The 71,664-nt window shown below is 50.9% G+C and overlaps 2 protein-coding genes across 2 annotated transcripts; both read left to right on the top strand.

Annotated features, from left to right (window-relative positions):
* The first annotated feature begins 1,550 nt into the window (after window positions 1–1,550).
* LOC144949090 (E3 ubiquitin-protein ligase TRIM9-like) lies at window positions 1,551–42,575 on the top strand. The gene is made up of 12 exons (XM_078878925.1): window positions 1,551–2,986; window positions 7,329–7,727; window positions 19,709–19,804; window positions 28,348–28,470; window positions 29,561–29,671; window positions 30,432–30,585; window positions 31,355–31,503; window positions 32,135–32,273; window positions 33,381–33,523; window positions 34,545–34,705; window positions 35,560–35,722; window positions 36,334–42,575. Exons 1-12 carry the CDS (start codon window positions 2,027–2,029, stop codon window positions 36,397–36,399), a joined length of 2,664 nt encoding a protein of 887 aa, XP_078735051.1. The 5' UTR covers window positions 1,551–2,026; the 3' UTR covers window positions 36,400–42,575.
* A 7,473-nt stretch (window positions 42,576–50,048) lies between these two features.
* Window positions 50,049–54,006, top strand: LOC144949093 (gremlin-1-like). The gene is made up of 2 exons (XM_078878933.1): window positions 50,049–50,337; window positions 53,368–54,006. The coding sequence occupies exon 2, from the start codon at window positions 53,392–53,394 to the stop codon at window positions 54,004–54,006; it is 615 nt and encodes a 204-aa protein (XP_078735059.1). The 5' UTR covers window positions 50,049–50,337; window positions 53,368–53,391.
* The last annotated feature ends 17,658 nt before the right edge of the window (window positions 54,007–71,664 follow it).

Here is a 71,664-nt window from a genome sequence, read left to right on the forward strand (position 1 = left end):
TGTAAGTCGATTTGCGTGTGTGCGTTGATCTGTGTGGGTGTTAGTCCATATATGTGCGTGTGTAAGTCCATATGCTTGTGTGTAGTTCCATGTGTGTGCGTTGATATGTGAGTGTGTAAGTCAATGTGTGTATGTGAGTCGATAAGTCAATGTGTCTGTGTACGTCTGTGTGTGCGTAAGTCCATCTGTGTGCGTCTATATGTGTGTGTGTGAGTCGATATGTGTGTGTGTTAGTCGATATGTCTGTGTGTGTAAGTCCATGTATGTGTGTAAGTCGATGTGTGTGCGTAAGGTGATGTGTGTAAGTCCGTGTGTGTGTCAGTCTACGTGTGTGTGTCAGTATATGTGTGTGAGTCGCTGTGTGTGTACGTCGATATGTCTGCATGTAAGTGGGTGTGTGTGTGGCTCTATATGCGTGTGTGAGTCGATGTGTGTGTGTAAATTGATGTGTGTATGTTCGTCGATGTGTGTGTATGTAGGTCGATGTGTGTGTGGGTCAATGTGTGTGCGTGTAAGTCGATATGTGTGTGTGTGTGTTTTTTTACGCCCGGGCAACGCCGGGTACTTCCCGCTAGTATGCTATCTAAGTCTATATAAATGTATTAAACGCTTGCCAACGTGGAACTTCCGCGGATTTCTTTTTGTTCGTCATTGGTGATAAAGTCGGGGGCTGAGTGAGTGGGAGGGAGATAGAAGATGGCTTAGATGAGGAGTCGGAAACCTGCAGTTCCAAAACCGCATGAGGCTCTTTAAGGATTGCTTCGTGACCATAATTCACACGCATTGCGGCTCTTGAAACATCGATTATTATTATTTTGTTTACAGAATTCGATTAAAAAAAATGTCTCTTTTTTATTTTGGTTGCCGATCCCTGGCCAACGCGGAACTTCCGCGGATGTTTAAGAGCTGCCGTGGATTTCTTTTTGTTCGTCATGGTGATAAAGTGGGAGGTTGCTGAGTGGGAGGGAGAGGAGTATATAAATATATAACGCCGTGTGCTGGTGAGGAGAGAGAGAGAGAGCGCGAGGGAGCCGAGGAGAAGGGAGAGAGATCGGATCGCTGTTCACTCCGCCGTGGTGCTGATCAGCTCGGCTTCATATAAATCACGCGCGCGCACACACAGACAGACCCGCGTTATTGTGTAAACGTTCGTTCGCTTTCCTCACTCGAGCCGCTGTGGTCTTGCGTCAGAGGTAAGGAGGGGTTAGCCGTAAGAAGACTCGGCAAGAGTGGGATTAGGGAAGATCACGGACGGAAGGTATTCTGAAGGAACACAACGGAAACGGATACATATGAAGGGCAGGCGAGCGGTGATGATTAATAATAATAATCCTCATAATAAAACCTTTATAGTCTAGAATAACATGCAGCTGTCTTGCAGGCGAGAGCTGGGATTATAAGGGAAATCCACGACAGATATAGCATGCAGATTAAGAATACGTTTGCGACGGTACAGTACTTGTGAATACATTACGAATCGTCAGCGCATTGGACGTACGAATGAATAAACGGTAGAGAAAGATTTTATGGGAATTAATTATATATTTTATTTTAATAATACATAATTTAAAAAAAAACGTCGTACTGTTTAGAGCACAATGAAGTTTATAAGCGGAGGCGATAGCCGGGATTATAGCTGAACGAGAGAGGCAGTAAGCACGCAGATTTACAACGCGTCCGTGTAGCCTACGACGCAGCAGCAAACTCGTCTCGCTGTGCGCATATTGGCAATCATCGAACGAGCGAAATGAATGAATGAATGAGCGCGAGAGGAACGACACGGGTGACGAGACGAGAAGACGTTGCGGCAACCGAAGCAGGAAGAATAATAATAATAATATCTCGTGTGAAGAGCGTACCGGATTGCGACTGTCACCAGCATTGAATGGACGTGCGCGTGAATGATTGAGTTGAATGAGCGCCTAGAGGAACGAACGGGGCAAGACGAGACATCGGCAACCCGGGACTGGGAGAATATTTCAAAGCGTCCTTCGACGACGAAGAGTGTGAGCGAGAGAGGAGAGGCATGGAGGAAGAACTCAAGTGTCCCGTGTGCCAGGCGCTGTTCCGCGACCCGGTGATCCTTCCCTGCTCGCACAGCCTGTGCCAAGACTGCGCTTCCACGTGCGCTGCCACGCCGAGCCCAGACTGCGAGACACCTCCTCCTCTACTACCGCCACAGCATAATCCTCCTCCTCCTCAACATCATCAACAGCAGCAGCAGCATCACCAGCAGCAGCTGCAACATCAGCATCAGCAGCAGCTGCAACAACAACAGCTGCAACAACAACAACAACAGCAGCAGCAGCAGCAGCGAAGGGCGTCTTGCCCCGACTACGAGGCAGCTGGTCTCGACGCGGATCAGCTGAGCCTCTACAGCGAAGCGGACAGCGGCTACTACGGCTCCTTCCTCGGCAACCCGACTGGAGGCTCCCCGGGTCCCCTGCGGTCCACCCCTCTGAGCCGCCGCCACACGCTCCTGTTGCTGCCCGCGCTCGCGTGCCCGCGCTGCAGCAGGGTCGCGCATCTGGACGAGAGAGGAGTGCAGGGATTGCCCCGCAACAGGGTGCTAGCGGCGGTCGTGCGCAGATTCCGATTGCGGGAGCGGCAAGAGAAGGAGGAGAATGGTGAGGATGATGATGATGATGTTGTTGTTGAGGATGTCGACGAGGAAGTGGCCAACGTAATCGCTGGTGGTGCTGCTGCTGCTGGCGGGGATGTTTCTCCTGTAGTCTGCGAGCTTTGCGATGGCGATAGCCCCCAGGCTGCGAGCGTGCTCTGTGAACAGTGCCAGGTGGCGTACTGCGACGCCTGCCGCAAGAGATGTCACCCGGCACGCGGGCCCCTCGCTCGCCATCGACTGCTACCCGCCGAGGGCAGAAGTCGGGACGCGGCTGCCGAAAAGTCGGCGGCGTGGAAGCAGAGGGCCCACGATGGTGGCGGCGATGAGACGCAGGAGGAGGAGGAGGAGGGAGCAGCCGCTCAGGTGATTATCACTGGGAAATTTTTATTTTGTGTTTTTATTACTGGCGGAATTTGTTGATGTTTATATTATTGCTGGCATGTTTTCGTTATTGCTGGCAGGTGATTATCACTGGCGTGTTTTATTTTGTTTGTATTACTGGCCGGATTTTTTAAGTTATTGCTGGCAGGTTTTGATTATCACCGGCAGCAGTCGTTGTTGCGGTAGAAGTCGATGTAGTCGCAGTCGGGAGTGACACTTGCTTGGTATGGTCAAGTCAATTGTTTTTCTTTACGTACTTTGAGTCGCCTTTTTTGGCACGAATCTGCCCACTCAAAGTGCCGTCACGTTAAAACTCAAGATACCATTCTAAACGATGATGGAAAATAAAATACCTTCACAAACTACCTACAGTTGTTTAACTTGCGGGTCATTTTTCTAATTTGGGTTACCCTGCCGGCGCGCAACGGTGATGAGATGTTAACTACCTCGCCTGGTGCGCAGGAGGTCGTGGGTTCAATCCCGACCCTGACGCCTGCTGCTGTATATTTGGAGTTTCCGTGTCTCTCTTTCTCATCATCATCACGGTGGCTAAGAGATGCTAACTACCTCGTCTGGTATACAAGAGGTCGAGGGTTCGATCCCGACCCTGACGCCTGCTGCTGTATATTTGGAGTTTGCATGGTCACTCTCCTCGTGGTCGCGTGGATTTTTTCTCCGGGTCCTCCGGTTTTCCCCTCCACATTTAGAATCAACGTGAATTGAGATGATTTAGATGATTTCGGTGCTATACATGTCCAAATGATGGGCCACTTTTTTGAGCTATCATTTGTGGCCAGGTCGCTTCTGCAAAATAAGTTAATGCCTCAGTGGGCTTTGCCTGGTAGGATGGAGATGGTTTAGTTTATTTTGTACGAGTTTGATTTTTTTACCTTTCTTGTACTTTGCACTCCTATCGTGTTTTTGTATTGTGTGTTGTTGCAACGTTCTTACCCAACACTACTGGACATCTGTGAAAGGGAGCTTTATAGATCATCGGATTCCTCCAGGATAAATACAGATTCTGATTCTCTTGCGAATGACAACATCACGGGATCTTTGACGCCAGCTGTGAAGCGGAGGGCCCATATCCTACGTTACGGTTAATGCACTCCGCGGCGTTAACCGGGGCGGCCCTGCCGGATTCGCACAGTGAACGTCTTAAAACAAACGGCGAACACGCTACCATTGTCAGCAACAGCAGCAGCAGCAGCGTCATAATCACAGGACCTCCCTTGTCAGTATCAAAATATAAGAATAGGTTTGACTCTTTCTGGCAATAAAACAGGCAGTGTTAAGATGTTAAAACACCAAACTAAAACCTTTTGCAAGGAATCATGTCTGCATTAATCACGTAAACCTGTGGTGAACAAAGGGTAAACGCTAATCTTATATTTTGATACTGGTACGTGATGTATGTAGCTGCTCATCCCCAGCTCTCAATGTCCTCATGGTGGCATTGTCTTAGTGCTGTTCGCCTTTTGGCGTCCTCTGGTCCAACACTGTTTGAGACTCGGCTCTAAAGAAAGCTGTCTCTGGTGTGGACCAATCAGTTTCAAAGACGATGCATATACTACCAGAGCATTTATTTAGTTTGCATGTTCATCACAAGTATATGTGCTTAATGCAGACATGATTCCTTGCAAAAGGTTTCAGTTTAGTGTTTTAACATCTGAACACAACTGTTTTATTGCCAGAAAGGATTAAACCTATTCTTATAGTGCCATAATCGTTAATAATCAGCCCGCAGCGGCATTGTCATCGTTGGTAACATCAGCAGGAGTATCAGTGGAATCATCATTATTGAACATCCTTATCAGGATGTTCAATAAGCAGCAGTAGCAGCGTCTTAATCATCATCAGCAGCAACTGCATCAGAGTAATCAAAATCATAATGATTAGCAGCATCATTATACTAAGCAGCATCATCATTAATATAATCACCTGATTTAGATGTTGCAGTGCTTTCCAAAATAAATAGTATATGCTAAACATTACAATTCACGATATCTGTTCTAATATCCACCATTGATATATTACGTGTGTGCAATTATAAGGCCCAACATTGTTAACGCCATAGATTCATGAATGCTTAACCTCATGGCAGTACCCCGGGGTTCCATAGTAACCTGGCTCTCGCATCATGTGCGTGATGCAGTCACTTTTAGTCTGTTGATGGTCGGCGATGGGGCAATCGACTCGTCTCGACGAGCTGTGCACGATGCACTATTCAAAGTTTAATTGTTCGACAAAGGATTTTTTATGCGAATGTTTGGCGTTTTCACATCGCGGAGTGGCACCACCGATGTCGGATTGATTGGTACCCCAGTCGCGGAGTGAAGTACCACCCCTGAACAAGAAAATAGTGTCCCAGAAAATAAAATATTCAATTGCCTCGGCCACTTTGTATTATTTGGTACCCCGGGGTACCGCCATAAGGATCATCATGTACTCTAAACAGTCCTTGCATAAGTATTTGTGAAACAGCACAGTAATCACACATGCTATACAAAACAAGCGACTATACATCGCGTTTTAATGCCATATATTGAGGCTTTCCCCAACCAATAATATGTACGCACAATTAGTGACTTTTGTGCTCGTTCGTCAAAATTCAATCGCTAGATTGTTCACATTTCCCTTGCTATTCAATACACCGGCTTACTGAGCAACCAAATCAATTGGTATAATTTTCGCACGTGACAACTTGGTTTGAATGTCTCTGTCGGGTGATGGAGGGTATAGCTGGAAATTGGCGTTATACCCTACGGGGTTTCGCCCAAAATAAAGCCGAACTATGAATCAGATTGAATTTTAGCTGAACGAACCAACCACTGTTTATATATTCATAATAAACGTTTTTTGGTTAGATCGCGTTATTTATAAATGTGTGGTAACCCTCCACCACCCGACACGGCCAATCAGTAAAAAAGTGTCACGTTGACAAAAGACAAATAGTTCACTACTTTAGCCCACCGGTGTGTTGAAGAGTGAATCTACAACATTTACAATTGTTGAGTACGACGTTTCGCTGGTAATTACATCCAGCATCATCGGGCAATTTGCCGGAACGGTGAAGCCCTCACTTGCTCCCGGTCTTAAATAGAGCAGCAGCAGGGTGACGTCATCATTGAACTCATTCATATATGTTGAACTTCTTTCGCACCGTACGTGCTAATCGGAGTTATGAGTGATGAGGTGGGTGACAACAAATACAAGATCCCCCGCATTGCCTGTTGGGGGAAATTCTAGATTTGAAGCTTTCGTGACTGCAAGGATTCATACTCTTAGGTTTTTCGGTAAAGTCACGTAGGTAAAAAATTTAATTAAAATTCATAAAAGAAATAATAGAAATAAAATAAAAAATCACGTTTCGGAGGCAACACAAGTCTCCGTCATCAGGTGGGACCGTCACAGCTAGATTTGCTGTATCAAGTGAATCTAGCTGTGACGGTCCCACCTGATGACGGAGACTTGTGTTGCCTCCGAAACCTCGTGATTTATTATTTTATTTATATTATTACTTTTATTAATTTAAATGTTCTTTTTTACCTATGTTGGGGGAAAGTGCTGATAAACAAGGGCCCATTAGGCTGGCATGGCACACGAGTGTGTGGACAGGTGATTAGCCCCACGCCCGGCCGCCTTTGTCTCTCTCTAGAGTGGTGGTATTTCCACACCGCGCCAGGCTACTCATTTGAGGCCAAGTTGACCTAGAGGAGGCCCAGGACCCGTTCAGATAATCGGCACCGGTGTTGGTGACCGTGAGCGGGAATCGAACCTGGGGGTCGCCGGGGGCCGGGGGGTGGGAGGAGGATTTGTAGCGCACCGCTCCCATGTCTCTATCTGTCTCGCTCCAGCAGCTGTGCGTGGCCAGAGTCGAAGTCGTTGCGCAACCTGTGAGCTGTCACTCTGTGGTTCTTTCGGTAAAGTCACGTGTAAAGATAAAATAATAAATTGAATAATAGCATACGACGTTTCGATTGCAACACAAGCAATCGTCACCAGGTATGAATGAAATAGAAACACAAATCTAGTATACTTTGAAATGTAATGTAATACAACAGAGAGTCGGATAACATAACAGTCAACACCCTACCTGGTTGATTACGTTCTTCCTGAGAATGCTAAATTTGAGAGAGAGATCGAACCGTCGTATGCCATTATTTAATTTATAATTTTATCTTTATACGTGACTTTACCGAAAGAACCAAAGAGTCATTCCTGCAGTCACGAAAGCTCCAAATTAACTGTGAGCTGTCATTAACGATCCGCCCCCCCACCCCATCCGACTCCGCGGGTCCCCGCGTGCTTTTTTTGTGCCCAGGAGGTTCCGCCGTGCTCCGGCCTGGTGGCGTCGCGTCGCGAGTCGCTCGCCGGCCGCCTCTCGCCGGCCGTCTGGCAGCAGCAGCAGCAGCAGTGGCAGCGGCGGCAGCGGCGGCGGCGGCTTCACGAGGGGCTGCCGGATCGGCCGCAGTCCGTCGACCTGGCGGCACTGCGCTCTGGCAGCCCCGGCGGCGGTGGTGGCAGCGGCACCGTTGGAAGAGGAGGAAGAGGAGGAGGCATCGTGAGCGCGACCGTGAGCGCGTGCGACGAACACGAGCTGGAGCACCACAGCATGTTCTGCGTGACGTGCGCCCGCCCCGTGTGCTACCAGTGCCTGGAGGAGGGCAGCCATTCGCGACACACCGTGCGGGCTCTCGGGGCCATGTGGCTTCAGCACAAGGTGAGGGAGCGTCGCGCGGTGGGACTGGGGGGGGGGGGGCTGGCGGGGGGGGGGGGGTAACGCGCCGTGCCCCCTGCCGGGACGTCGGTCGTCAAGACGCGGCTTTCCCGCACGACGTTCGGCACGATGTCCGACGTTTCGGGTGCACGTGCCGGGGGAGATTCTTCAGAAAAGGTCGTCGTTTGCGCCGGTGCCGGAACGACGCGCGCGGGGGCGCAAACCACGGCGCGACGCCAGACGTCTGCGAGAAAGAGCTTCGCGGCTCATCGGATTCCTCGACCGCAAAGGAATATTCTGAGTGCGACGCATCGGAGAGAGGTCGACCTCCCTCACGCTGCGTCTCCACGGTCCTCTGATTGACGCCCGAAGGCTCGGCGCGAGCGGATGGGTGCAGGGCAGGACGTGCACAGCTGTAGCAAGGGGGGTAGGGATCTGCTAGAGGGGGTGGGTGGGGGGGTACAGAGAGGAGTCTTGTACAGACCTCAGACAAAAGCCTTTTGAATTGTGCGCCCAAGTCTGGCCCCGGCTGTGGTTAACCTGTTTCGATACAGCCACACAAACCCATCCGTCCATCACTTGAATTGTCCATAGGTGGTCTCCCGCTCATTGACCCATCCTCTCCCGTGCCTTTGAGTTGCGATTATTATTCTAATAATGCTCTCAATGCATGTATGTGTATAGAACTTCTTTCGCACCGTACATAGCCAAGCGCGCTAATCGGAGGTCCGGCGGAGGGAGGACAACAAACTGAACACAAAAAGCGGTTCTCAAGAAACGAGTTCGCAATCTGGATGATTTAAGAATGCAAAGCTCCAGTGGCTTCCTGATATCAGAAGAGCGTTCGAGACGGCCGCAGAAGCGCATCCGAAAGTGCGCGATGGCGGTGACGACCGTTTTTGTTCGATGACTTAGCCAAAAGCCGCCACTGCTGCCGTGATGATGACCGAAGTTGACGTGGTTTATTGGTCCTGTGGTACCCAGATGTCGGTGCCAGTCAACTCCCGCTGCCACCCGGCCACGACATCCGGACGCAGGGCGGTCTCGGCAAATGGGTCACGCACAGAAATTGAAAACCCATCCCTTTAGAACTGCTTTCTTTTTGTGTGTCAGCCACTTGATGGGTTTCAGCATGGTCACAAATGACACACACACACACACACAGACACATAACACAGTCAGGCTTGCTCAACGCTGCTGGTTTATTCCAGATGTTATTGGTGAGAGCACTCACTCTAGATCATGGCGCTCTGTCATCAGAAACATCGCAGCTGTTGTGGATGATGCGTTGCTCGTACGCACCTCCCGATTGGCACGGTTAGCTATTTACGGTGCTAAAGAAGTCCAACGTACACACGTGTGCAGGGGATGTCCGAACCATCCTCACGCACTCGCACCACGCAAGACACGCAATCTCCGCACTCCACACGGCACGCAACAATCACACGCACGGGAATGCACGAGACGGGGGGTCAAGGGTTAAGGGGCACTGACGTCACACGGACTCGACCCCGCGAGCCGGAGATGTGGATTGGGAACGAGGGTGGAGGTGGAGCCTTTAAAAGGGGCTGTGAGAGACGCGTGTCCAGGGTTGGTTTTAGGAACGAGCGTGGCTGCGGTTTGAAGAATAAAGAAGTGTCTAACCATTCTAGATTTGAAGCTTTCGTGACTGCAAGGATTCATACTTTTAGGCTTTTTCGGTAAAGTCACGTAGGTAAAAAATAAAAATGTAATTAATAGAAGTAATAATATAAATAATAAATCACGACGTTTCGGAGGCAACACAAGTCTCAAGATCTTGATGCAGTAATTTTAGCTGTGACGGTCCCACCTGAAGATCTTGATGCAGTAGCTGTGACGGTCCCACCTGAAGATCTTGATTCAGTAATTTTAGCTGTGACGGTCCCACCTGATGACGGAGACTTGTGTTGCCTCCGAAATGTCGTGATTTAATTTTTCTATTATTCTATTAATTTTATTTTTCTTTTTTACCTACGTGACTTTACCGAAAAAGCCTAAGAGAATGCCTAACCATTCTCCGACTCCTCTCCACGTAGATACAGAGGCAGCATTTGGGCGTGTGTGAGTTGGGCTGGGCCGGAAGAGCGACGGCACTTTGGGTGAGCGCATTGCGCTACGAACCCGGCGACCCGAGTTCGGTCCCCAACCGCGGCTGACATCGATGGCGAGTACCTGAACCTTTCCCAGACATCCCCAACGGCAACTCGGCCTAAACTGAGTTCTGTACCTGGCGCGCTGTGGAAATGCACGAGCAATGGGGGAGACAAAGGCGGCCGGGCGTGAGTCTGGCAACACCAGCCCCTCCTGTGCCCTTCCGGTCTTTATAGGGGCGTGTCATTCAGACCCTGTCTTCTCGACAGACCTGTTTCTTCACCTGAGGACGGCTGCTTGCGTTGTGGCCGAAACGTCTTGGGAATTATTTTATTATGTTTTATTTTTATTATTTTATTACTTCCCTTCTACGTGATTTTACCGAAAGAACCAAGAAGATGAGGTGCCAACTAGCTCTGCCCCAAAAGTCTGTTGTAGGCGACCTGGATCTTTGTCTTTGGGCTGGAGGAGAGGGTCTCGCTCACCCCCTCCCAAGTGGGTGTTGTACAGACCGTGGAGTTTTGGGGGTCACGGGGTCATCGAATCTCAGTGTGCACCCCCTGCGGCTCTTCGCGATTTGAATCGGCTTTGAAGGCAATGCGAGGAACACCTCTGCAATGAGGCGCACGCAGACAACGTTGACAGTCCCTCGGCGGCGATGAAGAACGGCGTTTGAAGGGATCTCAAAAAGCAGTTGGACGCTGTCAACTTTCCATAAAACATAAACAAAAAATAAGACAAAGTACAATAACGCGTCGGGCGCAATCTCTGGCCAGCGGTGTCGCCCCGGCATTCAGATCGCAGTGCCACGCGGCCGCGCGGTGCCCCCTTTTCAATCTCCATCTCCCGATGCCCTCCCTCCTCCTCCCCTCCTCCTCATCCTCTCACTCAGCTGCATGCTAACGCGCCATCTGCTTATCCACGGCTTAGCCCCTCCGCCGCACAACACAAAAGATCCTCCCCCCCCCCCCCCCCGTGTAGCCTACGCAGGCTGTTCGTGCGAACGCTGTTTGGCGAGTCTAAATAAAGATTTTGATTCCGAATGTCGGCCACTACGGGCCGGCGTAGCCATCCGCGTTGCTCCGGCCACCGTCTTCTCCCCAGGGCCAATGTTCGTTCACACGCCGCACCGTGTACTCATTTAAGGCCGAGTCGACGTAGGGGAGGCCCAGATATTCGCCACCGACGTCGGCTGTTGAGTGGGGGTACGGTGTTGTGTGAGCACTGCGCTCACGCCTGCCCCACTGCTGCCCACCACTGCACACCCCCTTTGTGTGCAGAACGGAGACCCAGCAGCTCTGGGGGGGTGGGAGTCGAGGGGGTGGGATGGGATGCGAGAGTGGGCGGCCTCTTGTCTTGCCCGAGGCGCCCATCATTGACTCGGGGGCCCCAAGGGTTTGCCATTTATCGCCTTCGGCTTTTGTTGCGGCGGTGTGGGGGGGGGGTAAAGCCACTGGCTTGCTTCGGCGATTATGATCATCAAATGCCAACAGATGTGCAAGGGAAAAAACCTCCTCCTCCCTGTGTGTACAAGGGGTAAGGGCGCAGCCCTGCAATCGCTCGCCTGCATCGCCGCTGGCGGATGGTCCTCCACTCGAGGGAGCGCTAGAGATCCGCTCTGCATGGTGTTTGGCCTACCCTTCCACACCGGCCAGGCGTCTCGGAGTAGGTGGTTTAGTGCCCGACACTTTACCCCACCGCCGCACTCAATCTGCCGATCGACAAATCAGTGGCAAACCAATTTACATTCCTGCCTCGACAGCGAGAGAGGTCGGTGGCGTTGGACGAATTAATAAAACTCGCCCCATCGTTTGAAAAGTGCTAAATAGCTCAGTGGGCCTTACCCGGTAAAATAGTTTATAGTTTAGTTTTTAACTACATAAATGTGAGCAGGCAAAACTTCTGCCTTCGTATTGTTTCCTTAGTATTCAGTATTCCCTCGTTATTCACGAACTTGCTGTCCACGATTTTGGCTATCTACGATTTGCATCCGGAATTCTACACGACTACTGCAGAGAGAGAGAAAGAAAGTGATGAGAGATAAAGTGATGAGATAAAGTGATGAGATAGCAGTAAGTTCATTTATAAACTATTGTTTAACACTTTAATATTAAATTGTAATTACTTTATGCTTATTATAATCAATGTTTTCTGTGTTATGACAATTTTCATATATTTAATCGCTTATTTACGTATTTATTTAAGGCAATTCATTAAAAAAGATAGGTTTTCATGGGCCAATATCATTATCCGCAGAATCTACTATTCACAAGCATCTCCGGAATAGATATCCCTCGCCAATAACGTCTCGTTTAGCCTCCACGTGTCCGTCTCTGCGCATCATAAATCACGGTGTTTCGTGCACAGCCCATGGGGCGTCCCCCATGGCCTTCTGGGAAGTGCGTCATTTCAGTCGCATCGACTCAATACGAGCAAAACCCCTGGGCGGGATTCGACGTTGCTAGACCTGGTTCACGGTGTGTGCTGTATCATCAAGCATCGAACTAGGACCCGTGTCTTAAAGAGACGCATAGCTGTCAACCTATACGGTTTACCCCGTATTCTTGTACAGCAGGGAAATTTAGTTTTCAGGTCCACACGTCGTACAGCCGTTTCAATACCAGCACATTTGTCTATTTTCTGGGTTCTTTCGGTAAAATCACGTAGAATGGAAATAATAAAATAATAAACATAAAACATAATAAAATAATTCTCACGACGTTTCGGCCACAACGCAAGCAGCCGTCCTCAGGTGAAGAACAGGTCTGTCGATAAGACAGAGTCTGAATGACACGTCCTGGGCTTGGAGCGTCTATTTAAGCTGGGAGGGAGGAGGAAGAGCGCCTTGACAAAATAATTTTCATATCAAGAGGAATTTTAGCATATTTATGTAATATTACACTATGTATTATTCTACCCACCCTACTGCACACCACATCGAAATTTGTCTATTTGTTTGTGTTTCTTCCCTTGTGATAGGACTTTGTAGGATGAACGTTGAGAATAATAAGGGGCCACGTGGGGTGACCAGTACGGTCCGAATTGGTCTGTAACAAGGTAGGGGGCACTGATAAGGGGTTGACAGCTATGGTAGAGGGTCCTTGCCCTGCAAACGTCCAGGCAATTCGCCGGTACCGCTATAAGCAAGCCGAGAACTCGCACCTCCCGATTCGCGCGGTTGGCTACGTACGGTTTGCGACAAGAGGCTCGGCGTACGTGTGCTTACCACTGGGGTGTCAGACAGACTTACAGATGTGCGTGTGCGGGACATTGTTAGCTTCTCTCTAACCGAGGGCGCGTGGGCCCCATTCGTTTCTGCCACGTGGGTGGAGGAGCGTTGGATGCGCGTCAGGATGACTCACTCGTTCTGGCATCAGTTGGTGGTGGGGGCGGTGGGTTGCCAGTGGGGGGGGCGGGGGGGGGGGCAGGGGGGGGGGCGCCCAAGATCGAGCCAACAAGCAAAAGCGTAGGACCCCAAGTAGCTGGAGCGGACCTACGTTCATTATCAAATTAATAGCATTACGGTAATAATAATCGAGACACGTCAAACTTCTGCTTGAATTCAAATAATGATCATCTACGACAGGCCAGTTGACATAAAGAAGCAAGTTTATTATATCTGGTCTCTTACCTGCGTCTCCTCTGTCAGCTCACTGCGTCTGTCTCTTGCCTACACATCCCTCTCATTTCACTTCATGTCCGTCTCATCTGTACATCTCTTTAACGCGTAGGAGGCTTTCGCGACCAATATCATCCACAATACAGGTTTTTTTTTTGGGTAGGATCGCGTACTCAGTTTGTAAATGTTGTGGCCTGGCTCTCCAACACACCGGTGTGCGTTATAGCCCATCGGATTCCTCCAGTAAAAATAAATATGCCGATCTAAATTACAAGTTTTTTTGGGATAAATCGCGTAAATATATAAATGTGTCCTTAAACCCGCCACCACCCGACACAGCCAACTAGTAAAGGTTTGTCACGTAAACAGAACGTGGCCAATTAATTTACATGACAAACCTTACTAATTGTCTGTTGGTTGGTAACGGGTTTAACGACGCATTTACCTGAATCATGGATGTGCATCTCTTCTCTCTACATTGTTATCTCTTGTCTATAATACCCCCGCCCCCGCCCCCCCGCCACCTCTCCAACATAACCACGGATGAGAAGAGATCCCGCCGTGAATACCGTACCGATAACACCGATAGCCCGACTCTTCACCCAGAGAGCTCCACATAACGGAGCATCGCCATCGACCGCCCTCGCCAGAATGCCCGACACGGCACCGCCCGCCCCGCCTGGCTGGCTGGCTGGCCCCCGTCCCGGCTGACCCAGTTCCACCGACGGGAAATCCATTCGCTCGATGAATCCGGTCCCGGAACCGGGTGGTGTCGGTGACGATTTACTCCCAGCCAGCCGACCTTGCCGCGAGGCTGGAGCTAAACTCGGGCACGCGTGTGCTGTGGTGTTACGCGCTGTTACTGGGTTGTTGTTTTTTTAATTGGCGGCTAACGGGCATGTCCCATATTTTACGCGAGGGATGCTCTCGCCGATAACGGCTTGGTGACCAACCCACAGCGGCATTTATTTAATGAGGCCCCGACTCTGAGCCGCAGTTGGCGAGATCACGCCATGGTGGCTAGGAGATGTTAGCTGCCTCGCCTGGTATACAGGAGGTCGTGGGTTCGATCCCGATCCTGACGCCTGCTGTATATTTGGAGTTTGCGTGTGTCTCTCTCTCTCTCATCATCATCACGGTGGCTAGGAGATGTTAGCTGCCTCGCATGGTATACAGGAGGCCGTGGGTTCGATCTTGACCCTGACGCCTGCTGTATATTTGGAGTTTGCGTGTCTCTCTCTCTCTCATCATCATCACGGTGGCTAGGAGATGTTAGCTGCCTCGCCTGGTATACAAGAGGTCGTGGGTTCGATCCCGATCCTGACGCCTGCTGCATATTTGGAGTTTGCGTGATGGTCGCGTGGATTTTTCTCCGAGTCCTCCGGTTTTTCCCACCACATTTAGAAACGTGCGTTTTGAGCAGTGGTTCTTAACTTTTACTGCAGCCTTGCACCCCTTTGGTTCTCAATCGTAAACAAATGTATCATGTAATTACGTACCCGTGATTTACCTCCTAAAAAAATCTGGCACGTCTCACACCCCCAGAAAGGGCATCTCGCATCCCCCAGGGGGTTCGTGCACTGAAGGTTAAGAACCACTGATTTTTTTTATGTTCTGCAGATGTAGATGCCACTGGTTCTTCACGTTCTGCAGATGTAGATGCCACTGGTTCTTCACGTTCTGCAGATGTAGATGCCACTGGTTCTTCATGTTTTGGCAGATGTAGATGCCACTGGTTCTTCATGTTCGGCAGATGTAGATGCCACTGGTTCTTCATGTTTTGGCAGATGTAGATGCCACTGGTTCTTCATGTTCTGCAGATGTAGATGTCACCACCACCATCTATTGCGCGGCGGTTGAACTTACGACTCTCGGTCCGAACAGGCCACTGGACATACAGACAGGTTTGTTCGTAAGTCGAATCTTCGTAAGTAGAGTGGTCCCTGTACTGGCAAAACCCAGCAGCGTTCATCTCGCGCAGAAGTTGATCCCAGCCTCGACAGACCTGTTTTTCACATGAGGACGGCTGCTTGCGTTGTGGCCGAAACGTCGTGAGAATGATTTTATTATGTTTTATTTTTATTCTTTTATGTCTTCCCTTCTACGTGACTTTACCGAAAGAACCAAGAAGATTGATCCCAGCAGTTGTGCACTGCGCACGCGACGACGTTCTGGCCCGTGTCCGCTAGGAAGCCATTTCCCTTGTTTTGCTGAGAATTAAGTTTGGAAGTAAGCATGAGAAACGCGACACTCGGTCTGTTACTGTGACACTTGAGGGGCTGGGTGGCCAAGCACCACGCCCGGCCGCCTTTGTTTCCCCAGCAGCAACGTTTACACATTTGCCACCAGCTAATCATTTGAGGCTGAGTCGACCTGGGGAAGGCGTAGGACCGGTTTCAGCCGATCGCTGTCGCTCGCGTTGGCGGCGATGGCCTTGAGCGGGAATCGAACTCGGGGTGACCGCGTTGGGGAGCGTCGTAGGGCGCGCCGACACGCGCACGCTGGTTCCGACATTCTCTCGATCGGGCCTCGTTTCGTGCGGAGTGGGTGGAGAGAAACTCCAGGGATGGGCCCGGGGTGTGTGTGGGGTGGGGGGACGATGCTGAATGCGCCTTGGACAATAGCAGAGGGACCGTTCGCACGGCCGTCCACCCAATGGTTTTCTCTCGCCCAGGAATGCATTCCCGAAATGAGCGCTTTGGAGAATCCACGTTGCTGCTGCCTGCCGCGGATGTCCATTGTGCGATGTGCACTGGGTCATCGTTTGGTGGGGTGGGGTGGGGGCGAGAGAGGTCGATGCGCCGAAAGCGGTCGTCTGGGCAGCTACCGCCTTTGTCTGGGGGTCGCTCGCTGCCCCCTCCCCCCTCCAGCCACTGCCACTCAGTGCAGAGCCGCCGTGATTGGTGGTGGTGGTGGTGTGGCAGACCCTTGGTGGTGGTGTGGCTGCCATCTTGGTGGTGGTGGTGTGGCAGACCGTTTGGTGGTGGTGGTGGTGGTGGTGTGGCAGCCTCCTTGGTGGTGGTGTGGCAACCTCCTTGGTGGTGGAGTGGCAGAACCCTTGGTGGTGGTGTGGCAGCCTCGTTGGTGGTGGTGTGGCAGCCTTCTTGGTGGTGGTGTGGTAGCCTCCTTGGTGGTGGTGTGGCAGCCCTCTTGGTGGTGGTTTGGCAGTCTCCTTGGTGGTGGTGTGGCAGCCTCCTTGGTGGTGGTGTGGCTGCCTTCTTGGTGGTGGTGTGGCAGCCTCGTTGGTGGTGGTGTGGCAGCCCTCTTGGTGGTGGTGGTGTGGCGTCCTCCTTGGTGGTGGTGGTGGTGTGGCGTCCTCCTTGGTGGTGGTGGTGGTGTGGCAGCCCTCTTGGTGGTGGTGGTGGTGTGGCGTCCTTCTTGGTGGTGCTGGTGTGGCATCCTCCTTGGTGGTGTGGCAGCCCTCTTGGTGGTGGTGTGGTAGCCTCCTTGGTGGTGGTGTGGCAGCCTTCTTGGTGGTGGTGTGGTAGCCTCCTTGGTGGTGGTGTGGCAGCCCTCTTGGTGGTGGTTTGGCAGTCTCCTTGGTGGTGGTGTGGCAGCCTCCTTGGTGGTGGTGTGGCTGCCTTCTTGGTGGTGGTGTGGCAGCCTCGTTAGTGGTGGTGTGGCAGCCCTCTTGGTGGTGGTGGTGTGGCGTCCTCCTTGGTGGTGGTGGTGGTGTGGCGTCCTCCTTGGTGGTGGTGATGGTGTGGCAGCCCTCTTGGTGGTGGTGGTGGTGGTGGTGGTGTGGCGTCCTTCTTGGTGGTGGTGGTGTGGCATCCTCCTTGGTGGTGTGGCAGCCCTCTTGGTGGTGGTGGTGTGGCCGCCCTCTTGGTGGTGGTGGTGGTGTGGCGTCCTCCTTGGCGGTGGTGTGGCAGCCCCCTTGGTGGAGGTGGTGGTGTGGCAACCTCGTCGATGGTGGTGGTGTGGCAGCCTCTCCTTGGCGGTGGTGGTGGTGTCGCAGCCTCGTTGGTGGTGGTGGTGTGGCAGGCTCTCCTTAGTGGTGGTGGTGTGGCAACCCCCTTGGTGGAGGTGGTGGTGTGGCATCCTCTTTGGTTCAGATTTCTCGCCGATGATGTAAGACTGCGTTATTATTCGGTGCCGATTTGAATGGCGAGTTTAAGGAATGCGCGCATCTGTGTGCGTGTGTGTGTGTGTGCGTGTGTGTGCGTGGGTGTGTGTGCGTGTGTGTGTGCGTGTGTGTGCGTGTGTGTGTGCGTGTGTGCGCGTGTGCGTGCGTGTGCATGTGTGTAAGTGTGTGTGCGTGTGTGTGTATGCGTGTGTGTGTGAATGTGTGTGTGTGTGCGTGTGTGCGTTGAACTTATTTCGCCACCGCACGTAGCCAACCTCGCTAAAGGGAGGTGCGGGGGAAGGACAACAAACTAAACGCACAAAGCAGTTCTAAAGAAATGAGTCTGTCAATCCGAATGATTTAAACAGTGCATAAAGCTCCAGTGGATTTTTAATATCAGAAGGAAGAGCGTTCCAGACGGCCGCAGCAGAAGCGCGTCTGAAAGCGGCGCGCGCGATGCGGTGACCGCCGTCTTTGTCCGATGGCTTAGCCAGAAGCTGTTTCTGCTGCTGCGAGGATGAGTGCGGACCCAACGGGCCGGATGCCGCCGCTGTTGCTGCTGCTACTGCTGTAAGTGTCGCGGTGTAGCGGTTACCGCTCTGGACTTGCAATCCAGAGGGCGCGGTGGTCGACACAACGGAACGGCGGTGGCGAGTTTCTGAAATCCACCCCCCCAACCTCCCTTCAAACCCTCACCTCCCACCCACAGCTAATCGATGTGCAAGTCGTCTGTGGTGGGGTAAAGTGTGGGTACCTCAACCTTCTCCAAGACATCTGGCCAGCTTGGAAGCTTGAGGCCAAATGACCCCTCCAGAGCTGCCCCCCCCCCTCGTGGGTGGACCCGTCCGGCAACTGAGCGTGTGAGCAAGCAACTGCAGGGCTGAGCCTCTACACAAAAAATGCAATAATCCGTCGATTCATCAATGAACCCTTTATGTTAAGCTCACGATGCACGCAACCCAACACGCGTCTTAGGTTGAGGCAAATGAGACGGTAACGGGGCGTTTTCCCACAGCCGTGGGAAAACGCTGCCTTAGGTGCTGAATCCTAAGAACCCTGCAGTGAATCAGCCTGGCTTAATAGGATGCGCTTTGGGGGTTTTGGCACTGAACCGTAAGAAGTCTAAAACGTGCGTCTGTCAGACTCAATGAGGCTCGAGTTTCAACACCGAACCCTGGCTGCTGCGTGTGATAACCAGGTCGCCTTAGCTGTTACAATAAAACAAAACAAGTTGAGTTGAGTTGAGCAAACAGTGGAGCCACTGCCGTCCGCACTGCGTTGACCTGCCGTCAGGAGGGTGGATCGGGAACAGCGATCGGAGGAGATGCTGGACTCGTCTCGTGCGCGGGACATTCCTCATTGGACGCCGCTCCTCCGTCCAATGAGGATTGAACGAGAGCTGTCAAACGAACATCTCTGCCGCCTCGACTGGGGCGACGCAAATACAACTGGAGAGACGAAACATTAAACAATGAACAGAAATGCAATTTTCTATTTCGAACGAGTGAGTAACGTCCGTGTGCCGACAACCGTCCCCCCCCTCCCCCACGCCCATTATTGCGGATCTCGAAAGCTAAGCAGGGGCGAGCCTGGTTGCTGCTTTCGATCGGCAACCGCTCGCTCATACACAAGGTGCTATTGGCTCCAGGGCGAGCTTTGTGTGCAGTCACAAAAACATTTTCTTGGGACCTGAAAATCGCGACGGCGAGACCTCGTGGAGGCGTTCATCCAGCAGTGGATTGATGATGATGATAATGACTCTTATTAAATAACTGTCATTCAATCCTAGATTTTAAGCTTTCGTGACTGCAAGGATTCATACTCTTAGTTCTTTCGGTAAAGTCACGTAGGTAAAAAAATGAAATTAAAATTAATAAAAAATAAAACAATAAAATCACGACGTTTCGGAGGCAACACAAGTCTCCGTCATCAGGTGGGACCGTCACAGCCAGATTTGCTGCATCAAGTGACTTGTGTTGCCTCCGAAACGTCGTGATTTTATTGTTTTATTTTTATTAATTTTTATTTCAATTTTTTACCTACATGGTGACTTTACCGAAAGAACTAAGAGTATGTCATTCAATCATTACTGTCGTAACCGCCATCATTATCCTCGTCATCCTCGTAGCGTCATCATCTTGATTATTTGTCACTGTGCCCGCATCCTCCTCCCGCTTTGTCTTGCAGAGTCAGCTATCGCTCGCGCTGGCCGGCTTGGCGGACAGGGCCACGCAAGCCCACGCCTTCGTCCAGGGGCTCAAGGACGCGTTGCAGAGTGTGCAGGCGAGAGACGGCGCTACGCACACATCGCCTCGCCGTGCGCGGTCACTCCCACCGGCTTCTCGGCGTCGTTCGCAACAATGGAACAGTCGATGGTGGCGTTGTTGCAGAGAGCGCCGTTCGTGCGATTGCATCCCACATCGATAAAGCCGGTCACTTACACAGACGGCGCAAACACAAACACCCCAACCACCCCCCACTATAGTAGTAGGTTTTTACCCTTTAAACTGGTACAAAAACTGACACCTTTATACAAGGCATCATGTTTGCAATAACCACAACACAAGCAGTCAAAATGCAAACAAAAATAAACAACTCTGATAATGATAATAATATGCACTGTCCTTGAAGTTGATTGGTCCACACCCGAGACAGCTTTTCTCAGAGCCTAGTCTCCATTGGTGTTGGACCAGATGACGCCAAAAGGCGTACAACTCAAAAACAGCGCACTATCAGAGTATTGAGAGCTCGGGGTAAGCATTTACACTATGAGACCTCCTTTACCAGTGGCAAAATATAGTGGTAGGTTTTTACCCTTACCTTAGCAAATAAAAAAAACGAAAAGATGAATTGCGTAAATAAATACACATCGCGAGAAAATGATCATCGTGTTTTAAACGTTATTCCGATTCGCCGATTGAAGAGCGGCGATTTTCGCCGCAGTGGCGTGCCGATGAGAACGCTCGACCTGCCACCCGGAGGTCGATTCGATCTCCTGGCGCGGCAGTCGAAACAACCGACCAAGTTTCTGAAACCTTCCCCGCAAACGCCTCTGCCCACGCGGGCTCCTCGGCTGGCCGCGTTGGTCGCGTCGAGCCGGCCTGCTCGTTCACGCACCGCAAGCAACCACGTTCAGAGTTTCACCGCAGCTTCACATTTGCACAAATCGAGCGAACGGAGTGGGCGGGAAGGGGGGGGGGCTGCTTGACGGATGAGCCGGATGGTCCCCCCACACCCCCCCGCCCCCCACACCCCCCGCCCCCCACCACACGCCCACCACCCCCTTCCACCACCGGTTTATTGGCGCAATTGGCCACCGCGCAGATGTCGAATTTTGTCGTAACAAGGCGCGGAGGCGCGTGACTCACCCACGGATATTTTCGGCAGATCCCCACGCGCGCGTACGGATTGTGTGAGTGTGGGGGGGGGGGGGCACGTTGGGGGGGGGGGGTTGTAGTGGGGGGGGGGGGCTTGCGTGGGGGGGGGGTAGGTGTGTGGGTGGCGGGCAGGCGGGCAAGGAATATATTTATCTTTTACGGTGGAACTGTAAAAAAAACAGGAGAGAGAGGAGGCTTTCGTTTGGGAGCTGTAACCCGTGTGGGGGGGGAGCGAGGCGGCGGAGTGTAAATTGTGACCCCCCCCCCCGTGTCCGCTCGCCCGCCCAGCCCCCCCCCACCGGGGGTGGTTTAAGCGCCGTCACGACAACAAAAATCTCCCGTCGGCTTGCGTCAGAGCCATCGCCTCGAACGTCGAGCGGGGCGGGCAGCGTTGGGAGCTGTTCTGACGTCATTCGACTGCTTCGTCGAGGACCATTTGTGTTGTTTGTGACGGCGGTAGACAGCGACCTTCAACGTCACTAGCAACAATAGAATACCTTTATTGTCATCATCAGCAGCTGCAGCCTTGCTCCATCCACTGCTGGGTGAAGGCGATTGATTGGAAGCTGTCAACGTCAGTAGCAACAATAGAATACCTTCATTGTCATCATCATCAGCAGCCTTGCTCCATCCACTGCTGGGTGAAGTTCATTGTATACATTCATCATCATACCTTCGACGTCAAGTAGCAACTAATAGAATGCCTTCACCAGCATCAGCAGCCTTGCTCCGTCTACTGCTGGATCAAGGCCCTGCCAAAGCCGCTCACGATCCTGCGACGCAATGATCCAGCCAGCCGCCGGTGGAGCGAGACGATGATTCCATCGCTCCGTCTCCGCGGTTTTTCACGTCCCATCGGACGCGTTCCACTCCTCGACTGGACACTCTGTCGTTGTTGTTGCTGTTGTTGTTTTTCTTCTTCACCTGTCGGACATCGCCCCCCCCTCTCCCCCACTGCGCCCAAGCACCACTCACCTCGCCCAACAGTTCGGACGATGTCGTTAACCCTCGCGTGCCTTCTCGCGCCCCTCTCCTCTGCCTCTCAACATCGTTCCAACCACGAGGTCGGGTCTGCACGTTTCTACGTACAGGCAGTCTCCGGGTTACGGAAGGGTTAGGTTCCCCGGAACAATCCGTAACCCGAGTTTTTCCGCGATGTTCGTAAACGGAACCAAATCCCCCCCCCCACTCCCCCAAATGAAGATAAAATCCCATTACCGAAAATAGTTGTGCCTCAATCTTGATTTGAAGCTTTCGTGGCTGCAGGAATCCATACTCTTTGGTTCTTTCTGTAAAGTCACGTAGATAGAAAATAGAATAAATCGCGACGTTTCGATCGCAACACAAGCGCCAATCATCAGGTGAGACAATCCAGCAGGGAAACTGATGAAACAGGTTGTGCCTCGCCCACCCGATTGCTGCTTCGTTTTCTCTCAATACTGGAAAAGAATCACGTAACGCTACGGAAAAAAATGTCACCTTAATCCTGGTAAAGCTCAGGCTCGGTGTGTGAAGGCGGCGTTTTGGCGAAGCCGGTATTCATCCGCAACATCACCACGCTGCACCGCTCGTGCTCACGTAACTAACGCAAACCTTTCCGCGTGTTTAAATCTTTATATTTAAATGCGTTTTTAAAAGCACGATTTACGGGAGCGTTTCCGTAAAGTCGGGTTTCCGTAAGTCGAGCTCTTCCGCAACCCGGGGACTTACCGTACAACGATTTAGTCGTGGCCCCATGTTCTTACCCGCAACGAACATGATCTCTGAACCACGCGTCACTCATCGGTGGTCCATGCACACAAAGACAAAGATCCCCCGTGTAGCCTGACCAGACTGTTAGAGCAAGTGCTGTTAGCAAGCACCTATGCAGGCCGGCACGGCACACGAGGTGGTGGGTGGCCAATAACCACGCCCGGCCACCTTTGTCTCCCCCCGTGGCGATGTTTTTACACACCGCACCAGGTACTCATTTGAGGCCGAGTCGACCTAGTGGAGGCCCAGGACCGATTCAGAGATAATCGTGAACATTGTTTTGGCCGCGAGCGGGAATCGAACTCGGGCCGACGGGGGTTCGTAGCGCGGCGTAGCGCGCTATTCGCTGCGCCACCGCTCCCCGTCCGTGGTTACCCACCACGCACCCCGTCCGGACGAGCGATTCGCAGCATCGGACCGTTGGATTTGCACCGCGCGTGCTCCCCATGCTGCTCATTCCAGCACTTGCTTTTGAGCTGGAGGAGGGGGGCATGACCTCGAAATGGGACTGCGCGTTCCTCGCTGCCCGCGGTTCATCTTGAACTCTTACCTCCCTCCCTCTCTCCCTCTCCCCCTAATCGACAGATGTTAAATCACCCCCGCCCACGCTTGCTCTACCCACTCAAAGATAAAGGTCCCCTCCGCTACCCTCCACTGCGTGTAGCCTCAACAGAGTGTTGGGGCAAGTGCTGTTGACGAGTAGCACCTAGGAAGGCCGGCACTGTGGCACACGAGGGGGCGGGTGGCCGTCACCACGCCCGGCCGCATTTGTCTCCCCCAGTGGCGATGATTTTACACGCGGCAAACCAGGTACTCATTTGAGGCTGAGTCGACCTAAGGGAGGACCGATTGGACCGGTTTAGAGATAATCGTCGCTGGTGTTGGCCGCGATCTCGGTTCGCCGGGTTCGTAGCGCTGCGCAGCGTGCTAACCGCTCCACCACCGCTCTCTGCTCACTCTCAAACACACACGGGGCACAGGGGGCAGTAGCCCCCCACCCCCCGCTGCCCCCCCCCAAAAGTGTTTAGACAGCTGGCGTGTGTCATAGAGATATCGACCATTTTTGAGATATTTCGTCGAAGCAAATGAGCACATTTGTCTGTTACATCCACAACATACGACTTGGGGAGGCCCTCATCCAGCAGTGGATCGAACACGGCTGTGAGAGCGTGGATGTAAACTTGCCCAAACGACCTTCCGTGAATTCTCGGCGCGTGAGTGAACGAATCTCTAATTTTGGACATATCTCACGTGATGTGATGATGGGGAAACGTAATTTATGCGCAAATCGGTTTTTCCCCCGGCAAGCAAACGAGTCACTTTGTATCACGGCGGGCACCATGCCCGCTCCTTCATGTTGCAGACGCCTGGCGGTGGTTGGATAGCTGTGTCTGTCTGGCTGTGTCTGGCTGACTATGTCTGGCTGGGGGTATCTGGCTGACTATGTCTGGCTGGGGGTGTCTGGCTGGGGGTGTCTGTCTGACTGTGTCTGGCTGGGGGTGTCTGGCTGACTGTGTCTGGCTGGGGGTGTCTGTCTGACTGTGTCTGGCTGGGGGTGTCTGGCTGGGGGTGTCTGGCTGGGGGTGTCTGGCTGACTGTGTCTGGCTGGGGGTGTCTGGCTGGGGGTGTCTGGCTGGGGGTGTCTGGCTGGGGGTGTCTGGCTGACTGTGTCTGGCTGGGGGTGTCTGGCTGACTATGTCTGTCTGACTGTGTCTGGCTGGGGGTGTCTGGCTGGGGGTGTCTGGCTGACTGTGTCTGGCTGGGGGTGTCTGGCTGGGGGTGTCTGGCTGGGGGTGTCTGGCTGACTATGTCTGTCTGACTGTGTCTGGCTGGGGGTGTCTGTCTGACTGTGTCTGGCTGGGGGTGTCTGGCTGGGGGTGTCTGGCTGACTGTGTCTGACTGGGGGTGTCTGGCTGGGGGTGTCTGGCTGGGGGTGTCTGGCTGGGGGTGTCTGGCTGACTGTGTCTGGCTGGGGGTGTCTGGCTGACTATGTCTGTCTGACTGTGTCTGGCTGGGGGTGTCTGGCTGGGGGTGTCTGGCTGACTGTGTCTGGCTGGGGGTGTCTGGCTGGGGGTGTCTGGCTGGGGGTGTCTGGCTGGGGGTGTCAGGCTGACTATGTCTGTCTGACTGTGTCTGGCTGGGGGTGTCTGGCTGGGGGTGTCTGGCTGACTGTGTCTGGCTGGCTGTGTCTGGCTGGGGGTGTCTGGCTGGGGGTGTCTGGCTGGGGGTGTCTGGCTGACTGTGTCTGGCTGGCTGTGTCTGGCTGGGGGTGTCTGTCTGACTGTGTCTGGCTGGGGGTGTCTGGCTGGGGGTGTCTGGCTGGGGGTGTCTGGCTGACTGTGTCTGGCTGGGGGTGTCTGGCTGGGGGTGTCTGGCTGACTGTGTCTGGCTGGGGGTGTCTGGCTGGGGGTGTCTGTCTGACTGTGTCTGGCTGGCTGTGTCTGGCTGGGGGTGTCTGTCTGACTGTGTCTGGCTGGGGGTGTCTGGCTGGGGGTGTCTGGCTGAAGGTGTCTGGCTGGGGGTGTCTGTCTGACTGTGTCTGGCTGGGGGTGTCTGGCTGGGGGTGTCTGGCTGGGGGTGTCTGGCTGACTATGTCTGGCTGGCTGTGTCTGGCTGGGGGTGTCTGGCTGGGGGTGTCTGGCTGGGGGTGTCTGGCTGACTGTGTCTGGCTGGGGGTGTCTGGCTGGGGGTGTCTGGCTGGGGGTGTCTGGCTGACTATGTCTGGCTGGCTGTGTCTGGCTGGGGGTGTCTGGCTGACTGTGTCTGGCTGGGGGTGTCTGGCTGGGGGTGTCTGTCTGACTGTGTCTGGCTGGCTGTGTCTGGCTGGGGGTGTCTGTCTGACTGTGTCTGGCTGGGGGTGTCTGGCTGGGGGTGTCTGGCTGAAGGTGTCTGGCTGGGGGTGTCTGTCTGACTGTGTCTGGCTGGGGGTGTCTGGCTGGGGGTGTCTGGCTGGGGGTGTCTGGCTGACTATGTCTGGCTGGCTGTGTCTGGCTGGGGGTGTCTGGCTGACTGTGTCTGGCTGGGGGTGTCTGGCTGACTGTGTCTGGCTGGTTGTGTCTGGCTGGGGGTGTCTGGCAGGGGGTGTCTGGCTGGGGGTGTCTGGCTGGCTGTGTCTGGCTGACTGTGTCTGGCTGGGGGTGTCTGGCTGGGGGTGTCTGGCTGGCTGTGTCTGGCTGGCTGTGTCTGGGCGGGTGGCTTAGTGGCTGGCTGGGGGTGTCTGGCTGGCTGTGTCTGGCTGACTGTGTCTCGCTGGCTGTGTCTGGCTGGAGGTGTCTGGCTGGAGGTGTCTGTCTGACTGTGTCTAGCTGGCTGTGTCTGGGCGGGTGGCTTAGTGGCTGGCTGGGGGTGTCTGGCTGACGGTCTCCGGCTAGCTGTGTCCGCCTGGCGGTGGCGCGGTGTGGATTTATGGCGCGTGTCTCCGCCACATCGACCGCGTGCTCGCGGGCTCATTTGTATTCCTGCGGCAAGTGCAGCCGACTCCAAGCCTGGCTCTGTCTGCGAGGAGAGCCGGCGGTGTGTGGGCCCCACCACCACCGCCCCCCCCCCATCCAACCAACACGCCATGAAACTTTAGTCACCGCGCCAGGGAGGGGGCTTGCGAGGGGAGGTTTACTGGGTTAATTTCTTGTTCACTGTGCGAACCCAACGCTGTTGGCGTTACGATTAATTTGTTCGCCCTCCAGCTGTAAGCATGCGCGGTGCTCTGTTCGGCAGCTCTGGTGATGTCTGTTGCCGCTGCTGCTGCTGCATTGATGCTGTGCCGATTAGCAACACTGGACCTGCCATCCGGAATTCGATTCTTTCTCCCGGCGCGGCAGTTTAAACAATCGCGCACGTTTCTTAAATCTCCCCCACACCCCCCAGCTGTCTTAGTCCACCCGGCAGTAAGAATGGGATGCGTCACAGTTGTGCGATTGGCACGTGGCGTGCGGTGGGGTGAAGTGTGGGCACCCCCGTCTCTTTCGAGGCGTTTGGCCACCGCGGAAGAAGTGGGTCGCCGTGGTGGCGAGATGTTAACTACCTCGCCTGGTACGCAGGAGGTCGTGGGCTCGATCCCGACTATGAAGCCTGCTGCTGCTGTATATTTGGAGTTTGTGTGTCTCTCTCTCTCTCTCCCGTGGTCGCGTAGATTTCCCTCCGGGTCCTCCGGTTTTCCTCTCTACGTTTAGAAACGACATCACGCGTTCAGAGTGTTTGGCTGCTGTAAATTTCCGCGCGATAAGCCACTTCGTTGAGCTGTCGTTTGTGACCAGGTCGCTTCTGAAAAAGAGCTATACAGCTCAGTGGGGGCCTTACCTGGTAAAATATAAAATAGTTAACAAAGTTTCGTCTTAGTTAATCCTCTCTCTCATTAGCTCCCTCTAGCGGGAAGGCCCTTCTGCCAGCAGAGGTGTGAGCGAGCAGTTGCAGGGCTGCGCCTTTATCAGCTGGTTGCCAGTTGCGCTCTCGGTGTCAGCCTCATTCAGTTTTCAGTTTCATGTATTTGGTATAGCCCTGTGAGCCATTCGGCTCTTGAATCGGGTGCAACCACAACAAACAAAAAACTAAAAAACATGAACAAGAAAACATCTTAAAGTGAATTTCGATTTAAAGCTTTCGTGACTGCGGGGATACATCTTTTTGGTTCTTTCGGTGAAGTCACGTAGAATGGAAATAATACAATAATAAAAATAAAACATCATAAAATACTTTTATTATGTTTTAATAAAAATGTTTTATTATGTTTTCTTTTTTTCTTATTTCCCTTCTACGTGACTTTACCGAAAGAACCAAGGACATCTTAAAGTGACTCTGCGCAAACAGAAAAATTCAGGAAAAAAACTGCAAAGTCTACCAGACGTCGAGTCCCCCCAGATCTCTCGCACGGGAACTGAGGCCCTGCCTCTTCTTCAGAGAACAGCCCGCAGAAGCAGGTATTGCAGAGCCACTCCTAAGATCCCTTGATGGGTTCGCGGCAGGCGGCAGCACAGCCCACGTGCTCCGCTGCAGAGTCATGTTCATCGGGTGACCGTGAAACTGATGTTTGATATTCTCACAGCTGGAATTTAGGCAAATGATGTGCCCCGAACCGAATTGAATGCGATGGGATTTTACGTGCGCAGTCATCGCTGATGTCGTCAAGGAGCGGAAACCACCAACGCGAACTCCGGTCAACCTCGCAGCAGCGGCTTTGGCTGGCCAATGAAGATACGCTTCTGCGGCCGTCTGGAACGCTCTTCCTTCTGATAGTCGGAATCCACTGGAGCTATGCACTGTTTAAATCATCCGGATTGACAAACTAATTTCTTTAGAACTGCTTTTTGTTTTTAGTTTGTTGTCCTTCCCCCTCCCCCGCACCTCCGATTAGCACGGTTGGCTACGTACGGTGTGAAAGAAGTTCAACGTACATACATTCAAGACCGGGATGATACCATGAGTGTATTTTTTTGTTGTTGTTCACACGTGCTGTTAAATCGCTTTCGGATATTTATCGCACATAAGTGCTTCCTAAAGGCAAAATCCCTTATCCTTAGCAGCGGTTCTGTGATATCCTCTTCCACGGGCCGTTCTCTAACACGTGGGAGTGAAGCTCCTGCTTTGCGAGTGATCCTCAAATCGGCTCTTCGCCTCACCGGTTGACAGCGGCAACAATAACGACAGTACAGTAACAACAACAGCAACAACCTTAACTTGACGCTGCGCCGTGACCGTGTGCAGGAGAACAGCGTGGAGCTAGAGGCTTGCCTGGTGGCGCAGGTGGACGCGTTGATGGACGCGCTGCAGCACCGCAAGACCCAGTTGCTGGCGCGGGTGGCACAGGAGAGGGACCACCAGCTTCAGGTGGCACACAGGGAGCCGCGTCGCGCACAAACTCGACCCGTGACTCTTCGCTGAGACCAACGACTCGGCCTAGCCTAGACCCTGACCTCAGCACCAACCCAGAGCTCAACCCCGAACCACCGAACCCAGTCCAGACCCTGACCTCAACACCAACCTGATGTTGGCAGCCGTGATTATGGTGATGCAGCTGCTGGTAGTGATACTGGTGGTGATGATGCTGGTAGTCATCTTCTTGGTTCTTTCGGTAAAGTCACGTAGAAGGGAAGTAATAAAATAATAAAAATAAAACATAATAAAATTATATAATAATATAATATAATAATAAAATAATATAATATTTTTTTTTATTTTATTACTTTCCTTCTACGTGACTTTACCGAAAGAACCAAGAAGATGAATCCCTGTAGTCACGAAAGCTTTAAATCGAGATGCTGGTAGTGTTGATGGTGATGATGCTAACGATGACCAGAATATTGATCTTGTGTAGGCGGTAACGACTGTGGTGATGGTGCGAGCTGTGTTAGTGATGATGACGACCTTGATGATGATTCTAGATTTGAAGCTTTCGTGACTGCAAGGATTCATATTCTTAGGTTTTATCGGTAAAGTCACGTAGGTAAAAAAATAAAAGTAAAATAAAAAATAAAATAAAAATCACGACGTTTCGGAGGCAACACAAGCTTCCGTCTTGAGGTGGAACCGTCACAGCACGATTGCTGTATCTCACTTGATACAGCAAACGTGACTTCACCGAAAAAAACCTAAGAATATGTTGATGATGATGTTGTCGTGGTGGTGGTGGCAGCAGTTAGGGCACTGCACTACTAACCTGGCGACCCGAGTTCGATTCCCAACCCCAGTGACAATTATCCGAACCAGTCATGGGCTTCTCCTAGGTCGTCTCAGCCCCAAAATGAGGACCTTGTGCCGTGTGTAACAATATCTCCACCGGGGAGACAAAGGCGGCCGGGCGAGGTGTTGGCCACCCACCCCTCGTGTGCCACAGCCCCGGCCTTCACGGGCGCCGCTCGCTCGCGCCACTTGCCCCAACGGTCTGTTGAGGCTACACGGGTGACCTTTGTCTTTGTAGGCGGTGCACGACGAGGTTGTGCGCTACGACGCGAGGCTCCACAAGACCGTGGGGCTGCTCGAGTTCTGCCGGGAGGTGATGCACGAGGCCGACCCCAGCGGCTTCCTGCAGGTGCCCGCACAGCAGCGGCAGCGTCATCTCCACCCAGTCAACGTTGGCCCAGCGTTGGCATGTGGTTGGAGCCGTGGGACCAGTGGTGGGCTAATGTTGAGCAAACGTTGGAATGTGGTTGGAGCCGTTGGACCAACGTTGGGCCCAACGTTGGAATGTGGTTGGAGATGTTGGGCCGATGTTGAGCCAACGTTGGAATGTGGTTGGAGCCATTGGACCAACGTTGGGCCAATGTTGAGCCAACGTTGGAATGTGGTTGGAGATGTTGGGCCAATGTTGAGCCAACGTTGGAATGTGGTTGGAGCCATTCGACCAACGTTGGGCCAATGTTGAGCCAACGTTGGAATGTGGTTGGAGCCATTGGACCAATGTTGGGCCAATGTTGAGCCAACATTAGAATGTGGTTCGAGCCTTTGGACCAACGTTGGGCCCAACGTTGGAATGTGGTTGGAGCCATTGGACCAACGTTGGGCCAATGTTGAGCCAACGTTGGAATGTGTTTGGAGCCGTGGGACCAACATTGGCTCGACGTTCCATGTTTACTGGGCTCCAGTTGAGCAAGCGTTGCCACCCGGTTGCACAAACCACCACCGTGCCACCCGACCCCTTCGCGTGCCGTGCCGGGCCTCCACAGGTGCTGCTCGCTAACAGCACTTGCCCCAACAGCCTGTTAAGGCTACACGGTGGATCTTTGTCTTTTATTTTTGTCTTTGCTTCTGCTGCTGCCCCTGCTGCTGCCGCTACCGCCGCCGCCGCGCAGATCTCGGAGGGGCTGATTGTGCGCGTGGCGTCGAGCGGCGACGAGTGGGCCCGCGTCTGCGAGCAGCCGCGGCCGCCGGCCGAGCTCGGCCTGGACCTCGACATGGAGCCGCTGCACGCGGCCATCCACCAGCTCGACTTTGTGCAGATGAAAGGTGACGGTTTGCCGCGCCACCGTGCCGCCGTGCCGCCGTGCCGTGCCGCGGACGTGCATCGGCGTTCCAAAAGCTCTCGAGTCGGTTTCGTTGGCCCGGGCGAGAGGGAGAGAGAGAGAGCGCGCGAACGCTCAAGAGAAGTCTCGCTGGTGCGCGTTCACCGCGTCACCGAAATGACAACAGCATAGCGGGTAAGGGTGACGCGCTGGCAATGAGGCAAAACAGAGATCGGCATCAAAAACAATTGCGTCACGCGTGGAAATCAATTGTCGCGAGTGGATTTTAAAAGTAATGTGTCCGAGCAAAACTTTGGTCAATGTAGTCGGAATAACATAGCAGCACTTGCCCCTGCAGTCTGTTCGAGGCTATGCGGGGGATCCTCCCCCATACCCCCCCCTCCCCGGTTCCCCCCCCCTTCCTCCCATCGCTTGTCCCTTTCTTTCCCCCCCCCCCTGCTGGTTACCTTCCCCTTCAAGCTCCTTTCCCCTCCCCATATAAACCTTCATGCCCCCCCCTCCCGCTCGCACGTGGCCCCCACGTGGGTGGGGCAGCTGGCCCAATTGACCCTCTTCATTGGGCAGCCGTCGCGCCGAAACTCCGTGCCGCTGTTTGCGGAGTTTCTGTTCCCCCCCTGCCCCCCCCCCCCGCGCCCCCCGTTTCTGCGTCTTGTACCGGGGCTCGCGTTGGAGTTATAGTGATACAAATATATTTAAACACAATAACACAACACTGATTCTATATGGGTGGGGAACCTTTGCCTTTCGCGCAGCGCCACCGGCCCCCGTGCTGGAGCTGTCCTCCGAGTGCTGCACGGAGGGCAACGCCGCGACGCTGTGCTGGGCGCCGGCGCCGCGCACGCCCGTCCGCGTCGACGGCTTCATCCTGGAGCTCGACGACGGCAGCGGGGGGGCCTTCCGGGTCAGTGCAGGGGGTCGCCGAGGGGGGGGGGGGGGCTCCCGCTGCGGGTAAACCACGCGGATCTTCGGCCCGCGCGGGTCAAAGATCCGCGCGGTTTAAGCGCAGGCACGGGTGCAGCAGTGGCCCGGCAAAAGAGCCGACATCGATTCCCGCTCGCGGGTCACCGACACCGCTGGCGATCTTCTCAACCACAAATTGCTCGGCGACCAAAATTGCGTGACAAGAAGAGGCATTTATTTGGAATTCGGTAAAAAAAAACAAAAGACAAAAGCTCGATGTTTCAAGAGCCGCAGTGCACCGTGAATTCGAGACGGCGGTCCTTGATAAATAACGGCCACGAGGCAGCAGCCCTTAAAGAGCCTTAATCGGTCCTGGACCTCCCCTAAGTCGACTCAGCCTCAAATGAGTACCCGGTGCGGTGTGTAAAACATCACCACTCGGGAGAGAGAGGCAGTGTGGACGTGCTGACCACCCACCCCCTTCGTGCGCCACACCGGCCTTCGTAGGTGCTGCTCGCTCGCCGCACTTGCCCCAACGGTCCGTTAAAGGCTACACGGCGGAAGGGGCAGCCTTACTTGTGCTCGCGAGTGCTTATGCATGAACGTGCGTGTCCGTGCGTGCCCGCGTGCAGGAGGTGTACGAGGGCACGGAGGTCATGTGCACGCTCGATGGGCTACACTTCAGCAGCACGTACCGCGCGCGTGTCAAGGCCTACAACCACGCGGGCGTCGGGCCCTACAGCAAGACCGTGCTGCTGCAGACTTCGCCCGGTGAGCTGGCGGTGAAACTATTTTAACTGCGAAACTATTTTTTTTATATTACCGGGAAAGGGCCCACTTGAGCTTCCATGCGTAGCTTTTTTTCAGGAGAGAACCGGGCAAGCACAAATGATGGCTCAACACGGTGGCTTATCGTCAAGTGGAAATGTGTAGCAGCAGCAGCCAAATATTCTAAACGTGGAGGGGAAAAAACGGAAGACCCGGAGAAAAATCCACATGACCACGGGGAGAGAGACACTTTAATTACCGTGGGTGGCAAATCATTGCGATGCTGTCTGAAGATTGAGGGAAAAGTTCAAATGGGTTCTGCTAGAGCAGGCGACGAGTGGGTAGAGGAAGGGTGAGTATGACCTGCTATTTGGCTCAACCAACTGGCTTATCACGACGTGGGAATTTATAGCAGCAGTAAAATACTCTGAACGCGCGACGTTGATTCTAAATGTGGAGGGAAAAACCGGAGAAAAATCCACTGCGACCACAGGGAGAGAGAGAAAACATGCAAACTCTGAATATACAGCAGGCGTCAGGGTCGGGCTCGAACCCACGACCTCCTGTATATCAGGCGAGGGAGTAAACATATCCTAGCCACCGTGATCATGATGAGAGAGAGACACCGCAAACACTGAAAATACAGCAGGCGTTAGGGTTGGGCTCGAACCCACGACCTCCTGTACACCAGGCGAGGTAGTTAACATCTCCTAGCCACCGTGATGATGATGCGAGAGATGCAGACTCCAGATATACAGCTAGCGACAGAGTCAGGATCGAACCCACGATCTCCTGTATACCAGGCGAGGTAGTTAACATCTCCTAGCAACCGTGATCATGATGAGAGAGAGACACCGCAAACACTGAAAATACAACAGGCGTCAGGGTCGGGATCGAACCCACGACCTCCTGCATACCAGGCGAGGGAGTAAACAACTCGCCATTGCGGGCGGTCCGTTCCCGGCGTCCCTGCCTCCTCTCGGTCCTCGGCTTGGCACGGCAAATAGCCAGTGGGGAAAGACAGCAAAGAAAAGAATCCGTTACTGGCTTGGCTTGGATGTGCCAGTGGAGAAAGGGGGTAGAGGAGGCGTGCCGTGCCGTGCGGTGCAGTGGCGTGGTTCGCGTGGGACCCGACTGCGGCGCACGAGGACGTGGCGGTGTCGAGCGAGGGCCGCGTGGCCACGTGCCGGAGCTGCGAGGACCGCGTGGTGATCGGCACCGCTGGGTTCTCCCGCGGCGTCCACTACTGGGAGGTGCGGCATCATGATCATCGGACAGTTCATCATCATCATCATCATCACTAACGATCGTCGTTGTCGTCGTCGTTGTCGTCGTCGTCGTCGTCAGCCATTGCCGATCCAATGCTGGATGAAGGCTTAACCAAGGTGTCCCCATCACGTGCCATCTATTCCGGCATCGTCAACATTGAAATAAACATCAACCAATGGATCATCGTCGTCATCATCATCATCGTCGTCGTTAGTCACGGGGGCAGGGGGGTATGCGTTAATATTAACACCGACCAATTAATCATGATCATCATCATCCATGGCCTATCTACTGCTCCTGCAAATACCGTCACTCTCTGTCATCATTGCCTTCAACTCTAACGTCGATATTAACCAACCAATACCGTAACGCTCTTATCGGTAGCATCAGAAGTATGTTGGCACCGTTGCAGCACCACCGCACACACAACAGCTCACCGTTATGGGTCTACCGGTGACTCCGAATCGTATCAACAAGACAAACGTCTTTCGATACGTCAATAGCGGTACGATTATTTTAAAAAATATATATTAATGCCGCCTGTCAACTGGTGCCCCTAGCTACCGATCACTACGGAGGCAACGCTCCATTACAGTTCATTGCTTCTCTGCAGATGAGAAGACAAAAATATATGTGAGACGATGCATAATCAATTCCTGAATCGAATCTCGACCGCGCGTCGTGACAGTTCATCGAATCACCATGCGTGTTGCTTTTTTGTTCCCGCTTGCTGTTTGCTGTTTACTTCATCGTTTATTTTTTTTAACGCTTCCATCGTCTTGGCGACGCGCGAGTCGCTCTTTCAAAATGTGACTCATCCTGGATCCCTTCGAGTTTCCCGCCTGGTTTAAGTAAAATAACCTCGGAACCAGAAAACTCGGCCGGAGAGAGAGAGAGAGAGAGGAGACGGAAGCGTCGAATCGTGATGCTCCGGCCGGGCCGAACCTCCCGGATAGCGGTGCGGGCCTCGCCGATGACGCCCGGCCCACGCCTGCTCCTCGCCAGGTGCGGCTGGACCGCTACGAGGGCCGGCCGGACCCGGCGTTCGGCGTGGCCCGGCGCGCCGTGCGGATGGACGCCATGCTGGGCCGAGACCCCCACGGCTGGGCCATGTACGTGGACAGCAACCGCAGCTGGATACTCCACAACAACACGCACATGCGCAGGTGAGGTGCACGGGTGGGTGGGGTGTGCGTCCAGGTGAGGATTGGCAGGTGAGGTCACGGGCAGGACCAAGGAACCCTTCGGGAACACATCCTACTGCGCGTCAAACAAGGAATTACCGGAGTGCATTGGCATCTGTGGATGAAACGTGCATTGCAAATGTCAACCAATGTTTTATAATTATCAGTATTTTATGTATGTGTAGTGACTGACTGGGAGACGCTAAGAGTAGGAGGCACTGTGTTTATTGACACGGCCTGACAGTAACACTTAGTAACTACTGTTCCCAGTCAGGTCGGCTGTTAGACTGCCTGACTGGCGACGCCGAGATGGCGAAGACTCCAGCAGCAGCACGACAGGGACCCCACTCCACACGACAGCCCCGAGGTCCCCTCCAGGGCCCCTCTTTTACTGTCAGCGTGGCCTGGCTCCGCCCCCGACCACGCCCCCTTCTGGAACCTCCTAGCGGGTTCTCGATCTGCCCCTTCCGTGGCCCTTCCCCTAGATCCCTCTCTGGTCTATCACGTGACCTGCTGTCAGTCAGGGCCGCTGTAAGCTGCAGATCCCCTTCCCTACCAGCAGCCAGCGCGATGCTGCTACGTCACCGATTCTATGTCACTACATATGTATGTTGAACTTCTTTCCGCTGTACGTATCCAACCTTGCTAATCGGAGGTGCGGGGGAAGGACAACAAACTTTGGGCCTCTCTGTGAGTCTATGCACGTGTGCGTATAGAACTTGTTTTGCGCTGTACATCGTCAGCCTTGCTAATCGGAGGTGCGGGGGAAGAACGACAACACTTGACAAGATCTCACGCGGGGCGGCGTGTGCCGTTTGTCGCTCCCCGTGCGGCAGGACGGAAGGCGGCATCGGGAAGGGCAGCCATGTGGGACTGCTGCTCGACCTGGAGGGCCGGACGCTGTCCTTCTTCCTGGAGAGGGAACAAGTTGGATCCCTGTCCCTGGGCTCAGCCGAGGGGCCGTTCTACCCGGCGCTGAGCCTTAACCGTGGCGTGCAGGTCGGCGCTCGCACTTTCCCGTGGATATTTTTTTTTTCTCAGGATCCTCCGGTTTTTCCGCCTCCACGTTTAGAATCAACGTGCGGTCAGAGTATTTGGCTGCTATGCATTTCCACGTGAAGGTAAGCCACTTCGTTGGGCTATCATTTGCGATAGCCGGGTCACTTCTGAAAGAGAGCTACGTAGCTCAGTGGGCCTCACCTGGTAAGATAAAAAAAACATAATAAAATAATTCTCACGACGTTTCGGCCACAACGCAAGCAGCCGTCCTCAGGTAAAGAGGACGGCTGCTTGCGTTGTGGCCGAAACGTCGTGAGAATTATTTTATGATGTTTTATTTTTATTATTTTATTATTTCCATTCTACGTGACTTTACCGAAAGAACCAAGAAGATGAATCCCTGCAGTCACGAAAGTTTTAAATCGAAATAAAAAAAATAGTTTACAGTTTCATAGTTTATCGGGCTGGTCACAGGTGCACGGCTAAAGTTCACTTGGGAAGGGATGGCGGTTGTGCATAGAACCCACACTGACCAGCGTGGTGAAGTTTAGTTCATTTCGCGTGTGTGTGGACATGTGTCGACGTGGTGTCAATGCCCACCCGTGTCGCAGGTCACCCTGTTTTCGGGCCTCGACATCCCGGAGCTTGGCTGCGGCAGCAAAGTGACTCAGGCCTGATGGACAAAAGGCTTCCCCGGAGCCAGCGCCGGTCTTCCCAGCAAGCCACGGACGACACTGCCCCCCCCCCACAATCCTCCACCCTCCCCAGACCGTCGGCACGCAATTCCCAGCCGCCCCTTCCCACGAGCCACGCACAAGACGGACCGCTCCAAAGCGGCCGTTGCCACGTGGGGCAGCGGTAAACATCGATGACCGTGCTGTACCGATGCGTCCTGTTGTGTGCGGTCACAGTTCTGGCGAGCCGGCGGCTTAGACAAGGCTGAGGGCATTGAACACGCAACGCGGTGGTCACGCAACGTGCACGCAAAGCATGATGAGAACGTCGTGTCTTCGTGCTGTTTGTGAGCACCTCCCTTTGCGCGTCGTCAAACCCACGTGGCCATGGTTTAAAAAAAAAAAACGATGTGAAGCGATTCGCGTTATTTTTTTTGTAAACGATGGAAATGTACAGCTCTGAGTGATTGTCGGTCGTGGTGACGTAGCAGTGATGGTAGTCTGGAAATGGACGATGTTGCATTGCCGTCCGTGGCACTTTCGATGATTGCGTTTGCTATGATTTCATGATCGATTGAGCAGCGATTCGGTCTTCTTGTCGTTCATTTGTATGGCGGGGGGGGGGGGGGTCACATCGATGTTGGTGAGTGAGTCAGCGAACGAGATACTCGTTTGAGGATCCATTGACCCGTAGACTCGCAATGACATGCATAGACTCACACATACACATGGCTGGTGAATATCTGACATGTTGCCAGCGAATGGCTCCTATGGAGACCCATAGATTCACACACTCACCTGGTGAATATGTGAAACCCTGTCAGTGATTGACTGAAGCAGACAGTGGTTTTACGATGTGGAGCCAGGAGGGCCCATGAGGGCCCAGGAGGCCGTACGTCTGTGCTGCATCCCCGGGGGTAACGGTCGGTGCGCTGGACCTGCGATTCCAGATGTCTCCGGTTCGATCTCCTGGCGGCGGCGGCAGTTGAAACGACGATTCAAGATTCTTAAATCCACCTCCACCGCTGCTGCTGATGTCCACCCAGCAACAAAAAATGGGTTCACGGCAGGTGGCAGGGTCGCGTGCGGTGGGGTAAAGTGTGGGTACCCCCCCCCCCCCCACCTCTTCCAAGACATTTGTCCACAAAGTGGGAGAGTAGGCCAAATTACCCTCTGGAGGGGGAGGCGCTCTCTAGGCCTCCTTGTGGTGGAGAGCCTTCCGCAAGCAGTGGCGCCTAGCAAGTGATTGCAGGGCTGCACCTTTACCCTTTTCACCCTGCATTGGGATGTGTTTTTTTTTTTGCCAATTCCATGAAAGAGTCGTTTGGATAACGTGAGCTAAGGCCTTTTTTTTTTGCTGATGTCACCAAAATTTCTGGGTATTTTGTGCCGCTAAGACAAAAGAAATATGTACAAATATTCTGTGTTCCTCGCACAGAATGTATTCCTTGGTGCTAAATCGACCAGCGTGAGGGTGCAGCCCGTTCACTTAGGGGCGAGGGGCAGGCTTGGGATGGGGCGCGCGGCAGACAAGGCTGCAGAGTCGAAAAGCTTTCACAAAAGCCAAATTCACCTCGTGAGAAATTGCCAGAGTGCAAACTTAGAACTTTTGACGCGCATACGTTTTGCTTTTTTACCGGCCTCAGTGTGGTTTTTGTTTGTTAGTTTGATTTTCCCCTCAGAATTCGCACCCTTCGAGTGATTACACAGGGTGACCATAACGGTGTCATCCTTTATTTAAACGTTCTAATTTCACCGCAATTTTAGCTCCGGTCAGAAACGATATACACGGGTGATAAGTTTCAGATTTTAACGTTCGGATTATGGGTTTTTAAGGACCAATTTTTGTATATTTTTTCAAACCCTTTAGTCCTTCGGATCTCTTTCCACGATGTAATAATGGAACACGTCCTCGTGCTCACAACAGCGACGTCATCGCCCATTGACACCGCTTTTGGCGGGAAACCCCGCGCTGAACGCTGAATCTGCGTAATTGTATCACCTCATCCCCTCACTTTGCGCTTCTGGGATCAACCCCAAACCGGCTCTAAACCCTTTCCCGTTCCAATGACGTACATGCACGTATGTGTGCGTCATCAGTTTTTCTTCCGGTACCGAGGCTCCCACAAGGCCATGCGGGAGGGCATGTGGCACGGTTTGGCGCCAGCTGTCGTAGAGTGCGGTCGTGTCGCTACAGTTCTCTGCGGTGAGTACAACGTCTTTAAAAATAACGGCGCTGCTACGCCTGTCTAGGATTGATCGGTGAACGGGGGAGCCCACCGACCCTACAACTTGCAGTCGTCCCGGAACGGGAAAGGGTGAATAAGTGGAGAACGGCGAGCGGAGCACGCGGTGCCGAGTGAGTCGGAGGCACGGCGCGGGCGATGGCGACGATGAGGCCGTCGCACTTTCCACGGTTTTGTCCGAAATTTCACGTCCAGGCGCGATGTTTTTTTTAATTTTTCATTTCTTCGCATCGACCTGGTACTCGGGGAGCAAACGAAGATCTTACATCGCGTAGACCTCATCCATCGACGCCCGCCGGTGCCCGTCGTGGGCGGTGGTGCCCATCGCACGTCCCCCCGTCGAGTTTCTCGGCTGCAATGTTTTTTTTTCCCCCAAACGGCCGCATCTCCATGCGTCCAATGCATTGGCCAGGAGGCGGTGGCCGGTGGTGGTGGCTGCTGCACTGTGCACCCGGCCTGTGATCCAGCACTGTGCAGGCAGCAGTGAGGGTTGGTGGACCACCGCACACAGATGTTGTGAAACTCCCTTGCCGTGGGGGAGCAGAATGCGGCGCAGCTAAAAGCGGACTGCACCTACTCCGTCTGTCTGGGATAGAGCGTTGCCCCCTCGCACGCGCGGATTTTCTTCCGGGCGCTCCGGGTTTTCTCCCACGTGTAAACGCTCGTTGATTGTCCGATAACCTCCGTCATATACAGAGGACCGCAGGAATTTGGCACCGGCTCACCGCGTGGACATCTGTGAAAGAGAGCTTCATCGCTCGTCGGATTCCTCCGGTGTCAGTAAATATTCTGATGCTAATGATCTTTCCCGCTTGTTCAAAGTTCCTAGCGCCTCCGGGTCGCCCCCGTCTTCGCAAGTGAACGTTTATCGTGCGGCGGTGCGTTTCAAAGTTGAATTGGTCACGAAGTGGTACGTGTGACACTTCGTGATAATTACATTGCTCAAACCATTTTCGGTTCAGCAAATATTTCCGCGCAGTTCAATCTGTCCCATTATAATGATGGTGTGCCGTTCGGTAGCAATTGCGACTCAACGCAATTTTGCACCGCGCGCAAATATTTCACGGACGCGAAATGACCGTGACCCTGAGCCTTGCGTGGAGCCATGCTCAGGGTTTGTTTGAAAGCCAGGAGAAAGAGGTGGGGCCTTTAGGAAAGAGGTGGGGCCTTGAAAGCAGAGGTGAACTTTAAGAAAGAGCCGTCTGGAACGCTCTTCTTTCCGATATTAGGAAGTAACTGGGAGCTATGCACTTTTAAATCTAGATTGAAAAGATTTTTTTTAGAACTGCTTTTTGTGCGGTGGCAAAAGAAGATCAACAAACATACGCGTACAAAGAGGTGGGCTCGAACAAAGAGGTGGGAAACTCTTAAGAGAGAGGTGGGGGCCTCGTTCCAGACGGCCGGAGAGCTGCCACGGAGAAACGAGGCCTGGCAGCGGCGGAAACTGACTCCCCCGTGACGTTAAAAATCAAAAGTTGTATCTTTTAAACAACAAAAAACATTTGTAATTTCTAAATATCCTTGAAGAGAGAAAAAATATCTCAAACTTTTGGTTGTGAATCGTGACAATAGTTTTTTTTGTTGGTGAACGTGGTAATTATGAACTGCTTATGTGTACAGTGCCAGTGATATGATGATCTGCGGTAGTGCATGCAACGAGAGAGAGACTGGACAATTGAGCGCGCTTTCAAAACGTGGCCGTTTGCTTTCCCGTTCTTTCTGTCATTAACAACAAGAGACATATTATTGGTTATTTCGGTAAAGTCACGTAGAAGGGAAATAATAAAATAATAGAAATATAAAACAATTAAAATTATTACGACGTTTCGACTGCAACACAAGCAATCATCATCACGTGTGAAATCCACAGCAAGAAAACCCGCCACTTTTTTCAAATGTTCTTGCTGTGGATTTCACACCTGATGATGATTGCTTGTGTTGCAGTCGAAACGTCGTGAGAATTATTATTGTTTTATATTTCTATTTTTTTATTTTTTCCCTTCTACGTGACTTTACCGAAAGAACCAAGAATATGAATCCCTGCAGTCACGAAAACTTTAAATCAAAACAAGAGACAATTTTTGATTATTGTGCAACTGAGTGAAGAAAACACAGTCGTGTGTACTTTGCGATCTCATATTTATCGTCGACGCGATAATTTCACACGCCGTCTCTTGAGCCCGCGCTCCTCAATCTTTCGGTGCTACAGAGAATTAGTTTTTTTAACACGTTAACTGTCAATATCTTATTTAACCGAGCGAAAAGCCCATGGTCGAGATGTCGTTGTATATCTTCTTGCTTTGTATTTAATTTTTTCGGAATATGGACTCACAACGATGTTACATTTCGAAAAAAAATAAGATATTTGACCTGCCAAAATGTGTTTTTTTGTATGTCGATCAACACTTTTTGCAGAAATCACGAGGAATGTGGGGAAATGTGGCGCCAAAACTTTTCTATGCGATACATTAATCCTTTGCGAGGTAAAAAAAAATAAACGTATAATGTAATTTGAGCGATAATCATGGCAAGATAAACATAATACTTGGGGTTAGTTTAAAAATACAAAAAGCCCAATTTTTTTTATAAGGTAGTATCTGGATTTCGTGACGCAATCAGTGCCTCTTAATTAATGCTGCCCTGGGTGATCTGTTATGTTACGGCCCTGGTCGCTTGAATCCAGTCCGGGTCTTGCTAATTACAAATCTTGCACGTGATAGCATTGGCGGCTGGTCTAAAAAAGCCTTTTGGGCAGGATGCCACTTAAACATTCATTGCAAAATATCTAACACAATTCCAGTTTTTTATATATATTTAGGCGCCTTGAGAGATTAGTGGAAGGCGCCTTACAGATCAATATAAATTATGATTTTTAAAAGGGGAAACTTAAATGACACTTTTTTTCTCCAAACTTTAAAAGTGATTTCGTAAATATTGTCACGTCAAATCGATTCCATTTCTCAGTTTTATGGGTTGTTATTTTGCACTGTCATTTATCCAAATTACATCGTAAGCTTTTAGAGAAAGCGAACTGTGAATGAATTTCCACCACGTTCATAGAGAAGAGAATGCATTATTCGGACGTTATTCAAGTATGGGGCGATATGACTCGCCGCCCCGGTGAGATTGCCCATCTCGGCATCTCATTGGCTGGTTCAAACTCCTCCCACCGAGTGCAACCACCAATGAAGGGAGAGGGGCGCAAAGAAATTCCGCCCCTGGCCAATGAGAAGCCGCCGTTCCATGGCCAAATTTGACCGGTTTAACACGTGGGGCTTTCGCGACCGATATTATTCCTAATAAAGTAGTTTTTTGGGTTATATCGCGTAAATATCGTTAAAACTGCCACAACCCGTCTCGGCCAATTATACATGTTTTTCCGCGTAAACAAAACGTGCCAATTTGTGTGTACTTCGCACCTGATAGGCTCGCAGTCGATGACATCACCTGACTATTTAAGACCGGAAACAGGAAGACTCGTTCACAATTCTGGCAATTCGCCTGATGAAGCTCGCTGGTAACCACCAGCGAAACGTCGTACTTAAATTGTAAAGTTGATTGATCAGCTGCCACTGATGTGATACAGCAGAGTAACAAAAACTCAAAGCATTCATCAATAACACTGCTTTAAAATAAAATATATATATATAAAACAGGCAACGTTTCGGGCAATGGTCCATGGCCATGTGGTGCTATGAAATCACATTCGAAAATGTGTTATTGACTAATGTGTTTGATTTTGCACCTGGAATGCGCGTGATAATCACAGGCTGGCATGGAAAACCTGGACTGGAATCCGTTTCTGAACGTCCAGAAGTCTTAAGAATCACTCTGAATGTGGCACATTGTGACGTCAATTACCTTGCATAATTTACTTACTAACATGTTAACGGATTTGATATTTATGAGAAACAAAGATACTAATAAATAGTATTTTTTGGAAGTGTGCTTCTTTCTCATTTTTTCATGAACGCGGACGTAAATATGATGATGATGATGATGCCGATGTGTAGTGGTCAGCACATTGGATTTGAGATGCAGAATTCGCCGGTTCAACCTCCCCTGCTCAGCAGAAAATAAGTATAACCCGTAAAAACAAAGTTTTTCACTATAAATCCTTTATATGCGTGGCGGCTCGAGTCCTCTCGTCCTCTGGCTTGAGATGGCTGCCACCTATGGGTCAGATGATTGCATTGCACCATTAAGCAATTGGTAATTAAATATAATATTTTTGTCCTAAAAAGTGTAAAATTTTGGAGAAAAAAAATTCACGAACATTAATTGTCACGCACAACGAGTCTGTGTGGAAAATGTCAGCTCGTTTGGATCACGGGAAGTGGGTTCAAAAACGACCGAAAGATTTGCACGGTCCTAAGCAAGCAAGCGAACTTAATATAAAGGATTTAAAAAGTTGCTTCCAACCACAGTCAAGTCGATCGGCAGGTCGCGTGGGGTGGTGCCAAGTCTGGGTGCTCCCCACCTCCTCCAAGCCGTCTAGCCGGCGTGGAAGAGTAGGCCTAAACACTCTCTTGAGGGCGGGGTGAGGAGGCATTCTGGTGGGGGCCCTTCCACCAACAGTGGCGATGAGCGAGTACTTGCAGTGCTGCGCCTTTTACCGTCCGCCACAACTCGGTCAACAACAACAAAAACAGCAACGCGACACATTCGTCAATAACCACGAAAAACATCTTGCAGTAGGTGACGTTTCGGAGCAGGCCCCTCCTTCATGGCATGTTCAATGACAGCAGCTACCGGTCCGGTTGTCGTTCGCGTTGACATCTGCAGGTGCTGGGTTGCAGTTCCTCCCCATGGCCGCCAGGTAGCAACAGAGCGGCTGAGATGAAGGAGTCGGTGACAATGAGACGGTCCAAAAGTTTTGCGTTATCGGGTTTGTTGTTGACGGGACGCCGCTACTTCGCACTCCCCTGTGGTTCCACGCGTTCCTTCGGTGGACGTGGTTGGTTGAGGAGTGGTTAACGGATTTGGCCCTGCTGGGGACTAACTCATTCAGATGTTAGGGGCCCGTCCATAAATGACGTCACGCGATTTTGGACGATTTTTGACCCCCCCCTCCCCCTCGTCACACGGCGTCACAAAAAATCAGACCCCCCCCCCTCAAATATGACGTCACAAAAATGTGCCCCCCCCCCAAACCATTTTTCCATTTTGAAAATAAAACATGCTTCAAATCGCTTTAAACTGTTGTCATTGTAGTGCGTATTTAATGTGGCGCTGCACTCTGACGTTGTAGGAGTGTTGTTATAACAATTCTATATTTATTTAGAGTTGCGCATTTTTACGTGACGTCACATTTCTCACCCCCCCCCCCCCTCGTCACACATCGTCCACAAAAATCTGCCCCCCCCCCACCCCCCCGTGCATGACGTCATTTATGGACGGCCTCTTACCAGGACGCACCGCGAGGAGGTATCGATGACAGTGGGTTTCGGCAGACGCAACTCTGTCATGAAATCATGGGGGCGGTGGGGGGGGTGGTGGTGCTTCTACGTAACGAGCACTGTGCTTGTCAGAGAGAAGCGAACCGTGGATCACAATGCCACTCCGCAACATTTGGCAACACCAGACGCGGTGGCCTGTGCAAAATATTGGGCAGAGACTGTATTAAGTTGGACAGGAGACACGAAGAAGACTTCCCCGATGAACCACTAAACGCTGAGTGGGGGCTAATCTGTTAAACAACCCGAGTTATGAGAATAGGTTTTATCTATAGGAATAGGTAACATCTATTCTTGTACAGGTTGCTTTAAAAAAAAATCAACACTTATAATTAATTTGAATTTTTTTACCTACGTGACTTTACCGAAAAAAAACCTAAGAATATGAATCCATGCAGTCACGAAAGCTTCAAATCTAGAACTTATAGGGGACAATCGTTTTTAATGGAAAAAACACGGATAATAACACTGTGACATGATAACAAATTGAATGTTAATAGCTTCATAAAGTCAGAGTCTCGACTTGTCAGACATCGTTGTCAACGCTGTGCCTGGAATCTTCTCCAGGTGGTCTCCAGAGCCCGGAGGCCACGTTTCTCGTGATATCGTTGCAAATTCTCAGAAGTGTTCACATTTTTTTTTAAGCACCCTGTATTTTGATGCTGGCAAGGGAGGACCCATGATACGACCCTGGCTGTTAGAAGCTGAAATAATCGGAGGCAGTGATGGGTTTCGCAATCATCTTGGCCCATGTTGGGCCCCTCTGACACGGCTGGGATGCCCCCTCCCGTATCGTAGACGTAGCGTCAAGTGAGAGCCAGAGATGAGCGCACGATGATGATGACGATCACACTCAATATCGCATCGTTACTCGGGTCTGATGGTCACCGGTTCACGTTTGTGTTTGTTGATTTTGTCGTGTCCATCTCTCCTCCCGCACCCCCACCGAGTTTTAGGATAACCCCCCCCCCCCCACACACGCACACACACACAACAACAACCGCCATTCGCCACTAAGTGGCAGTGACGTCACCAAGACGCTTGTGCCAGGCCATGTGCACCTTGAGGCCACGGGAATTGTCGAACGCCCGCTGGCAGGAGGTCACGGGGCAGACCCAGCAGGTGCCACGGGTCGACTGACCGAGATGATCGAGATGACTGGCTGATGCACCACCTGTGCCCCCTACTGTGCCAACTTGCTGTGCATTAACCACCCGGCGCTTCGCTCGTTGTTGTGAGCGTCGCTGCTTATGACAAACATATCATTTAAGCAAGGTCACGCTCATACATTTCGCTCAGAAATGTCCCACACGACGCCAGCCGACAGCGGCGTTTTTCATTGCAAGGCCCACTGGGTCACTGGCGGCCTCTGATGGCCTTTAACGCGGCCCCTGACATGCCCCCCCGACAATACACAGATGGTGACAACACCCCCCATCATCAGCATCATGCTGCTGTTTCATCCCCATTGGTTTCAAATGTGTGGCGGCCCACTTACACACACTGCTGATGTCGTATCGGTAAAAGAGACCCCCACCCCTCTGAAAATGAGTGAAGAACACTGGACCAGAGGGCAGCATCGCCCTCTCTTGCCCCGCAAAGGGCGGCCGGACAGCTGCTATACCACGATTTGGAAGTAGTTAAACTATTAGCATAAGTAGGGGGTTTAAAGCGCTGAGCAAACCTCCGCTAAGCACGGGGTGAATACACTGCCGCGGGCCTTTAATCCGAGTTCAACGCGTCCATCTGTAGTGGGCCCAATATTTGCCCCCCACCGATGTGTATTGTGACTTCAGAAGGTTGTGTGTATGTGTTTGTTTGTTTTGTGTGTGTGTGTGTGGTTATAACCAGTTTCGGAGTCGAGATGCTCAATGTGAAGTCTCCATGGGAAGAGAGACCCGGGCTCATCAAAAATGTTTACAAAAACAAAAATGAAAGTACACAAGGCAATGAAGCAAAAGAGAATTCGCAATGAAAATTGTATTGCGTCACGCGAGTAATATAACTAAGTTAAAAAAAATCGGTGTCAAATAATTAATTCCTTGTTGCGTAAGTCGGCTCGGGCAGCTTATTTTTCGACGGCTTAGTGTAAAATTATATATATTTTAAAGCAAAATTAAGTTCAAGAAACGTTAAAGAGATATCGGCTGACTATTATACTAATACGTACACATACAAGAATGTATAATATAGAGACAGGGGTGATGACTACAGGGGTAATATTTACAGTACTACAGTTCAAATCATAATCTTACAGGCATAACACTAATGCCAGTCCTACAGAGCAGTGACTTAACCCATTTCTTGTCCCATAGAGCAGGGCTCGGCAAACCTACGGCTTTCTTTAACGGATTCCTTCGTGACATAATTGACGTGTGTGTGTTCGCAACACGCATTGCGCGTTCGTGAAATAAAAATGTTGTTGTTTCTGTACCGAATTCGACGGGAAAAAATGTCCCCTTATTATTGTGGTCAACGAACCTCCTGTCATAGAGTGTGCAATTTCACTCAACCAACGTTTCCCCCCACGACACACCCCTGGCACTTTGAGAGGCGCTGCACGCGCATGATGATTGATAAACACAATTCGCGTGGCGCTAGAGAGCTTTGATTCATTATAAACTACGAGCGGTGGGTGTAGCGGTTAGCGCTACGCTGCGCTACGAACCTGGCGACCCGAGTTCGATTCCCGGCTCACGGCCAACGCCGGCGACGAGTATCCGAACCGGTCCTGGACCTCCGCTAGGTCGACTCAGCCTCAAATGAGTACCTGGTGAGATGTGTGAGCATTTCCACTCGGGAGACAAAGGCGGTCGGGCGTGGTGTTGGCCACCCACCTCCCTCGTGTGCCACAATGCCAGCCTTCATAGGTGCTCGCGAACAGCACTTGCCCCAACAGTATGTCAAGGCTAGACGGGGGATCTTTGTCTTTGTGCGGCGTTTGCGGTGTCTCTCTCCCCGTGGTCGCGTGGATTTTTCTCCGGGTCCTCAGGTGTCCCCCCCCCCTCCACATTTAGAATCAACGTCGTGACGCTGCTGTAGATTTCCACGCGACGATGGGGAGCCCACCTTGTTGAGCCATCATTTGTGATGGCCAGGTGGCTTCTAAATAAAATAACTTTATAGCTCAGTGGGGCCTTACCGAGTAACATTTAAAAAATAAAAAGTGTTTTTATTATTATCGCCTAGTTGATGTGTCTCGCCGCATGACGTAGACACAGAGAGAGAGAGAGCGCGCGCGCGTTAATAACAACAAAAAAGAACAATCGCATCATCATCTCGCCTTCCGTGGCCGATAAAGCTGTGTGTCTACCCGCTCGAAGATATTAACCACGCCCGGCGGATGACGTGTTTGAACAACCGCTGCGCCACCGCTCCCCCGATTGTACAAAGACAAAGATGCTCCTCATAGTCTCATCGCACTTTTTGGGACAAGTGCCGTTAGCGAGCAGCACCTACGAAGGCCGCCACGGCACACGAGGGGGTTGGGTGGCCAGCACCACACCCCGGCCGCCTTTGTCTCCCCCCCCCCTAGCGGCAATGTGTACACACCGCACCGCGTACTCATTTGAGACTGAGTCGACCTAGGGGACGCCCAGGATCGGTTCAGATCATCAATCACTGGTGTTGATGGCCGTGAGCGCGGAATCAAACTCGGGGGGGGGGGGGTCCATAGGTTTGTAAGCGCAGCGCGCTAACCGCTGCGCCACCGCCCTCTCTATTACACAGGCGCACACACACACACATCACCGTGTACTTGAACCAGCAACAGTGGACACAGTGATCAAACAAAACCCCTTTGTACAAAGCACGCAAAGCAGCAGCAGCGGAGGAGGCGGCAGAGAAGGAGCCGCAGGTCATATGCCCAGCGCCGAGTTTCAGCCGGAAGAGTCCACAACGCTGCTCCAAGGATTAGCTTGGCACGTCCCCAATCCACGATGGATATACTCCTGCGATGGTGATCACAGGCTCGAGGATTATAGCAATTCACAAGACGGTTACATAGCGTGTTTTTGTGCATCGTTCGGACTAGCGCGTCTTGTACTCTCGTGGTAGTGCCTTAAACCGATTACACTGGTCAACACACTTTTTCTGGCCTAAGGTGTTCCAACGGTTTTAAGAAAATTTTGGGGTGCTGATTCCAAATCTGGCATCGCTTTTTGTCTATCACATCAGGTTTTTGAGATATCAAATATTGCATTTTCAATAAAAACTGCAGAATAAAAATATTAAATAAATGTGGATATCTACATAAAATTATATTATAAACACATTATCCTAAAAATACAGCACCATATTTTAACACTAAAGCAGTCACTGACTCGCAACAACTTGCAATCATAAGTGACAGAGTTAATTTCGGGTAAAATCAATAAAAATTGGGTATGCCGATAGCATAAAAATGATGTGATAGAGCAAATCTGAGATCAGATTTGGAATCGGCACCCTGAAATTAGTCTAAAACAGCTGCAAAAGTCCAGGCCAGAAAATGTTTTTTTTGTTGACCAGTGTTATCCCTCCTTTCCAGGCTACGCCGACGGCAGCGTTCCGCAAGTTATCGAGTGGAAAATTAATCCGTGCCTGGCCCCATGGGTTATACCGCACACCCCTGCAGCACGGATGTGCCACGGGGTTAATAGCGTTAAGGGCGGGGGGGAGCGGTGAAGGTGAGAGGGTGGGGGATGGAGGTGTCGGAGAGGGGTGGGGGGGGGGAACTCGTCCCACCAGGTGCGTGGCGGTGCTGATGATGAGCGGGCTACTTAACGGGGCGTTAATTCGGCGCAGCGGGGACGTTGAAATCTGTTTGCTTCGCGATGCGACGAAGCGAGCTTCCGCGGACGGACGTCATCGCGTGGCAAGCGCGAGGGAGAGACGCGCGTCAACGCAACCTCCTCCCATCGACACGGCGCCTGAAGCTACCGCTACGAGCCTCTGAGCACGAGAGGGATCGCTCGGTGTTTGCCAGAACGGGCCCTTCTGATGGTCGTCGAGAATGAGCCGAGTACGGTTTACGCACGCCGTGGGCAACGGTACGGTGCGAACGAAGTTCAACTTGCGCGCGTACACGTGGACGCGTAAAGAACCGTTCGCTGGCTATGAATGTGGTGTCGGTTGCCGGTCGTAGTAAACGATACGTCATAAGGAGCAGGCGTGGAAGGCGGCGAATTAAAATACAATGGGCGATGTGAATAATTGGTAAGCGAATCTGGAGGAGGGGGGTGTTGTCTATAGAGACGTTCTTGAGTAAATATCGTGGGCGTAAGAGGTTTGAATGGGGAAAAAAAGGCCACGAATTTCTGATGTTCCATGAGAAAGACAGCACGCGGTTCAGAAAAGAGAGAAGCCGTGTCGACCCTGGGGTCATGTCGCCGCACAATTTACCAATTGAGTATCAAACATAAAACACAACGCATTCAATCTTTATTTGAAGTTGTCGTGACTGCAGGAATCCATCCATACTCTTTGGTTCTTTCGGTAAAGTCACGTAGGTAGAAAAAAACGCATTCGTCAAACACCGCTGCGCGCGTGTGTGTGTCCTTAAAAGGATAACTATATTAGGCGACGTTTCCGTCAATGGCCCTTTCGCCACGCTGGTCCTTTCTTCAGAAAGATCGCTCCAGCAAGGGCCAGGCGAAGTATGATCAAGCAGTGGAGTGAATATATGTATTTAAAGGGGGTGTGTGTGTGTGTGTATTCGTGTCTTGCAGGAGTCGCCCCCTTTTCACGACATAAACCAGCAGGGGGAGGGTGGAGGGGGTGAGTAGGGGGAGGGGGTGGGGGCTGGGGGGTGGGGGCTGGGGGGGATCACAACTCCGCTACGTTCCGTCTCGTGCGCGATGCGGGGATTATTTTGGGAGTCGTGGACCAATCAGAACGGTCCTCCTGAATGCTCCGCCGTGGTGTGTGTATATATATAAACATCCTCACGGAGACACGAGAGCCAGAAAGAGCCACAGAAAGAGAGCCAGATATACACACGGAGAGAGCAAACAGGTAGCGAAACAGCTCACGATAGCGAAGCCCAAGCCGGTAACATCGGTTGGCAAGTGAGCGTCAACTTATAAGCACGGAGCACAGAGGGCTTTTGGAAGTAAACACACAGGTGAAAAGCAACAGCACGCAGCTGCGTGTTCAGAGTTTGTGCAATACCCATTTGTATTGTTCCTGGAGAATACTCCGATCATTACACGGGGTTCAAGCTCGGCCACATCACAAGATTTCGTTGCTCCGAAAACAAGGTACGTCCGCTCAAGAGTTTTTAATATATATATAAAAAATGGAATTGCGTATTGGAGTCATGGGGTGGAGAGTGAGCGATGGCGCAGTGGTTAGCGCACTGCGCTACGTGGACATTAATTCCGTACCTGCCCACGGATGACATCAGTGGCAGCTGCTGTATTGGTTGTTGTTGTTGTTGTTTGCATTCAGGGCCCCGTTGTTTAGCGGGAGCGCTCTTGCCAATAATATCTGGCAAGTCGGAAGCGTTTCGGTCCTCGGTTAATCAGGTTGACTAGTGTTGATCAAACCCCACAATGTCGGAACCGGTTCAGAGATTCTCCCCGCTTAAACAAGATGCTGATCCGCTGCTGATCGCAATCGTCAAGGAAGGGCTAAAGGTTGTTGAAGTATTTGCTTACCCCGAGCTCTCAATACTCTGATAGTGCGCTGTTTTAGAGTTGTGCGCCTTTTGGCGTCATCTGGTCCAACACCAATGGAGACTAGGCTCTAAGGAAAGCTGTCTCTGGTGTGCATCAATCAACTTGAAGGACAGTGCACATTATTATCATTATCAGAGTTGTTTCTTTTTGTTTGCATTTGACTGCTTGTGTTGTGGTTATTGCAAACATGATGCCTTGTATAAAGGTGTCAGTTTTTGTACAAGTTTAAAGGGTAAAAAGCTACTACTATGTTGTTGAAGTATTTTGTTTAACGATGGGGCAGACGAATATAAATCTATTTTGTTAAATATTTCCATACTTCAGTTTTTGTATTTTTTTTTAAGACGCACTACATTGTGCGTAAGTAATCGGGCACGCCAAGGTCAAGCTTACGAATGTTTAGTTTATATTCTCGCCGAGACAAAGAACCCCACTGGACATTTCAGCCGAATTTAGCTCATTTCGGAACGTTTTCAATTCGTCCGGAGACTGAAATTGGCACTCAACATGGGCAATCCTTCAATCGCCAGGAGACATGCACAAACAAAGCTCTCACGTGGACTTTCCACCTGTGTCCCGATCTCCTGCACGTCAACTCAACTCGTGCATGGAATGCGATAGTGCGTGGGTCAACGCTCTGCGCTACGAACCAGGCGATCCGATACTCATACTCTTAATTCTTTCGGTAAAGTCACGTAGGTAAAAAATGAAATTAAAATTAATTAAAAAAAAAATCACGACGTTTCGGAGGCAACACAAGCTTCCGTCTTCAGGTGAAACTGTCACAGCAAAAAAATCTGTAAAAATCTGATATGAAATAAAAATTAATAAAAAATAAAAACAATAAAATCACGACGTTTCGGAGGCAACACAAGCTTCCGTCTTCAGGTGAAACTGTCACAACAAAAAATCTGTAAAGATCTGATATAGATATTTTGCTGTGACAGTTTCACCTGAAGACGGAAGCTTGTGTTGCCTCCGAAACGTCGTGATTTTATTGTTTTTATTTTTTATTAATTTTAATTTCATATCAAATTTTTACAGATTTTTTTGCTGTGACAGTTTCACCTGAAGACGGAAGCTTGTGTTGCCTCCGAAACGTCGTGATTTTTTTTTAATTAATTTTAATTTCATTTTTTACCTACGTGACTTTACCGAAAGAATTAAGAGTATGAGTATCGGATCGCCTGGTTCGTAGCGCAGAGCGTTGACCCACGCACTATCGCATTCCATACGTGACTTTACCGAAAGAACTAAGCGTATGAATCCTTGCAGTCACGAAAGCTTCAAATCTAGAATCAGGCGATCCGAGTTCGATTCCCGCTCACGGCCCACCAGTGACGAGTATCTGAATCTGTCCTGGGCCTCCCCTAGGTCGACTCAACCTCAAATGAGTACTCGCTGCAATGTGTAAACGTCGCTGTAGGGGAGACAAAGGCGGCTGGGCGCAGTCTGGCCTCCCGCCCTCCGCGTGTGCCGTGCAACGCATTCATAGGCGCTCCTCTATAACGGCATTCGCCCCAGCAGTCTGTTACTACAAGAGGCTATACGGGGGGAAATCTGCGTCCCTGCATAGGGAATGCCCATAGAGGCGGACAGACGGTCGGTCTATCGAACGGAGGGAACGTCGTCAAGAACGAATGCGAAGTCCTCTCCGTTGGAGGAGGCTATAAACGCTGCAATGAACCTCTCCGATGCGCGAAGTAACCCGGGACCTGCCAAGTAGCTGAAAGGGCCCCAGATTTCGTGAAGGTGATAGGCTAGAACCAAACACATGCCCGCAGTCAAATGCAAGTAAAGATAAGCCAGCTAAGCGATCTCTTTCTTTCTCTCGCACGCTAATCGTGTCTGTATCTTTCTTCTCGTCGAAATCCACGTTCGTCTCTTCACATCTCGCGACGTCGCCGTCTCGCCCGTGTTGTCTCTCTTCCTCTCATCTCACTGCATCTCTCATCTCACTGCATCTCTCATCTCACTGCATCTCTCATCTCACTGCATCTCTCATCTCACTGCATCTCTCATCTCACTGCATCTCTCATCTCACTGCATCACTCATCTCACTGCATCTCTCATCTCACTGCATCTCTCATCTCACTGCATCTATCATCTCACTGCATCTCTCATCTCACTGCATCTCTGTCGCGTGACTAGAATCTCTCTCTCTCTCTCGATTCACTACACACATATATCTCGCCCTATCATCTCGCCACAACGCTATCTCTCAGGCCTGTATCTCTTCCATCCTTCTCACTCGCTGTTTATAAATTGAAAGTGGTGGGGAGGTAGGGGGTACAAAAATATACATTCCGTTCAGGGCTCTCTCAATGGGCCCGCACCATCACCACCATCACCACCACCACGATCACCACCACGATCACCACCACAACCACCACGATGACCACCACCACGATCACCACCACCACGACCACAACCATCACGACCACCAAGACCACGATCACCACTACCACCACGATCACCACCACGACCACGATCACGACCAAGATCACCACCACGACCACCATCACCACAACCACCAACCACCACCACGACCAACAACCACCACAACCACCTTAACCCCGATTGTCTCCCCGCACGCCAACCCCGCCACAGACAAGGCGGCGCTTCAAACAAGCGATGCCGACCCGGGTGCCCTTCCCCCCCGCTCTGATGCTGCTCCCGCTGCTACTCGTCGTCGCCGCCGCCGCCGCCTCTCTCCTCGCGTCCGACACTCGCGAGTCGCTACCCGAGACCGCCCGTCGCGTCCGCCCTCGGGGTGGCGGGGAGCCTCCGTCGCCGGCCAAGGCGAGGCCGAACGACTCGGCGGGCAGGCGGGCCGCTCTCGCGTCCACCAAGGACGCATTGGCGTCCAGCCAGGAGGCGCTCATCGTGACGGAGAAGAAGTACCTCAAGAGGGACTGGTGCAAGACGCACCCGCTCAAGCAGACGATCGGCGAGGAGGGCTGCCTCGGACGCACCATCATCAACCGCTTCTGCTACGGCCAGTGCAACTCATTCTACATCCCGAGGCACGCGCGCAGGGATCCGTCGGCAGCCGCCGCTGCTGCTGCGTCTTCATCGTCGTCCTCGTCGTCCTCGCTGTCGTTCAAGTCGTGCTCGTTCTGCAAGCCTCACCGCTACACCACCCTCACCGTGACGCTCACCTGCCCCGAGCAGCAGCCGCCCGTTCGGCGCAAGAGGGTGCAGCGTGTGAAGCAATGCAGATGCATCTCGGTGCAGGTGAACGACTGAGAGAGGCGGTGGCGGTGGCGGCGGTGGTGGTGGTGAGAGCAGCGGTGGTAATATTCGTGGCAATGCGACAGGGGGTATGAACTAAACTAATAGGGGGTTTTCCCCCTTTTTTATGGCAACAAAACTGACACCTTTTGCAAGGAATCATGTTCACATTAACCACAATACTCGCAGTCAAATGCAAACAAAAAACAATACTCTGGTGATGTATGCATTGCCTTTGAAACTGATTGGTCCACAACAGAGACAGCTTTCTTTGGAGCCTCGTCTCATACGGTGTTCGACCAAATGACGCCAAAAGGCGCACAGTTCAAAGACAATGCACTACCAGAGTCATGAGGGCTCGGGCTGAGCAGCTACATCATGAGACCTCTTTTAGTATATTTTGGTACTGGCAAAAGCGATCCCATGAAAAGGGGGGTATGAACTTCACCGATAACAACAATAACAACGACAACAACGACGCCACAGGGGTAGCCAGCAGCAGCAGCAGCAGTGCAGGTCGTTACAGAAGTAACCTCGTTATCGGCGGTAACCCTGGTTAACTTTGAGCAGCAGATTAAATCCTGTCGTCACGGTTAACTTCGCTAGCGGAAGCAGCAGCAGCAATCGTAGCTGGAACATCATCAGTTCGCGGCGGTAGCTGTAATCATCAGTGACTTCTTATTCAGCAGCAGCTGCAGCACCAGCAGCAGTGATAACGGAATACAGTTCAGCAGCCGGCGAAATAACATCGGCAACATCATCACCGTCATCAGCTGCGATGATAACCATCATAACAGCAGCAGCAGCAGCAACTCCATCATCGCCTTCTTCAGAATTAATAGAAGCAAACGATATTAATTATCACGCGAACTGGCGTATCACCTCTGCTGCGTATGGGTTTTATTTTATTTAGAATCCACTGCCGCATAACGGGCTTCCACCCGCAGTGTCGCTCTTGGGAGTTGTTTGACCATGCTTCGTTACGATCATCAGTTTGCGTGTTGGTGAAGCGTGTGTGTGTGGGTTGGGATGTGGACGTGAACAGTGGGATAAAGAGGGTGGTGGGGGGATGGGTTGGGCAATACTTTATTTGGAAGCCACCAGAGCGAACTTCACATCGACTCGCAGGCCACGTGCTGCGTTCACGTTGTGCCGCCCAGGGACAGCTGCCACTGGGGGTGTCCTCTGTCGGGGATAAATTGCATGGGAGGCCAAGGTAAGAATATTAAGTGGTGGTGGTGACGATAATGATTATCGTTAATTCGTAATATTTAAGGCTGGCACATCAGATATTTTATCCACTCTGTTGTCAAATGCATTCGTTTTATATGTCCTTAGGACTGTATATACAAGCTTGTTTTCATATTGGTTGTGCATGTCTTATATAATTCCACTGTGTGGAATTATTTTTTGTTATATTTGGTTCTATATTACATGACCTTCGAAACGTGACTATATTTACAATACAATGACAGGTCTCCCCAGGACCTGTTATACTTCACCACGCTGGTCGCTACGGGTCGGTGATGGTGTGCGAGATCCAGGACCGGTTCAGATCTCACTCACCGCTGACGTTGGCTGTGGGAGGAAATCGATCTCGCTGATAATTTACTTTTTATTTGTCCATGAAAGCTTCACTTGGTGTCAAGATTTTTATTTTTTAGAATTTTAGGAGAGCCCTTGCTCAGAATCAAAATATTTATTCATACCGGAGTCCAGTAGGGGCAGGTCAGAACATAGCAACCAACGATACAAAAAACACAACAGGAGTTCAGGACATAGGAAAGGTAAATAAAAAAACTTAAAAATATACAAATAAAGTAAACTTTTTTTTGTTACCAGGTAAAGCCCACTGAGCTATTAGCTTATTTTTCAGAAGCGACCTGGCCGCAAATGATAGCTCCCAGAGACAAACCAAATCCACGCACGGATATATTCCAGAATCCAATGTTTTCCTGCCATCTCGTGGACACCTTGAACGTGTGTACGTTGAACTTCTTTCGCGCCGTACGTAGCCAACCGCGCTAATTATAGGTGCCCGGGGGAAAGACGACAAACTGAACACACGCAAAGAACTGTTCTTAAAAAAATCGTTGTGTAATCTACGCGTAAAAGTGTATAGCGCCGGTAGCTTCTTAATATCACAAGGAAGAGCGTTCCAGACGGCCGCAGAAGCGCATCTGAAAGCGCGCGATGGCGGTGACCGTCTTTGTTCGATGGCAGCAACCAAAATCCGCTGCTGCGAGGATGAAGGGAGTGTCGCGTGATGGTGTGATGTTCCTTGACGAGATCGGCGAGGTATCACGGCTCATTTGTGGCATGCAGTTTAATACCGAGGTAAAACCTTGAAGTCCGAGCCTACATACGTGTGCTATTCCCCAGAAGTCCTCCGTCCAAGTACGAATCTGGCTGAACCCTCCAAAGCTTCGCAGGAGATCGGACGCACATTCGTGGTGGTTTGGTCGTAGAAATGCGCACCAGTCTCTCTGAAGGGCGGCATGGACCGTGTATTTGAACCGCTGCGGCCTGCGCCCCTTCGATTGGAGAAGAAATTTCAAAACTGCACGCGAGCTCCCTACTGAAGGCCCTCTCGTCGCGCCCGTATCTTGTTCCCTGAGCACGTTGCCCATCGTACGGCAAAGGATAGAATGGCGTGGGCCGTGCAAAGCGCCTCGCGTTGGTGGCAGGCAGGCAGGCAGGCGGGCGGGCGGGTGGGTGGGGTAGCGGTGGTGGGTTGCGTTTTAAAACAAAAACAACAAAAAAACGCGAGGCCAGAATTTCTCCGTCTTCCAAAAAAAAAAACCTGGAGCCAAAGCGTCAGGGGCCACGTGTCCCCGACGGTCGCTTCGTGAAAGGACGGGGTGAGTTTGTCCTGGAGACCCGTAATGAGACATTTGAAATCCTACCACCACCACCATCACCACCATCACCACCATCACCACCACCATCACCACCATCACCACCACCATCACCACCATCATCACCACCATCATCACCACCACCATCACCACCACCATCACCACCACCACCATCACCACCACCACCACTGGATCGTTGACACGGACCCAACACTCATTAGTTCCAGGATCAGCGGGCGTAGCTCTCGAATGTGTGCAGGCGGTGCAACTGCGTGGAGTACACAGACAAGAGAGCACCGAGCACATGGCTACTAAATAAGGAAGGATGGTTTTGTACGGTGGGGGGGGGGGGGGCGACAGCTTTAATTCTATCACCAGCAACCGTACCTGCCACGCGAAGCCAAGGCATCAGCCTTGACGTACACGAAACGCGATTTCAGTGGTCGGGTGTGTGGGGAGGTGGAAGGTGGGAATGCCGTACGAACAATCATTGTACCGTGCAATGTGCTCACGAAGCGTGACCCATTGGGCCGCACTTGCTTAAGTGTCGATGCGATTAAATTTCGATTTAAAGCTTTCGTGACTGCAGGGATTCATCTTCTTGGTTCTTTCGGTAAAGTCACGTAGAAGGGAAGTAATAAAATAATACAAATAAAACATAATCAAATAATTCTCACGACGTTTCGGCCACAACGCAAGCAGCCGTCCTCAGGTGAAGACCAGGTCTGTCGGGGAGACAGCGTCTTCAGAGAATTATTTTATTATGTTATATTTTTATTATTTTATTACTTCCCTTCTACGTGACTTTACCAAAATAACCAAGAAGATGTCGATGCGATGTCACGCAAGCGAACGCGCAGCGAACAGTAGCGTAGCCGTGCAGTCGCGTGCAGGCGGTGCAACTGCGCGGAGGGGACATTGGGACGGGGGCTCCTAAGTGATACCTTGGAGGGGAAAGGTGGAAGAAGGGGGGGGGAGGGGCAGGCCACCCTCCACGACCGAAACCAAGGAAGGATATCATGGCAAGGCCCCTTGGATCGAGAGTTAAAACTATAGATTGTGATGTCATATATACACACACATATATAGTAAATTCATATACCAATGCATGCATATTGATACCTCCGTTCCACGTCGGTCTTTCTCTAATTGTGTTCACGAGCAGAATTGTGTTGAGCACGCACAGCCTGGGGCTAGTTTCGATCTTCTGGGTCTCATCAGCAGACTCGGCTTTGCCAAACCAACACCGCCACTGCCGAAGCGTGGCTTGGCAGACGCGTATTGGGCACTGCACTCCCTCGACAGTGACCTGTCCACAGTGGAACACTCGGAACGGAAATAGATGAATTTGATTATTCACCAGATATGTGTCGTATGAATATTTTCCAGAGTTCAGCACCCAAACAACTCCGGCTGGCATCAATCCCTCCCGTATGAGTTCATAACGCGGCGCGTACTTGTTTATAACTTTATTGTAAATAGCCAATATTGTGTTTTTTCTCTTCATATAATTATAATAATAATCTTTATTCGTGTCGACTGGCTCGTAGATCTGCGTCATATCCTAAGCACGTTCCTGCTGTCGTTGTTGTTACCCTGGTGTGTATCCGTTGCATTATGTTACTTGTAAACAGTCGGTGTTGATAAATAAAGGTGTTTTTTTGCTTTAAAAATTTGTTTGCTCCGTTGCGCCAATTTGTGAAAAAAATTATCACGAGATGAGTTTCAAACACTCGAGAATACCGACAGTTAGCACCTCCGATTAACGGCGGTTAGCAACGTACGGTACGAAAGAAGTTCGACACATACTACGCCCACACTACGCTATAGACTGCACTATACACTATTATACACTACACACTGCGCACACTGCGCACACTACGCTATGCACGACACTACTATAAACTACATCACTCGACTAGATTGAAAACGAATTTCTTAAGAACTGCTTTGTGTTTAGCTTCCTTCCTCCGCACCTCCGATTAGCCACGGTTGACTACGTACGGCGCCAGAGAAGTTCAACACGCGCACAGGGCAACACGCGCACAGGGCAACACGCGCACAGGGCAACACGCGCACAGGGCAACACGCGCACAGGGCAACACGCGCACAGGGCAACACGCGCACAGGGCAACACGCGCACAGGGCAACACGCGCACAGGGCAACACGCGCACAGGGCAACACGCGCACAGGGCAACACGCGCACAGGGCAACACGCGCACAGGGCAACACGCGCACAGGGCAACACGCGCACAGGGCAACACGCGCACAGGGCAACACGCGCACAGGGCAACACGCGCACAGGGCAGCAAGCAAGCCGACAACCGCAGCAGTCCTCCACCGTATCTTCCCGTCGACCAAAGAGTCTTCGTTAGAACAGAAGTTGCAACAACAACACAAATCACCGCATTTACTTCTAACACTGTGAGACCCCCACCCCCAAACTCCTTCCCGCCCCCCCCCCCCCAACAACAAAGAAGAACCCATGATATAATAGGCAACGTTTCGGGCAATAGCCCTTCTTCACAGCACATCGAGAGGCCAAAGAGGTAGAGTGGATTATAAAAAAAAACAGAGAGAAGGGGGAGGGGTTATGCGCCCTATAATCGGGAGAAATGTGGAACGTGCTCCAATTGCCTCCGAGGGGTGGCAATGAATGAGCGGGCACGTCGCACTCATGACGCACACAAAGTGCTCGCCACAAATGAAGCACGACACCTTTGCTGATCTGGTCAAGGAGAATAAACCACCACACGACACTCCGGTCATCATCATCGTCATCGCAGCAGCAGCAGCAGCAGCAGCGGCTTTTGGCTAAGCCAGCGAACAAAGACGGTCACCACATCGCACGCTTTCAGATGCGCTTCTGCGGCCGTCTGGAACGCTCTTCCTTCCGATATTACTAAAGCCACTAGATTGAAAACTCGTTTTGTTTTTCAGTTTGTTGTCCTACCCCCGCCCCCGCCCCCGCACCTCCAATTAGCACGGTTGGTGGCGTACGGTGCGAAAGAAGTTCAACATACACGCGCGCGCGCGCACACGTGTCACCGGTCAGTACGCGGCTCACACCGTGAAGACGAGCTCCTAGCCACGCTCCCACACGAGGTGTCCCGCGTGACCATCGCCACCCTGCGACCCGCGTGCCATTGGGACCGTACTCCCGACTCTTACAACGCAGAATCGACGCTCTGCCGTCTGTGTGCAATGCACATCGAACCTCTTTCGCGCCGTACAGAAGCCTACCGTGCTCGTCGAAGGTGAGTCACCACCGAGCAAAGCTTAATCAGTGGCCCTAGCTCACAGCCATCGGTGATGTCGTCATTATTGCCTCCAAGTAAACTCAACTATTCAACAATTTTTTAAAATCCAAAATAGAGGTTTTGTTTTAGTTACATCGCGTAAATGTGTCGTGAAACCCGCCACCACTCGACACAGACAATTGGTGAGGTTTGTCACGAAAACAAAACGTACAAATTCGTTACTATTTCAGCACGGCCGTTGTGTTGGAGAGTAAACCCACAACATGTACTCGAATTGTTAATTCGAGAATTGTAAATTCGAGTACATGTTGTACGATAAAAAAAAAAACACATATTATGGATAATATTGGTCGCGAAAGCCTACGTGTTAAACTATTTTTTCATTTTATCTTACCAGGTAAGGTACACCGAGCTGTATAATATTCAGAAGCGACCTGGCCACAAATGATAGCTCAACGAAGCGGCTTATCGCGTGGAAATGTAGAGCGGCCAAATATCTCAAAGCGTTGATGTTGATTCTAAACGTGGAGGAAAAGAACTGGAGCCCGAGGAAAAAATCCACGCGTCCACGGGGAAGAGTGAAACATGCAAACTCCAAAAATACAGCAGGCGTCAGGGTCGGGATCGAACCCACGACCTTCTGTATACCAGGCGAGATAGTTAACATCTCCTAGCCACCGTGATGATGATGAGAGAGAGACACGCAAACTCGAAATATACAGCAGGCGTCAGGGTGGGATTGAACCCACGACCTCCTGTATAGCAAGCGATGTAGTTAACATCTCCTAGCCACCGTGATGATGATGAGAGAGAGACACGCAAACTCCAAATATACAGCAGGCGTCAGGGTCGGGATCGAACCCACGACCTCCTGTATACCAGGCGATGTAGTTAACGACTCTTCGCCACCGTGATGATGATGAGAGACTCAAACTCCAAATATACAGCAGCAAGCGTCAGTGTCGGGATTGAACCCACGACCTCCGGCACACCAGGCGAGGTAGTTAACATCTCCTAGCCACCGTGAATCATGTTCCTTCTGAGATGTGACGAAAAAAACACACACACACGCGTGTGCGTGCACCTACCCAGGCTTAGCTGTAAGCTCAGGGCGTCTCTGCTATCCACAATTCACGCATTCCAGCCCCTGCAGTCATCCCTGACATCACGCGCACCCCCCCTCGCCTTAGAGGCACGCTTTGATTCGCGAGTAAGATGCGAAGATTAAAGCGAAGTTTAAAAGGGCTCCCTTTTGTCGTCCGTATTTCACCTTCAAAATGTATCTTCAATCAACAATCTCACAACGCGAATCTGCGTTGTTGGTTATATATAGATTTGGGGTTTTTTTCATCATCGTGAGTCTCAACTTCGTCGGGCCGTCTTATGCGCGTACGCTTCTTGGAATAAAAATAAAAATGTCCTGCAGTTATGTCCTTCAATCAGACGTTAAAACGGCTCTGTCTGCCAGCACAGCACGGCATGATAATCGATACCTCATTCGAGTTATGTTTTTGTTTGCATTATGACTGCAGGTATTGTGGTCTATGCAAACATGACTCCTTGTAAAATAGGTGTCAGTTTTGTTGCCAGATAAAAGGGTAAAAAATCAATTATCATATTTTTTACTGGCAAATGAGGTTCCAATGGTGTAAATGCTTAACCCGAGCTCTCATACTCTGATGGTGCATTGTCTTTGATTTGTGCGCCTTTTGGCGTCATCTGGTCCAACACCATGTGAGACTAGGCTCTAAGGAAAGCTGTCTCGGGTGTGGATCAATCAACATCAAGGACAGTGCATACATTATCAGAGTTATGTTTTTGTTTGCATTATGACTGCAGGTATTGTGGTCTATGCAAACATGACTCCTTGTAAAAAAAATAGGTGACAGTTTTGTTGCCAGATAAAAGGGTAAAAAACCAATAATCAATCGATACCTCGTTATGATCTCCGTGTGTCATGCCGCGCGCGCCTCTGCTTCGCCTGTGGGCAATGTCCGAAACGCGCATCGCGGCGTCGTCGGGGACTGTCACCCGACCATGATGATGGATGTTGTAATCACCCGGCGAAACGTCGAACTCGACTTGTAAATGTTGTAGTGGGGTTTGACTCTCCGACACACCGGCGTGCTGTACTAGGAACGATCTGCCACGTTTTGTTTACGCGACAAACCTTGCTGGCTCTGGTGTTGACCAATCAGTTTCAAGGACAATGCATACGTTACACTGGTCAACACACTTTTTCTGGCATAAGGTATTCCAACGGTTTTAAGGTAATTTTGGGGTGCTGATTCCAAATCTGGCATCAGATTTTGTCTATCATATCAGGTTTTTGAGATATCAAATATTGCATTTTCAATAAAAACTGCAGAAGAAAAATATTAAATAAATGTGGATATCTACATAAAATTATATTATAAACACACTATCCTAAAAATACAGCACCATATTTTAACACTAAAGCAGTCACTGACTCGAAACAACTTGCAATCATAAGTGACAGAGTTAATTTCGGGTAAAATCAATGACAATGGGGTATGCCAATAGCATAAAAATGATGTGATAGAGCAAATCTGAGATCAGTTTTGGAATCAGCACCCTGAAATTAGTCTAAAACAGCTGCAAAAGTCCAGGCCAGAATTTTATTTTTGTTGACCAGTGTGTTTTTTTATCAGTGTGTTTTTTGTTTGCATTTTGACTGCAAGTATTGTGGTTAATACAGACATGGATCCTTGTATAAAAAAGGTTTCAGTTTTGTTGCCAAAAAAAGGGGGAAAACCCCTATTATTATTATTAGTTTTTTTAATGTTAATAAACACACAGGGTTTGATGAAACAAAGTGTTTGCGCTTACGTGCCCGTGTTTAATTTGTGCTTTAGATTATCTACCTTAGGTTTTTTTCGGTAAAGTCACGTAGGTAAAAAATTCAAATTAATAAAAGTAAAATAAAAACAAAATAAAAATCACGACGTTTCGGAGGCTGAGATTATACCGCAGCTCGCAACGCTAATCACATAAGCCAACGCTGCCACACACGACCTACTGTGTACAAAATGCACAAATGCAAAGATCCCCCGTGTAGCCTGCATATTACTGGTGCGGCAAGTGCTGTTAGCGAGCAGCGCCTTTGAAGTCCGGCAGGGCACACGGGGGAATGGCCAGCACCACAACCGTCACAGCACGATAGCTGTATCAAGTGTATCAAGTGATACAGCTATCACAACACTTGATACAGCTATCGTGCTGTGACGGTTCCACCTGAAGACGGAAGCTTGTGTTGCCTCCGAAACGTCGTGATTTTAATTTTATTTTAATTTTACTTTTATTAATTTTAATTTTATTTTTTGACCTGCGTGACTTTACCGAAAAAACCCTAAGAATATGAATCCTTGTAGTCACGAAAGCTTCAAATCTAGAATTATCTACCTTCTAAAAATTAATCTGGCCACGTCGTGCACCCCCAGAATAGGCATCTCGCACCCCCAAGAGGTGTGCGATGTACCCCCAGGGTAAGAAGAATCACCACTGCTCTACTGGAAGCCCCTCCTGCCCGCAGAGGCACGAACAAAGCAACTGCAGGCCTGTGCCTTTAGCTACATTAAAACCAACGGGGCATAATAAACAAAAAATTAGGGGTGGCGGGGAAGGGGCGGGGTTAAATATATATTTAAACTTCCCACGATTATCAAAGCAGTTAATGTCTTAAGTGGGCTGCCCACTTCAAAGTTGAGCGAGGCGGGGGGTCGGGGAGACGTCCGGAGAATCGACTTTGGGTGCAAAGACAAATTAAAGAGGTAGTCGGGGTGGGAGGGGAGGATGCGGGCATCTTAAAGGAAGCGGTGTTCGTGTGAGAAAATCACCCCCCACCACCCACCACCACCCACCACCACACCTCGTAAACATATTCGTGGCCGGGCTAAATGACATCAATTTGTCTCTCTCTCACCACACCACCCCGGCCATCCTCTGGCTCTGATCGCAGCAGGAGTTTTTGTTGTTGTTGGGAGTGGCGGAGAAGAGATGAGGTTGTTGTGTGTGGGTGGTTGGTGGTCGTTGTTGTTGTTGTTGTATATGAACTACCACTGTGTTTGTGTGTGTTCGTGTGTTTTATAGACAGTGGTGCGGTAGTGTAGTGGTTAGCGGGCAGCGCTGCGAACCCGGCGATCCGTTTTTGATTCCCGCTCACGGTCACCAACGCCGATGGCGATTATCTGAACCGGTCCTGGGCCCTCCCCTAGGTCGACTCAGCCTCAAATGAGTACCTGGTGCGCTGTGTAAACATCGCCACTGGGGAGACAAAGGCGGCCGAGCGGGGTGCTGGCCATTCCCCCGTGTGCCCTGCCGGACTTCAAAGGCGCTGCTCGCTAACAGCACTTGCCGCACCAGTAATATGCAGGCTACACGGGGGATCTTTGCATTTGTGCATTTTGTACACAGTAGGTCGTGTGTGGCAGCGTTGGCTTATGTGATTAGCGGTGCGAGCTGCGGTATAATCTCAGCCACCTGGGTTTGAACTTTATCTGTGGTCTTTCATGTCGATTCAATATATGCACGTGGATACAATTGTGCTATCGGCGTTGTCATAAGATGAAGAACTCATTCGCGACTCCCGCAGAGCGGCACGTTGTTATTACCCCGTGTGTGCTAGAGAACGTCCCGCGGAAGTAAGGATCACAGAACTGCTTCTGAGATCCCTTCAAAGTAATCGCTTCTGTCCACACTAGGGGTGCTGGAACTCTCCCACGCAGTTAATCGAATGCTTTTTTTGTTGTTCTCGGAACCCGAATGTATCCAACGTAAGTAAAAAGTAATCATAATATGAAGTTTAACACGTAGGCTTTCGCGACTAATATTAAACATAATAGAGGGGGTTTTTTCCCCCCACGATTCTGTCTGTCGCCTGACGAGGCTGTTTGTAATTATCGCCGAAACGTCGGACTCGATTTGTAAATGTTGTGGGTGTACTCTCCAACACACCGGCGTGCTGTACGAGTAACGAATGGGCATATTTTGTTTACGTGACAAACCTTACTGAGGACGGCTGCTTGCGTTGTGGCCGAAACGTCGTGAGAATTGTTTTATTATGTTTTATTTTTATTATTGTATTACTTCCCTTCTACGTGACTTTACCGAAAGAACCAAGAAGACGAAACATTGTTTGTTTCATCTTACCAGGTAAAGCCCACTCAGCTATTAACTTATGTTTCAGAAGCGATCTGGCCACAAAAAGATAGCTAACAAAAAGTGGCTTATCGTGTGGAAATTTACAGTAGCAATATAATCGAAATAACGTCAATGAATGTTTATAAATGCACGAGACATCGTGGGGGTTTGTGTACGCCTGTCACTTCATCTGCTTAGCCAAACCAAAAAATTGGGGGGGGGGGGGCTGATGGGGGGTGGGTGATCTTCGTCTTTGTGTGCACGTGTGAGTGAGCGAGTCTGTGTTTAGGTCAGTGGGTGATGGACTGATGATAGGACCTGGATTTCCAACTGTGCGTCAACAGACTTTTGAGAATTCCCAAAGAAGCAATTTCCAATCATCAACAGCCCTGCCGGGATCGCTTGAAGAGCAAATAACACCCCCCCCCGCCCCGCCTCAACCTCACCACCGCCACCACCCTTTCAACTTGGGTCTCACCTCCTCCTCCTCCTGCTTTCTGTGTATTCAAACACTTAAACAGATCTATATATACACACATATATATATAGTACAGCACCCATGTCTGTCCACGTCTGGATAAATCCACTTCTGGATGGATCACTCCGCCTCCTCCTCCCCATAACTGTCACTCCAAGTAAAACATCTATGTTTTATAACAATGGTATATTTCAAACATCCCATCAGACGCACGGGCCTTTTGTGAATGCATCCTATCAGCAGCATTGGTTCAAACGCAGCCAAGACCCTGGACCGGTTTCGACATTGAGTGTCTCATCAGCAGAGTCAGGCTTTGCGTAAACTGGCAGATGGTGTAGACAAGGACCCTTTCTGCTAGATATGGGTCTTGTTTTTATTTATACTAAGGCGCAGCATGTTTATGTACTTCTGAATGAAGGTCTCCCCACGAATTGGCCATACTTCACCACGCTGGTCAATGGCTTTATTTTGGTGATTTTTTTAAAGTTTTTCGGTTTGGCCATGTTTGTTTGTTGTAGTACAGAGTTAGACTGATGGCTTTAATCTAAGTTGTCTTGTGGTTGTTGTTGTTGTTTGACTTGCATCCCACTGGGATTTTTGCACACAGTGTTGGTGTACGGTGCTTTTTCTGCAATATTTTGCTGTCTTTTCTTGGATTTTCTGTTTGCACATAGTCACTTTAAGATGTTTTCTTGTTCATGTTTTTGTTTTTTTGTTTGTTGCGGTTGCACCCAATTCAAGAGCCGAATGGCTCACAGGGCTATACCTAATAAATGAGAAATTAAAATGTGGGTTTCATGAAAGGGAGTGCCCGATTTCTGGTTCGGTAACACTGCCTTGGGAGTCGATCTCAAGTCGCTGGGTTCAAGGTCCTGTGTGCTAACCACTGCACCCACCGCTCCACCATATACAACCTAGTATATGCAGTATATATATCTGAATGAAAACGTATAAAGTTACGTTGCAGGGTATTTAACGAACAATGCTTCAGAATGGATAAAATAATATTCAGTCCACAATAAAATGAATTCAATACATTAACACATAATTAGCATGACATTAAATATATTAATTATATTTATCGGCGCCTTTGCTCCGTAAATGCAAACGCAAACCAACCGTTCCGAATTCACGAACGAGGCATTAATCGTACTATGGGGGGGGGGAGACCCGGGGAGGGGGTGGTGAGGTGGGGGGAGTGAGGGATGGGGAGGAGGGGGGGCAGATTTGGGGGCGAGTGGTGAGGGCGTGGGAGGAGAGGAGGGGGGGGGAGCGTGGAGGGTGGAAGCTGTGGGAGGCAAGGGTGAGGGGGGTACGGTGAGCGGTGGGAGTTGGAAGGAGTGTGAGGAGTTGGTAGGTGAGCGGTGGGGGAGGTGAGAAGTGGGTAAGTGAGCGGTGGGAGTGGTGGGGGTGGTGAGGAGTGGGGGAGTGAGCGGTGGGGGTGGTGGGGGAGGTAAGGAGTGGGGGAGTGAGCGGCGGGACTGGTGGGGAGGTGAGGAGTGGGGAAGTGAGCGGTGGGAGTGGTGAGGAGTGGGGGAGTGAGCGGTGGGGGTGGTGAGGAGTGGGGAAGTGAGCGGTGGGGGTGGTGGGGAGGTGAGGAGTGAGGGAGTGAGCGGTGGGGGTGGTGAGGAGTGGGGGAGGTGAGCGGTGGGGGTGGTGGGGGTGGTGAGGAGTGGGGAAGTGAGCGGTGGGAGTGGTGAGGAGTGGGGAAGTGAGCGGTGGGAGTGGTGAGGAGTTGGTAGGTGAGCGGTGGGAGTGGTGGGGAGGTGAGGAGTGGGGAAGTGAGCGGTGGGAGTGGTGGGGAGGTGAGGAGTGGGGAAGTGAGCGGTGGGAGTGGTGAGGAGTTGGTAGGTGAGCGGTGGGAGTGGTGGGGAGGTGAGGAGTGGGGAAGTGAGCGGTGGGAGTGGTGGGGAGGTGAGGAGTGGGGAAGTGAGCGGTGGGAGTGGTGAGGAGTTGGTAGGTGAGCGGTGGGAGTGGTGAGGAGTGGGGAAGTGAGCGGTGGGAGAGGTGTGGGAGGTGAGCAGTGGGGAAGTGAACGGTGGGAGTGGTGGGGGAGGTGAGCAGTGGGGAAGTGAGCGGTGGGAGTGGTGTGGGAGGTGAGGGGTGGGGATGTGAGCGTTGGGAGCGGTGTGGGAGTTGAGGAGTGGGGAAGTGAGCGGTCGGAGTTGGGGGAGGCTGCGGGGGTGAGTGGTGGTGGTGTGTGTGTGTGGATGCTATATTGCCTTGGACCCTCACGACAAACTGCGACTTATCGCGTCTGACCTCAGTCACCACGAGGGTCCTCTTGTTAATCGCGGTGCCGGCTCGCGGGCAGACGTCAGAACTCGCAACTGGGGAGGGGTGGACCGGGCAATTGGAGCGCCGCTTTTCAACTCAAACAAAGCCCCGCAAAGAGCGTCTCAGCAATCAGCCCGTAATTAATTGCTTTGTCGCCTGCACGCCTTTTGTAATCGGTCGCGATGCCACCGCGCGCGCCGCCTCGGTGGCATCCGACGTGTGATTTTGTTTATTGAATTTAACCAGAATGCGAATATTGGTTTATGCTGGAGGAATCAGGTGGGTGATTTAATTTATCTAATTTAATCAAACTCAGAATATTGATTTATTCTGGAGGAATCCGATGGGTGATTCAGTTTATTGAATTTAATCATACTCAGAATATTGATTTATGCTGGAGGGATCCGATGGGTGATTTAGTTCATTTAATTAAATCCGAATCAGAATATTGCTTTATGCTGGAGGGAACCGATGGGTGATTTCGTTTATTTTTGCTGGAGGAATCAGGTGGGTGATTTAGTTTATTGAATTAAATCAGAATCAGAATATTGATTTATGCTGGAGGGAACCGATGGGTGATTTCGTTTATTTTTGCTGGAGGAATCAAATGGGTTATTTCGTTTATTGAATTAAATCAGAATGCGAATATCGTTTCATGCTGGAGGAATCAGGTGGGTGATTTCATTTATTTAATTTAATCATACTCAGAATATTGGTTCATACTGGAGGAATCCGATGGGTGATGTCGTGTCTTGAATTAAACCAGAATAATATATTGATTTAAAGCTTTCGTGACTGCAGGGATTCATCTTCTTGGTTCTTTCGGTAAAGTCACGTAGAAGGGAAGTAATAAAATAATAAAAATAAAACATAATAAAATGAAATTTTTTCATTTTATTATGTTTTATTTTTATTATTTTATTACTTCCCTTCTACGTGACTTTACCGAAAGAACCAAGAAGAATAATATATTGATTTATACTGGAGGAATCCGATGAGCTATGAAGGTTTTTTTTTCACACATGTCCAGTCGGATCCACCTCATTTCCTTGTTGCCACGTGAGTTCACGTGACTTTAGTCCAACGCGCCTATTGGTCTCCCAGAGTATCGTTCACCGGTGCTGTGCGGTACACGGGGTGGTCCAGATGTCTCGAAAACCGCCATTCAATTCTCTAAAACTTAAATATACAATTTCTTTAAAGATTTATTTAAAACAAAAATGAATATGCAAAGGAAGACAGAAATTCATTATAACGAGTTTTGGGTTAGATCACGATCTAACGCGATCTAACCCACGAACCTTTATTATGATTAATATTGTTCGCGAAAGGCTACGTGTTAAACTGTTAGGGGTCAATTAATTGGGGGTCACAAGACACCCGACCGCCCCTGTAGAATAGTTTAAACCAGGGGATGGTCAAGCAAAATAACACGAAGAGCCATCCTTTTTGGGCACCAACACTCGATATTTCCCCTTCACATTAAACAGTCACCTTCGCTCACGAGTTTCCGCTCCGAACTCGAAACTCACACTCTTTGCTCCCTAGCTCACCCCACGGCCCTTTAATCTCCCCCTCATAACCACCTCCTGTTCCCTCTTCATATTCTCATTATACGGCTCTCACTCATTCCCCATGTATTCAATCCATTCATGAGCATCATCAGTTAATGTCATCAATGTCTCTCTCACCGAATTCACGCATGACAGATTCGCCCCCCATTGCTTCCTCTCATCCATTGCATTCACCGCATCTCCCCCATTACATGCACACGCTGCACCGAAGTTAATTATGTGTAAAGCGCCTTGCATAAGTCGCTAATATAAATCATTTTAAGATAATACATTTAAAGAGCCGCAATGCACGTGTTGAATACATACACACAGATGACGCTGGTTGATGTAATCACCAGCGAAACGTCGTACTACTCAAATTGTAAATGTTGTAAATTTACTCTCCAACACACCGGTGGGCTGAAGTAGTAACTAATTGGCGTTGTGTTTACGTGACAAATCCCTTGCTAATTGGCTGTGTCGGGTGGTGGAGAGTTACGACACGACATTTATACTTACGCGACCTGACCCACGTAAACCTTTATTATGAATTACGTCACGACGCGGTCCGTAAAGAGCCTCCCACGTGGCCTCGGAGCCCCCCACGTGACCTCTTGAGCCGCCACGTGGCCTCGGAGCCCCCCACGTGACCTCTTGAGCCGCCATGTGGCCTCGGAGCCCCCCACGTGACCTCTTGAGCCGCCACGTGGCCTCGTAGCCCCCACGTGGCCTCTTGAGCTGCCACGTGACCTCTTGAGCCGTCACGTGGCCTCGGAGCCCCCCACGTGACCTCTTGAGCCGCCACGTGGCCTCGTAGCCCCCACGTGGCCTCTTGAGCTGCAACGTGACCTCTTGAGCCGTCACGCGGCCTCGGAGCCCCCCACGTGACCTCTTAAACCGCCACGTGGATGAAACGCAATGACATTACCCGCAGCACGGCACGTACCACTCAGCGTCGTCGTTATGCGCAGTGCGATTCCTGCACTGGACGCAACTTTGCGTCGGAACGAAGGCCCCGTGTCTCAAAGAGAGGCGTCTTTGCCGATAGCTTGTGGCAGTTCACCGTGCAGCGTTGACTTAAGCAAGCCTAGATTTGAAGCTTTCGTGACTGCAAGGATTCATATTCGTAGGTTTTTTCGGTAAAGTCACGTAGATAAAAAATTTTAAATTAATAAAAGTAAAATAAAAATAAAAAATAAAAATCACGACGTTTCGGAGGCAACACAAGCTTCCGTCTTCAGGTGGAACAGTCACAGCACGATAACTGTATCACTTGATACAGCTATCACAACACTTGATACAGCTATCGTGCTGTGACGGTTCCACCTGAAGACGGAAGCTTGTGTTGCCTCCGAAACGTCGTGATTTTTATTTAACTTTTATTAATTTGAATTTTTTATCTACGTGACTTTACCGAAAAAAACCTAAGAATATTAAGCAAGCCTGACCGCTTGTGTAAGAAATACTCTAAATGTTTTTGGTTATTCGGAGGAAAAGAATACGTGATCTGGGGCTATATCGACCAAACAGCACCCTCCTAACTAATTTTCGGGACTTATCAGCGCCGTCCGATTGTCATCAAAGACTCTGGTGGTTTGCTATTGGTAAGAGCGCTTCCTCGACACCGATTGACTGAATTGCAGGAATATTTATCGCGGTGGAGCGGTGGTCGCAGTGGTGAGCGCACTGCGCTTACGAACCTCGCAACCTGTGTTAGATTGTCGGCCGCGGCTGACGTCAGCGGCGAATGAAAACCAGGAGCATTCATTTACGCACACAACATCTGCACCGGTTACCACCTTAAACGTCTCATCAGTAAAATTTCGATTTAAAGCTTTCGTGACTGCAGGGATTCATCTTCTTGGTTCTTTCGGTAAAGTCACGTAGAATGGAAATAATAAAATAATACAAATACAACATCATAAAATAATTAAAATAATAAATCTCATCAGTACTCCAAGTCAGGTTCATTGTATAGAGGTGGTCCAGATGTCTCGTGACCCCCAATTAATTGACCCCTGATTTTTTTTGCCTTTGCATATTCATTTATGTTTCAAATTAACTTTACTTTGTATTTATTTGTACG

Source organism: Lampetra fluviatilis, chromosome 52 (genome assembly GCF_964198595.1).
Source record: "Lampetra fluviatilis chromosome 52, kcLamFluv1.1, whole genome shotgun sequence".
Taxonomy (NCBI): Eukaryota; Metazoa; Chordata; class Hyperoartia; order Petromyzontiformes; family Petromyzontidae; genus Lampetra; species Lampetra fluviatilis.

Bases quoted from the DNA above. Each gene is read 5' to 3' on its own strand.
- LOC144949093 (XM_078878933.1), top strand. From the start codon at position 53,392: ATGCCGACCCGGGTGCCCTTCCCCCCCGCTCTGATGCTGCTCCCGCTG.
- LOC144949090 (XM_078878925.1), top strand. From the start codon at position 2,027: ATGGAGGAAGAACTCAAGTGTCCCGTGTGCCAGGCGCTGTTCCGCGAC. The intron at 30,586-31,354 runs GTGACGGTTTGC...CCTTTCGCGCAG, and splicing joins CGACTTTGTGCAGATGAAAG to CGCCACCGGCCCCCGTGCTG. The intron at 35,723-36,333 runs GTCGGCGCTCGC...CCCGTGTCGCAG, and splicing joins GCCTTAACCGTGGCGTGCAG to GTCACCCTGTTTTCGGGCCT.